This window comes from Pinus tabuliformis, chromosome 9 (assembly GCF_031772625.1).
Source record: "Pinus tabuliformis cultivar Carrire ecotype Pingquan chromosome 9, CPIR1, whole genome shotgun sequence".
Lineage (NCBI taxonomy): Eukaryota > Viridiplantae > Streptophyta > Pinopsida > Pinales > Pinaceae > Pinus > Pinus tabuliformis.
Window position 1 is genome coordinate 1,387,265,396 of NC_142307.1, and position 72,089 is coordinate 1,387,337,484.

The 72,089-nt window shown below is 36.6% G+C and overlaps 1 protein-coding gene and 1 pseudogene across 2 annotated transcripts; both read left to right on the top strand.

Moving 5' to 3' along the window:
- The first annotated feature begins 29,613 nt into the window (after nt 1-29,613).
- Nucleotides 29,614-30,320, top strand: LOC149153688 (endochitinase 4-like). Its single transcript, XM_089443896.1, has 3 exons — nt 29,614-29,740; nt 29,844-29,928; nt 30,026-30,320. Exons 1-3 carry the CDS (start codon nt 29,614-29,616, stop codon nt 30,318-30,320), a joined length of 507 nt encoding a protein of 168 aa, XP_089300022.1.
- Nucleotides 30,321-43,292: 12,972 nt separating this feature from the next.
- On the top strand, nt 43,293-48,859 carry LOC149153689 (linoleate 9S-lipoxygenase 6-like; annotated as a pseudogene). The gene is made up of 9 exons (XR_016263333.1): nt 43,293-43,452; nt 43,564-43,850; nt 44,254-44,506; nt 44,607-44,981; nt 45,090-45,175; nt 45,291-45,398; nt 47,267-47,860; nt 47,948-48,524; nt 48,611-48,859. The product of XR_016263333.1 is annotated as a linoleate 9S-lipoxygenase 6-like (transcript).
- Nucleotides 48,860-72,089: the final 23,230 nt, after the last annotated feature.

The following is a 72,089-nucleotide window of genomic DNA, read 5'->3' on the forward strand; positions in this document are numbered from 1 at the left end:
GACAATTTTTCTAGTGGAAAGAGTAGATAAACTAATAGAGAATGAAGCCTCCAGAGCAAACCCAGGTCTCAAAGCCCAATTTTCACCTCACATTTGTTGCATCGGTAGCCATGAATTAGACATTATCTGGAACTATGCATGAACTCAACAAAAGACATATATAAACATAAACACAAAGCTGCAACAAGAATAAACTTCATTCTATTAACTTCAGAGAACTAAAATATGCTTACATACAGAATGGAAATAAACTAACTCGAGTGATGGTAGCTTATCTCTTAGAAGACATGTGGTGGCTACATGCCTCTAAACTATGTTACAATGAGGCTTAAGGGAATTTAAATTGTTGAACAACAAAGGGAAACCCTAAACAACCAAAAGCCTAACCCTAGGAGATGGAACACTAAGAGCTTGTGGGCTCTATTGGGGTTAGTTGGGCAGCCAACTTCACAGGGTTGTAACTTGGTCATATGATCTCTGTTTGGTACATGTGATACCTCGTTAGAAATATTTTTCTGAGTACTATAGGATTTGCGGTAGACCCTTACCTATGGCTACGAGCCTGCGATGGACCTCAAAAAATGTCATTTAGGGGGTCAAAACAAATTTGAAAGTTCAGGACCCAAAAAAATGCTAAAAATAGTAAATGTTGATATAATCAAGGAAACAGATGAAATTGACTGAAGGTCTAAGTGGAATAGGCTAGTGACCACCAATATCCACCTGGATCAGACTTTACCTATACACAACAATGTATTTGAAAATTATTTATTAAATGGATAGTGGACATAAGGTAAACAAAAATATTATTTTAAATTTTGTGCAGAAGATTGAATATTTTAAACTATTTTCTAATGGCACTCCCATAGTCACGGATTTCTCCTCCTCTATCCCTGTCATGGATTTGTCTACAGAGGAAACCAGGGCACACAACAAGAGATCTAAAAACTAGGGACCCCACAGGAATGACCTCATCCTTTACCTTAGAGCATTGATTAGATCCCTTGGCCTTATCATTGACATGAAAGAAATAAGCTTTTAGTGGGGATCCCTTTACCCATACCTAGGAGTGGAAGAGGCGCTCCTCCTCCTATGGATCTTCAGGTTCCTTCTTCTGGATCTTCATGGTGGCAACGGTGGCATTGGGCTCCGCATAGATAATCTGCTTCCCTTCATAATTCCCCTTGTCGAGTTCTGTTGAGTCTTGAAAATGTCATTCATTTCCATTACACTTTCACTATTATGTTCATTATATCACCTCCATTTCACCTCCATTTCACTACTATGTCACCACATTCATCCCACTTTCATTATCATTGGGCCACATTTATGTTTTTCCAATATTTATTAATTCTAAGTCTTTTAAGTGAATTTGTGGTTAAAAATTAGAAAATAATGTGCATATGCTTATACCTAACAAATGGGTTGAGATTGTTGACATGTGTAGGTTGAAAGGAGGCTTCTAGAAGACTCTTATGTGGCACTCTAAGGCCAAATTCGAATTTGAGTGGAAAGAATCATGGGATCATGAGGATATGTGTCACATCTCCTAATTGTATTGTAACTCTAAGAAGACATGTGTCTTGTCAGTTCCTATTTTGATTAAGACTCTAGAGGTAGAGGGAGAGATCCATGGACTCTCATTAATGAGATGGCTTCTCATCTTTTTGTATAATAGGAGATCTCTCTCCTTCATTTGTTAGTTCTTAAGTCTTTTAGCTTGTGAGTTCTTTAGCTTGGAGTTTTTAGTTCTTCCTTGATGGCTTTTGAAAGCTTTGGAGAACTTTGTTGTACTTTGTAATTTTGAAGAATTTGAATAAAGCTTTGATGTTCTCAACATGGAAGGAGATGTGAAGTAGATGTCATGGAGCATATTAGAATGTAAGGTAGAGTAGATTTCATTTTGTAAATTTTGCTTTGATTTCATTATGTCATTTGATTTCTTTCAAGTTTGATAGATTAGATTTTTCATTCATGCAATTTTAATTCATGCAAGTGTATTCAACCGGTTGATTGTAGATTAGTAATGCACATAGCTTTTTAATGACTAATGACATGATGGAATCATATTGTCCTTCTGCTGATTTATTTTCTGAGTTCTAATTCCAGCATTGTTTATTTCTTTCAGTTTTGTTTTGTTCATTTACTTTTCTGCAAGATAGATATTAAACTGCTCATGTCATTTTCAGTTACCTCCTATAGCCAGAGCGACTCAAATGGTGAGGGATTGAAGTATGAATGCGTAGTTTGATATTAGTTTATTTTTCTGCAAGTTAGTTATTGAATTGCTCATGTCATTTTCAGTTACCTCCTAGAGCCAGAGCGAGTCGAATGGTGAGGGATTGAAGTATGAATGTGTAATTTAATATTAGTTTCATTTTATGCAAATTAGATATCAGATTGCTCAATTTGTTTATGATTACCTCCTATAGCCAGAGCAAGTCGAATGGTGAGGGGTCAAAATATGAATTGATATAATATGATTTAGTTTACTTTTCTTACAGTTTTTGAATTGCTTTAAGTTCAGTTTTCTTTTTATCCAGCAACAAGGATACTAGGTTTCATAGTCACTAGCTCATTGATTGGTTGTTGCATTCTATTTTGATTGAAGTAGATGCATATTTACACTTTTGTTTAAGTACTAATTCCATCAATAACATGTTTTAAGATCTTTTGAAGTGCTAAGTTTTGGAAGTTACCATTAGGGACATAGACTTTGTCTTGAAATTTACATCCATACTTGACCTTTAAAAGTATTCTTAAGACCTTAGAATAGGATTTCCATTTGCATTAGGTACTTTAGGAAACCAACAAAAACAAAACCCCAAAACAAAATAAAATCTATAAAACAACGAAGTAAGAAAAAGGTTAACTAAGCACATATGGTGCACCACACTTCATCAGTTTACGATACCCGGATTGATAATTTATGTAGAGCAATTTAAGACGTTAAATTGACTAAACATTTTGGCGCTATTGCCGGGGCAGTGTAATTAGGAGACCTTATTTCTTACATCTAAAAAAAAAACTTAATAATTCTTGAGTATGCTCTCCTCCTGCACTTCGTGTGATCTGGAGGATCAGAAGAAAAAAATTGTTAAGTAAAAAAAAAAATTAATAATTATTGGGTATGCTCTCCTCCTGCACTTTGTGTGATCTGGAGGATCAGAAAAAGGATTTTTATGTAAAAAAAAAAAAAAAAAGAAAAAAAAAGGAGACAAAATAAACTTCATCATTTCAATTGATTCAAAAATAAAAAAAATGGAACTCAACTGCTTTGATAGGTTCAAATTGTCCAAAATTGACTGGTTATGGTTTGTAGTGGTCCTCAAAACATTGTATCATGTTTTAAGGTTTTGCAACTTAGCTGCGGAAAGTGCCCTGATTCCACAGCTAGTTGAGAATTCCGCAGTTGTTTCAAGGTTTAGCAGGTTACAGGCGTCCAGTGAAGAAACCAGCCACATGGGAATCTCCAGAATTGTCCTGACATGAATCCTATCCTATTCACTCAGCTCAGATCGATAAAAAAAAACCAACCTAAGACCTCAGTCAAAGTCCTGTTTTTAGCATGTTTTTCTTGAAGTCTTTGCTGCCTGAAATTGAAAATCATTAATCCTTTTTATAAAATTTTACAATTTCAAAGAAAAAAAAACAATCTATGGCTATCTTCAATCCTAGTTTCCATTGTGGCTTCAATAGAAATCTACATCCCTGTTCGACTTTGGCCTGAAAAAAACCTGCACAATCATTAAAAAAAAAAAATGCATTTAAAAGTGAGTTTATATCATAACGATAGTGGAATATGCATTGGAAGCTTACATAGTCTAATCGCAAAATCTGATCCCAAACAAAATCCATGACTTTGAAGTCCAGACGAAGTGCTGGCAGCCACAACCTTCATATGTTGAAGAGATCTTGCCAGCAATTTAGAGAACATAGGCTATTTAAATAAGGGAAAACAAAGTTGTTCTTGGAAAGAATAATGAAGATGTGAAGATGATAGAATTTGTGAGACGTCTTTGCAATCTGTCGTTGTCTAATTTAAGCTCTAAAGGTCGTAGGGAACTGCACACTGATGGCAGGTCTTCAGGTTGCACTAAAGGAAGAGCAAGAAGACATATTTTTGCTAAAGAAATAAAAGAAGATACTGAATAATGGTTACATCTGTTTGTGCTATGATCACATCTAAAAAAAAAATTCAAAATCAATTTCACAGCCGAATGTAGCAACTCATAAAAACGTAAACAACAAAAAAACGTCAAACTTTGAGAGCACGATTTGGCCAGACGGAGGCGAATTTGAAAAAAAGAAAACATGGGTTTTTTCGCCAGTAGGGTCAATTAGATAACCCAGAAACCGTTTTAAGAAATTTGTGGCGGTCTGGGAGAAATCCTCAGTTCTTCAGAGCCCATTTTGCCTACCGCGTGTAAAAAAACAGAATTTCAATTAAATGAACAGGGTGTGATGTAATTCGGCGTGCGTGAGGAAGAGAAATCTAATTAGGAATCAACTATGCGCTGGTGTTCAATCTTAATTACATGTATTTAATGACTAACAGTCCCATGCAACGCGTGATTGTGCTTCAGTTTCACGACCAACAACAAAGGCGTGTCCAAAAATCATACGGCTCTGTTTTAACTCCCTTACGTAAACCATTGAATAATCTACCAAATGTTGTTTTTGAGGAGATATGAATTATGATGATAAGTTGGATGGTGCTCCTCCTCTTCCTTATGGATGGTATGATGTTTGGGTGACGCTGAGACCTAGTCAGGATGGTTGGACATATGATAATAAAGCTAATCAAATGCTAACTGGAAATCGTCTCTTACAAAAGCGTTTGGATAGAATGTTTTGCCATTTTCAAAATTTTGAGAGTATTGATATGATAGGAACAAATCCCATTCCTGGTCTCTCCCATAAAAAGGAGAAGAAAACCAGAGGACGGTCTCAAATTTTGACTCTTCCTGTGTTGCCAAGTGATCACTTTGGGTTGCTTTTAAAGCTTAGACCGAAAAAATAAAAAATAAAAAAAAATGATGGGGCTCATTGGGAGAACTAAATCAGTTGAACACACTTAGACTTGGACTTTATTTAGCTAGATAAAAGGGGCAGTAAGGGATATGCGTCTGATGGTTGACTGTTTCAGCCACTTTCCGCAACTGGTTCAACTTTCCGCAGCTGTTTTGTTAAACTCTAGGTTGCAGGTGTCATCAAGCAAAACAAGCCACATGGGTAGCTAGGGGAATGTCATTACATGGATGATGTCCTATTCATTTGGTTAAATTCGATGAAAAAGACCCCATTCAAAGGGAAGTCAAGTTGTGTGTTATCACTGAGTCGCCACACTAAGTCGATGCATGTCAAGAAAAAAACAAATAATAATTTTGAAGCAATGAAATGAATAAGTTATTTTCTCACTTTTCTGAAGGTATTGATTAATTTTGGACTGATGATGAAAGATGAATGGCTAACTTTTTGTTCAAGATTTTTAGCTGCAGAAACTGTGCACATTCCGCAGCTAAATTCCAATTCCGCAGCTATTCTCTAATTCCGCAGCTAGAAAAAACTCATTGTTCAAATCAGCCTATATTTCTCATACAAAATCAGATTTTGATGATTTAAGTATCGTTGGAAAGATCTACACAATGAGAAATCTATCATTAGAGTTTGAAATGACAAATAATGAAATAAATTGCTGAAATGAAGCAATATCAACTTGAGGCACTAATTCCAAATCAGGTATAAATTCTTTTGATTTTTCCTTTGAGAACTTGTTTCATTAATACAAATTCTTAGTTTTGTGTGTAAATATCATAACTAGAGAGGTTGGCCATCTCTCTCCTTTGATAATCTTACATTCCATTGCAGAAGAAATATTAGTTTTTTTTGCAGGTTTCAAGAGGAAGGACAAATAACTACAAAAGAATGGTGTCTCTCTAAGAGACCAATTTGTTTCATAAGAGGATGATCAGCAACAAAGAGGAAATATGTTGATGCAAAATCAGATCCAAACGCTTGAAAAACTTTCAGATACTATTGTCTCCATCACATCCATACTTCATAATAAACCATTCACTCCATATTTTCCATTTACATTCACATACACTTTCCATCTCTTTTTCTCCATTCATAACCCACAAATAAAAGCAAGAGGCTCATTCATATGCTTATTGCCCATTGCTATTTCTACTCTCCATTGCCATCTTCCATTTTCATCTTCCACTCCCTGTCATTTTCATACCGCAAATAAGCCCTGCTTCAATGCAAATTATTGAGTCCATAGTCCTTTGAGTCTAAGTTCTTTGTAAAAACACCTTGAGGCTTGCATGCCTTAATGTCAAGTCCTCATGCTGACAAACAATAGGAATACATTAATGTACCTTGTTCATTAGATCTTCTAGGTGACTCGACATCGGCAAATTCATTCGTACCTAGCAATATGTGTTTGGGCATCTTGACTCTCATTGTCATCAATGGTGAGAGTTCTCGTGTTGACTAGTGGTATCCATTAATGGCCACTAAGCCAACAATTTCCTACTATGTTCGACATCAGAACACCTTTTCACATAGTAGGAATTGTGTCAACGAGTTTTGAAGACATGAAGACTATTATTTTCAGCATTCTGGAGCAGATTCAACAAGTTTTAGTAGAAGCAATAAAAAGTCATCTTATCTCTCTATCCATGACTCCTCTTGTTTAGCCACTTGAAGAAGAATATGATCAAAAATTTTCAGCCACTACACATACAACTCATCCATTCCAAAGGGTAAGTGAAAGTACGTCATTTTCTAACTTTTGACCATAGAATTCCATAAAAAGCTAGAATGATAATTGTTGGAAAAACATTTCTCTTCCTCATTTCATAAAATTTCCAATACCATTAGTTGGGGGGGAATACATTCATATTCATATCTTGCCATGTCCATATCATATTCAGGAGCCCACATACTTCCAATATATATTAATTATTACATTGCTATTATGAGCATACAATGGCTTTTGAAAAAGTGCTTAAAGGATAAATTGGATACAAACAAAATCATGGTTGTCACACAAGAACCAACCATCATGCAATCTAATAAAGATATACTTTGCAACAATAATCAAAATATCATTATGCAAAGTTCAAATATCAAAATAGAAGGCAACAACAAAAAAATAGTTGTAACACAAGAACCAACCATGTTGCAATTCATGTAAAACACTTTGCAGAAATATGAAGTTATCAAATGATATCATGCAAAGTTAAGCCAAAGCTCAAGGATCAAAAGAGTTAATGTAATATATATTGCATGAGGACATGCAATAGCTTCAGTTGGGGGGTATGTTAAGTCTTGAAAATTTCATTCATTTCCATTACACTTTCACTATTATGTCCATTATATCACCTCCATTTCACTACTATGTCACCACATTCATCCCACTTTCATTATCATTGGGCCACATTTATATGTTTTTCCAATATTTATTAATTCTAAGTATTTTAAGTGAATTTGTGGTAAAAAATTAGAAAATAATGTGCATATGCTTATACCTAACAAATGGGTTGAGATTATTGACATGTGTAGGTTGAAAGAAGGCTTCTAGAAAACTCTTATGTGGCACTCTAAGGCCAAATTCGAATTTGAGTGGAAAGAATCCTGGAATCATGAGGATATGTGTCACATCTCCTAATTGTATTGTAACTCTAAAAATACATGTGTCTTATCAGTTCCTATTTTGATTATGACTCTAGAGATAGAGGGAGAGATTCATGGACTCTCATTAATGAGATGGCTTCTCATCTTTTTGTATAAATAGGAGATCTCTCTCCTTCATTTGTTAGTTCTTAAGTCTTTTAGCTTGTGAGTTCTTTAGCTTGGAGTTTGTAGTTCTTCCTTGATGGCTTTTGAAAGCTTTGGAGAACTTTGTTGTACTTTGTAATTTTGAAGAATTTGAATAAAGCTTTGATGTTCTCAACATGGAAGGAGATGTGAAGTAGATGTCATGGAGCATATTAGAATGTAAGGTAGAGTAGATTTCATTTTGTAAATTTTGCTTTGATTTCATTATGTCATTTGATTGCTTTCAAGTTTGATAGATTAGATTTTTCATTCATGCAATTTTAATTCATGCAAGTGTGTTCAACCGGTTGATTGTAGATTAGTAATGCACATAGATTTTTAATGACTAATGACATGATGGAATCATCTTGTCCTTCTGCTGATTTATTTTCTGAGTTCTAATTCCAGCATTGTTTATTTTTTTCAGTTTTGTTTTGTTCATTTACTTTTATGCAAAATAGATATTAGACTGCTCATGTCATTTTCAGTTACCTCCTATAGCCATAACGACTCAAATGGTGAGAGATTGAAGTATGAATGCGTAGTTTGATATTAGTTTATTTTTCTGCAAGTTAGTTATTGAATTGCTCATGTCATTTTCAATTACTTCCTATAGCCAGAGCGAGTCGAATGGTGGGGGATTGAAATATGAATGTGTAGTTTAATATTAGTTTCATTTTATGCAAATTAGATATCAGATTGCTCAATTTGTTTATGATTACCTCCTATAGCTAGAGCAAGTCGAATGGTGAGGGGTCAGAATATGAGTTGATGTAATATGATTTAGTTTACTTTGCTTACAGTTTTTGAATTGCTTTAAGTTCAGTTTTCTTTTTATACAGCAGCAAGGATACTGGGTTTCATAGTCACTAGCTCATTGATTGGTTGTTGCATTCTATTTTGATTGAAGTAGCTGCATATTTACACTTTTTGTTTAAGTACTAATTCCATCAATAACATGTTTTAAGATCTTTTGAAGTGTTAAGCTTTGGAAGTTACCATTAGGGACATAGACCTTGTCTTGAAATTTACATCCATACTTGACCTTTCAAAGTATTCTTAAGACCTTAGAATAGGATTTCTATTTGCATTAGGTACTTTAGGAAACCAACAAAAACAAAACCCCAAAACAAAATAAAATCTATAAAACAACGAAGTAAGAAAAATGTTAACTAAGCACATATGGTGCACCACACTTCATCAGTTTACGATACCCGGATTGATAATTTATGTAGAGCAATTTAAGACGTTAAATTGACTAGATAGGTTCTAACTAAAAGTCAGAACATACATCTGATTCTGAAACCTTTAGCTCAACCACCAGTCACTGATTGGCCCGACACTTGTTAGTGTTGTGAGTGGAGCTCTTATGGAACTCACACCACTTTCCTGTGTCCTTTTTCGGCTTCGCGGCACTGTTCTTTGCTTGCATATTTGGCAGGTTGTCTTGGGCTGCCCTACCTTGGCCTTATCCTTTGTTTTGCAGTTTGGGGGCACCTTTTGCTTGCTTCGGATTCACAAATCCAAAGTCTCACTTCTTCTATTTAAACTTTTGCTCGATCTTGACAACATATCGGTATGTCGTGCCAAGCATTGAGATGTTCAGGAATTCTATTTCATCCTGGATATACCTATGTAGGAAGCCACGGTATTTGAGTACCAAATGCTACTATGAATCCTTGATACCCAACTTTGTGCGAAGGGTAGGGAAAATATTGGTAAACTCCGCCAGGTCTTGGTCCCTTCCCTGCCGCAGCGTGGTCCACTTTATGTATTGATCCTTATAGCCTTTGACAAGGTAGTACTACTCCTTGATGGCAGCCTGGAATGAATTCCAAGTGGGTGCGACTCAAAACAGTGAGGTTGTACTTTCATCCTTCTGCTCGCAGTAGGTTTCCCAACAATCCTTGACGTGGGGGGCAGCTTTGAGAAGAGCGAAAGTAATCTTTTCCCAGATGGAAAAATCATGAACAGAAAAATACCCTTCTAGTAGATTTAACCATTTATCTATGGTGTCTGCATTTATCTAACCCTCAAATATGGGAATGTCAAAGTTAAATTGTACCTTAAAGGGTGTGGCGCTTCCAGAGTAGCTACTGGAAGTAGATGTGTCGCCCTTGGGTAGCCGCTGAAGGGTCTGGGCAAAGTTGTCCATCATCGCATTCCTTTATTGCTCGAGGGCCTTTTTGAGCAAGATTTTGATAGGATCTCTTGCCCCCTCGTCTTTCTTTTCATCTACTATGGGAGGCCATCAGGATTTGCGAGGCTGGTCTTGCAAAGGCTCGACCATTTCAAGCCCTAACTCCTTATATCCCGACCTCGTTGGGGACATGCAAAGAAAGACAGAGAAAGAGCAAACCACTCTAATACCACTGATCCAGATTTAAACAAGAACGGAACAAATTAAAAATATAACTATACATACAGAGATGCAACAAAAATAATACTTCATTTCACTGAAATATGCTTACAAACAGAAATGGAAATAAACTAGCTAGGGATATGGTAGCTTATCTTTGAGAAGAGATGTGGTAGCTACATGCCTTTGAACTGTGTTACAATGAGGCTCAAAGGCCTATTTATTATTAAGAAACAAGGGAAAATCCCTAAACATCCAAAAACCTAACCCTAGGAGATGAAGCGCCAAACTATGGGCCCCGCTTTGGGTAAATTGGTACATCAAATTCCTGGGGTTGTAACTTTGGCATATGATTTCCGTTTGACGCGCACAATACCTAGTTAGAAACATCTATCCGAGGACTACAACTTTGGGAAGAGAAACATCAATCCATGGAGCCCATGGATTCGTGTTGCCCCCAATTTTCACAAAAAACGTCGTTTAGGGCCTCAAAACGGCTCCAGAAGTTCAGGACTCGAAAAACTGCTAAAAATAGTAAACTATGCTACAATTAAGGAAACTGAAAAACTGAAAGAAACAATGGTGGGGGTCCAAGTGGAATTGGTAGGTGGCCACCAATATCCACCTAGATCAGAATTGGTCGCTTTAATATATATATATATATATATATATATATATATATATATATATATATATGGATGGGTGTACTAGTTCCAGAGACTATTATAACAAAAGGCTTGAGCCCAATGGTTTTGATATAAAATGAGTCCCTCCTCCTTTTAGTATATATACGTATCATCAACTCTGGTGGATATTTTAATTAGATCTCGGTTGCAGTGGTTATAGATTTCATGCACCATTTGATTAGTGAATTCCTATGTAAGCTCTTTATTTTTCAATGTATCAAAGGAAAAATTGATATCTTTTAGCCATGCCCAATCCAAAATGGATCAATGTATAGTTTTTCATCCATTTTTGTTCTTTCTAGGTGGAAAAATTGAAGCTATTGACCATAGGTCCCTAAGGGTAGTCCCACTTTGGATATTTGGAGTCCATAGACTTCTTGAGACTATTTGAGACCTTAAATGGCACAATATTTAGATCAAAACTTTGGAAACAAATTAAACAACCTCTTAATGTAATTATACAGAGAGATTTTCCCAAATGTGTGAATACCACCTCACGTAGATATTTTATGTAGAGTTTTGTCTCCCATGGGTTGATCAATCTTGTTGACCACCAGGTAATGAGTGGACTCCATGCTAACTTTAATTACTCACAAGTGTGGAACCAGTCATTTGTGTACATTCAAGAGGATTCTAGAGTGTTGAAAATTGTAGCAAGAAATTCTCAATTTGATTTTTCCCTGATTAAATTGAGAAAATTTGAATTTCCACATCAACAGACAACTTAGATGATATTAAATTGTGTGACATGGCTTGTGTCACCTATTTTACTCGATAAATTTGAGTTGGAGGAGTTAGAGCTTAGTTTTGCATGTGCGATTTCTAATTTGTAGCAATCAAGGTTAGTTATCTCAGGTTGTTTTCAGTGAAACTAGTTCCAACTTTTGGGGAACTAGTGGAAGGTTAGTTAAGCAGTGAGACTTCAGTCAAGCTTAGTGATCATTTAGTTAATTGGTCAATCAACCCAAAATAGCTAGTGCATGTAGAGAATTCAAGTTATCCAGTTGAGGTGGAGATTCCAAGGTAATGTAACATAAGTTGTAGACTATTCTTGAGTGTACAAGTGTTGCATGCAATCAGATGATCAACCTCAATAAATTGCAAAATTAAATTAAGGGAATTTCCTAAATAATAGGGGATAATTCCTCAAGGAACAACGCAACTAAGTATGATCTCAAGCCGAGGAAAAATATGAGTAAGTCTGGGTCATAGGCTTTCAATGAGTATAGAGATAGGTTGTGCACTTGCAGGGTGAGCTCAATTGAGCAAATAAATTGTAATGCATCTATATTTAATTTGATTAATGCAAGAGGCTTTGGAGTTTTTATAATATTTCTTTACCGAGATAAAAATACTTGTTGCATGTGTGTTATTCCTTCTTGCATGTTTTAAATTTTTGTTCTAAATTGTGAAATAATGTCTACAGAGCAATAGTGTACATATGTTTTTTGTAATTTTGTTTAAAACTTCATGATAATTTTCAAATATACATCGAAATTTCTACAATGTGGTATTAGAGTTGGATTCACATAAGAGAAAGAAATTTGAAGTTTTATCTCAGAGGTTCGAATTTCAAGATCAATGTAGTAGGATTTCTTCAAAGTTGAGAAGATGGCCTTCAATGGACTAAGGATAGAGTATGCCTTGGAATGCACCTCTAATTTTGTTGCATGGAAGGGCCGCATGGAGATAGTATTGGATGAAAATGGGTTACTAGAATACATCATACAGATGTTGAAAAACCTCCAACATCTGATGCCCAAAACCTTGCTCAGTGAAAGAAAGATGTAGCCAAGGCGAGGAGAATCATCTTGGAAGGAGTACAGACCATATTATCTCGAATCTCCATGGAAAATAAACTTCATTCATGATGTGGAAAGCACTAACATAATTGTTAGATAATAGTAGTGACCACATGAATCTAGCACTTAAGGATAAACTTCGAAGTATCAAGATGCATAAGAATGACATAATTTGGCAGTGTCTGAGCAAGTTTACATAGTGCCACGTTGAACTTGGCGGGGTCGGTGTTAATGTACCGAAAGAAGAATTGATAACCTTAGCCCTTCTAGGCCTTCCCAAGAGCTGGAATAGCTATCACAATTCGATGAATGGGAGGGAGAAAATATCGAGTTGGGAGTGCTTATGGTCTAACTTGGTATAGGAGGAAATAAGGCAGAATACCAGAGAGAGAACTTCATCCAAGGGCAAGGATGAAGAAAACATTCCATTGGCTAGAAAGGAAAAGAAGGGAAAGGGAAGAAAACCTAATCCAAGCCAGAATCTAGTCAAGGGGCCAAGAAGAAAGATTTGTCAAAAATTAAATGCTTCCATTGTCATGAATTCAGGTACTATGCTACAAGGTGTCCACACAAGAATGCAAGCAATAAGACCTTAGGAGGAGCAGTAGATGAAGCTTTGGCTTCACAATTCGAGCTTGACTTTACCCTCATTACATGCATGGCCAACACAATGATGGGGAGTGTGTGGTACTTGGACTCAGTAATATAGACTTTTTTAGTGACCTGGAAGAAAAATATTTTCATATGCATAGATGGGGGATGACAGAAGATATAACATGACCAAGATTGGTACAGTCACCTTTCAAAGGGAGTTGGGCTATCCCCTCAGGCTTAAGGATGTCCTATTCATTATGTTCCTAAAGAAAAAAAAAATCTCTGTTGTATTTTTGGAAGACAGTGGTTATGATTTGATCTTTAGCAAAGGAAAGGCATTCCTAAGACACATAGCCACGGGACATGTGAAGCAGATCAAGGTTCATGTGAAGAACCTATACAAGCTAGATATGGAGGATTGTACTACATTGATCACAAAGGGGGAGAAGGTGTAGAGTCATGATGTCGGTGAACTTTGGCATAGAAGACTTGGCCATTTGCATCATGGCGCTTTGAAGATCATACAACATATAAGTACATGCCTCCCGAAAGGAGCACTTGAGCAGCAAGATGCATGCAAAAGGATGTACTTTGAGGAAGTACACAAAGTCCACATTCCATGATTGGGACAACAAAGCACATGCAGTCCTTGAAAGGATCCACTCTGATGTTTGTGTACCTTTCTCAATATCCTCCACTTCCAGGCACAAATATTTTATCGTTTTTATGGTTGACTTCTCACGAAAGTGCTGGATCTTCTTCATGTCAAATAAAAATGAGAAATTCTACAAGTTCATAGAATTCATGGCACTGGTTGAAAGAGTAATGGGTAAGAAGATGAAGGCTGTCAGGAGAGATAATGGAGTTGAGTACGTGTTGAATGAATTTAAAAATTTATGTGCAAAATAAGTCATTTAATAAGAGTTGACAACATCCCACTACCCACAATAGAGTGGGGTGGCTGAGAGAAAGAACCATAGAACCATGGGAGCATCAAGGGCAATGTTGCATGATCAAGGCCTACCTCTATATTTTTGGACTGAGGCATGTAACATAGTAGTCTATTTTCAGAACCAATGTCCTCATCAGATTCTTAGCATGATTACATCGAAGGAGGATTTCTTAGGGAAAATGTTGGATGTGTCACACTTCATGATTTTTAGAGCCTATGTTTACTACCATGTCTCCAAAGAATCAAGGAAGAAGATAGAGTGCGAAGGGATGTAAAATTTGATGAAGACAAACCCATGTTATGCTCTCTTGAAAGGGAGCTTCAGATCCCACCAGAAGAGGAGATTTTTTCTCCAAAGGAGGAACCTCGAGAAGTTGTGGAGCAACCAAAAATTAAGGAGAAGAGAGTGGAGACATCCACTCAAGCAAAACCATCCATAGGAGGCAGGAAAAGGACCAGTGAAGCTGAGAGACTTGTGCATGGTGCAAGGGAGAATGTGGGTGCTTTTTCAAATGAATGCAGTCAAAGAAGGTCACAAGATCGATAAAATGGCTACATGGCTCTAATGACTGAGCTTGTAGAGATTGAGCCATCCTCTTTTGAGGAAGAAATAGAGAAAATTGTGAGGGTTGATGAAATGGTGGAGGAATATGAATCCATTGTAAAGAATAATGTTCAGGAAGTGGTCCCAAGACTAGCAGATAAACCAGTTGTGGGTTCGAGATGGATCTTCAAGGTAAAGAATGCAACATATGGAAGCATAGAAAAGTACAAGGCTAAATATATGGTCAAGGGGTGCTTTCAAGTTGAGGGGATTGACTATGAGGAGGCCTTTTCTCCTATAGCAATGTACTCATCCATCAGATCAATTCTTTCTCTAACTACACAAATGGGGTGGAAGATCCACCATATTGATGTGAAAACAACATTCCTCAATGGAGTTATTGAGGAGGAGGTGTACATCGAGAAAATAGAAGGATTCAAGACTTTGGACTGGGAGTCTCATGTGTGAAGACTCAAGCGAGCATTATATGGTCTCAAGCAAGCACCCCATGGTTGATACACTAGGATCGATAGCTATCTCACCGGTTTGGGCTTCACCAAAAATGAAGTAGATGAAAAACTCTATCATATCTTGGTAGAACGTAAATTGTTGATTATTGTCCTATATGTTGATGAATTGATTTTAACTGGGGATGAGTAGGTGATTAGATCTTGCAAGGAGCACCTTGAAAGATAGTTTGAAATGAAGGACATGGGTCTCATGCACTACTTCCTCGAATTGGAAGTATGGAAAGGTGATGGGGAACTATTTGTCTCTCAATGAAAGTATTCTTACAAGATACTTCATAGGTTCCACATGGAGAATTGAAAACCCATGGAGATACCTCTAGTGACCAACTAGAGTAAGGAGGATGACACGTGAAGTGAGGAAATGGATTCTACTATTTATCAGTAGTTGGTTGGTTCACTAACATATCTTATGAACAAACGATCATATATTTCCTATGGATTCAACTAGATGATCCAAGCTAGGGTTAGGCCAAACAAACCATTTTGGAGGGAAGCGAAGCATGTTCTACGGTACCTCAGAGGCACTACCTAGTTTGGACTATGGTATAGTCAGACAAAGGGAGTGAAGCTTTGTAGCTTCACAAATGTAGATTGGGTGGGGAGTCCATCAAAACAAAAGAGTATATTAGGTGGAATTTTTAGTGTTGGGTCCACAATGGTTTCATGGTATAGAAGGAAGCAGAGATATGTGGCACTCATCTTGGCAAAAGAAAAATACATGGCTTCCAATCAAGCAATATGTGAGGCAATCTGGATGAGAAAGATACTTGTTGGATTGCTTTTTCAGATGATAGATCCAACTGTGATCTACTATGATAATCAGAGTTGCATCAAGCTCTCCAAAAATCATGCTTTTCACTATTGATCCAAGCATATAGATATTCGATATCACGATTTAAGGGACTATGTGCAGAGACAAATAACGTTGTTGTAATACATTTTGATAAAGGAAAAAGATGCTGATATTTTGACAAAGGCCTTGTCAAGAGGGAAGTTCGAGTTCCATAGGTGCAAGATAGGGGTGGTTGATAATCCCTTTCTTACTGAGAGGGAGTGTTGAAAATTGCAGCAAGAAATTCTCAATTTGATTTTTCCTTGATGAAATTGAGAAAATTTGAATTTCCACATTAGCGGACAACTTGGATGATGTTAACTTGTGTGACATGGATTGTGTCACATAGTTTACTCTGTAAATTTGAGTTGGAGGAGTTAGAGCTCGATTTTTCATGTGTGATTGCTAATTTGTAGCAATCAAGATCAATCATCTCAGGTTGTTTTCAGTTAAACTAGTTCCATCTTTTGGAGGAACTAGTGGAAGGTTAATTAAGCAGTGGGACTTTAGTAAAGCTCAGTCATCATCTAGTTCACTGATAAATCAACCCAATTTAGCTAGTGCATGTAGAGAATTTGAGTTACCCAGTTGAGGTGGAGATTTCAAGGTAGTGTAACATCAGTTGTAGACTAGTCTTGAGTGTACATGTGCTGCATGCAGTGAGATGACTAGCCTAAAGGAATTGTGCAATTCAATTGAGGGAATTTCCTAAAAAATAAGGGTTAATTCCTCAAGGAACAGTGTAAGGAAATAGGAGCTCAAGCCGAGGAAAAATTTGACTAAGTCTGTGTCAGAGGCCTTCAGTGAGCAGAGAGATAGGTTGTGCACTTGCAAGGTGAGCTCAGTTGAGCAAAGAAATTGTAATACATCTATATTCCATTTGATTAATGCATGATGAATTGGGGTTTTTAGGATATTTTTTTCCCCAGATAAAAATACTTGTTGCATGTGTGTTATTCCTTCTTGCATTTCAGAATTTTTTTTTCTAAATTGTGAAATAATGTCAGCAGAGTAGTAGTGTAGATCTGTTTCTTGTGATTTTGTTTAAGACTTCATGAGAAGCTGCAAATCTACATCCAAATTTCTACATAGAGGGTCCAAAATTTTAACATTAATAAGAAGTTGATACATGTAAAAAATGTAACCCTAACCCTGGATGACTATTAAGCTATGTTAAATATTGGGCCGCTATGAAATGAAGGGTTTCCATTATTATTATATTATTTATTATTCCATAGTTAACTAGATGACCTAGGAGTGGGATATTGAAGCATAACAGAAGAAACAGAAGATTATGTAATAGTCATACTAGATGTAGTGCCAATAGAAACTCTATATTAGGTGACCCTTTCTTTGTATTTGCATTTAATAACTAAAGAGAAGAGAGTAGAGCATAGGCCTCCCTTTCTAGTTGGGTTTTTACTATACTGGTTTTCCCCATGATTTATCTTATGTTCATTTTGTGGATGGTGCTTTATTTCCATAGCTTCATTCATTTCAATATTCTCATGTATTAAGCTAGTAACTAGAATATTAAGTAAAATGCTACCACTAATAATAGGATGAGAAAACTTGTATGACTTATTATGATGAACTATTCTAGTGGAATATTTATGGTAATTTATGCAAATCTATATTGATTTCATACATGAAGGGATATATGTTAAGACTTCATTTTTATCACCACGAGACATCTATTATTGACTTTAGTAAACATCACCATGTGGACTTTGAAAAAGGAATTAGTGATGGGTATGTTATTCTATTCTTTGCATGACTAACCCCATGCAGAAAAAATCATTGATAGGTTTTTTTTGAGCAGTTTCTCACAATATCATTTTTTCCACTAGCATTTTCACGGCACGGGTTTTGAGTTCCATCATAATGTTTTTTGGTTAACGAACTATGAGTATATTCTAATCTAGGGTTAATGCATTTGGGGAATATACATATTGTGTTAAATAATATTGTAAATATTAAATATACTAAAAAAATGTTTCTAGTTTTCTGAATTTGGGTTTCCAGAGTAAAGTCTCTTTGCTAAATGTGTGTGTGTGTGTGTGCGTGCCATTGCATCTTTTTTATTTGTATTAAGAATGTTTTTGCAACAATTAATTGTATAGGGTCAACACCTACATCTAGTATCAAAATAGTTTGGCTTCAAGAGGATGCCTTTGTAGCTAAGGGCTTTAGCTTGGCCTTGGGGAAAACTTTGTTACAATCTCAAATATGTAGTGTTGATTCTTATGGTGAAAGAAAATGGAGAGAAATTAAAATATAGATATTGAGAAATTCTATGGGTAGAATTTTGAGATGTGGAAGCTCAAAATGGAAGATATCTTGGTGGACAAAGATCAATGGATTGATATGGATCTTGGTACTAATACAATGAGGATGTTAATAGAAGACTAGACCAAGTTGGATTAGAAAGAAAAGAGAACAATACAATTGTATCTCTCGAATTTAGTAGTACTAGATGCTTTAGGAGAAGCTACAAGGAAGGCATTATGGAACAAGTTAGGGATTTGAATTATCCTAAGTTCCTCGTGAATAAATTGTTCCCACAAAAGAACTTGTATAACATGATGATGAATGATGGAGAGCCAGTGAAAGATCATCTAAATGCCTTCAATACTATGGTAAGTAAGCTATTATCTATTTATCATAATATTTTAGATGAATATAAGTGTGTCATATTGTTTTGTTCTTTACCAAACTCATGAGATAGTCTGGTTTTTTCCATAGGTTGTAATGCAACTACTTTTAAGTTTTCATGAAATAGTCTTATGGAGGAGATGAGTTGGAAAAACGAATAAAGACAAAACATATATTCCTTGTTTATAAGAGGATGATCCTTTTATAGAATAAAACTAAGTCCCAATGTGGGAGATCTAAATCTAGATAAATCTTGAAGAAAATTTGTAAAGGTATGTTGGAGAAGTGCAAAAGAAGGGAATTACAAGAACATTGTAAATCCATAATTGTTAAGAAATGGAAGGGATCTAATGTTTCTCCTCCTCCGAAAGAAAAAAAAAACTTTTCAAAAGGATGGGATATGTACTTGCCTTTGTTGAAAATAGCAACAAGAAATGCTAAATATAGAAGTGAAAAACTTAGTACTTCTATAAATAGGATTTTAGGATACCTTCCTATTTTAGTTAGTCCCTGAACTAAAATAGAGAAGTTGAGATCAGATGGAGGGACAATGTACTATCAGTTGCTAGAATATTCCATTGTGAATATCTCTTGCATGTAGAAGGAATTCTTTCCTTGGAGATTACGCAGTTACTTCTTCAGTTTTTGTGAGTGTGAGGAGGCCAATTCACACGTGGCATCACTGGACCCCAAGAAAAACTACGCAAGGAAATAGGAGGCTTGGAGGGCTTGAGGAGGACATATACTGTGTCTATTCAGTATGTGAGTTGTATTGTTTGATTGCAGAGGGAGCAGGATAGCTTGAGAGCTGATTCTTTTTGTAATATGAACATATTTCCACTTGTATGATAATACAAAGATTGGGGTTTTAGGCTGAGGCTTTCCCTGAGTTATTCTTCTGTGTTTCATGTGTATGATTTCTTTTTCTCTGTTATATGTGTTCCAATTGATCTAGCTCAAATTGATTAAGCTTCCGCAAAGTTTGTTGTAGAAGTAGATCTTGTATTTTGCTTTATTATATTGCATAATCTATTGATCTACAGTGGGAATTTCTACATGGTATCGGAGCAAAGGTGATCAAGGCAAAGAACAGTATACAAGAAGGGATAAGTTTGAAGTTTGAGGTTCATGAATATATAAATTGGGTTCTTATCACATCTTAATTTCACCAATGGCGTTCAGCGGTTTAAGACTCGAGTATGCCCTTGATGGCAGATCAAATTATATATTCTGGAAGGATCGAATGGAAGCAGTATTAGAGGATAACGGTCTAAAGCACTTCATTGATCAAGAATTCCCCAAGCCGACTAATGCTACTCGATTGGCAGAATGGAAGAAATGTGTGGCTAGAGAAAGGAGAATCCTTTTGGAGGGAGTTCAAGACCACATAGTCTCGAGTCTCCATGGGAAGGAGACACTGTTTTTGATGTGGAAAACATTGAAAGATCTATATCAGAACAACAACTATCAGAGGAAGCTGGCGCTGAAAGACAAGCTTCGGAAAATCAAGTGTGAAAAGGGCGACACGATCTCTACATATCTGAACAAGATCACCACCTGCAGGGATGAGCTTGGAAGTGTAGGGATCATGATTGCTGATGATGACATGGTGAGTCTTGCACTCCTCGGTCTTCCTAAGAGCTAGCATAGCTACCAAGACTCAGTTAATGGAAGAGAAAAACTGCCAAATTGGGAACGACTTTGGTCGGATCTGATGCAGGAGGAGATAAGAAGAAGCACCAGAGATGGATCCTCATCGAAGCAAGATGATGAGGAAAATCTAGCCTTAGCGAGTAAGGCAAGGAAAGGGAAAGGGAAAGTGTCCCATCCCAAATCCGGTTCTTCCCTTGGTGGGAAGAATTTTGACAAATCAAAAGCATGATGCTTTCATTGCCATGAAGTGGGCCATTATGATACAAATTGTCCACAAAAGAAATCCAAGAAGGGATCCTCGAAGGGATCTAATGGTGAGGCATTGGCCTCACAGTTTGAGTTGTATTTCTCGCTTATCACATGCATGGTTTCATCCATGGTAGGATGTGTGTGGTACCTGGATAGTGGAGCTTCATTCCACATGTCAAGTGACAAGAATATTTTCGATACCTTGGAGGAGAAGGATCTCTAGATGCGGATTGAGATGGGCGATGATGGAAAGTACCATGTTTCAGGTGAAGGATGTACCAAGTTTGAAGAAGAATCTTGTTTCTGTCGCTATGCTAAAAGATAAAGGCTATGATGTAGTCTTTAGTAAAGGAAAGGTATTCCTGAGGCATATCAGTACTGGACAGACCAAGCGAATTGGGATTCGAGTAAAGAATCTCTACAAGCTAGAGGTAGATGATTGTGTTGCATTGATTTCCCAAGTTGATATGGTGCAGAGCCAAGATGTTGGCGAGGTATGGCATAGAAGACTAGGCCACTTGCACCATGGAGCCCTGAAGATCATGCAATAGATTTCTACCCGACTACCCAAGGGAAAACTGGAGTAGACGAACACATGCAAAGGTTGTACCTTGGGTAAGTATGCGAAATCTTCCTTTCTGGATTAAGACAGTAGAGCTTGAATAATCCTCGAGCGAGTTCACTCAGATGTTTGTGGACCTTTCTCTACAGCCTCCACCGCTAAACAAAGGTACTATGTTATTTTTATTAATGATTTTTATCGTAGATGTTGGATCTACTTTATGCAAAAGAAGGATCAGACCTTCTTGAGGTTTTGTGAGTTTAAAGCCTTGACAGAGAAAGAATCTAGAAAGAAAATAAAAGCCTTGCGTAGTAACAATAGTGGAGACTATGTCTCCCAACAGTGTAAATACTTCTGCGCTACAGAAGGAATTAAACGGGAATTGACAGCACCCCATAACCCACAGCAGAACGGGGTAGCCGAAAGGAAGAACATATCTATTGTGGGAGCATCTCGAGTGATGTTACATGACCAAAGCCTACCACTACATTTGTGGCCTGAGGCATGCAATATAGCAGTATACTTGTAGAACAGAAGCCCGCACCGTATACTGGGAATGAAGACACCTATGGAGGCCTTTTCGGGAAGCGACCAGATGTGAGTCACTTCTAAATCTTTGGATCATCAGTTTACTGTCATGTGACAAAAGATGCCCGGAAGAAGCTAGATACAACAACTGAGTTGGGAATACTTGTGGGGTACACAGATACACCCCACAACTATCGGGTGTACCTGCCTACCAGTTAGAGGACAGTGGTACGTAGGGATCTGAAGTTTGATGAGAAGAAAGCCATGCGATTATCACTTGAGAGGGAGCTCAAGTTGCATGCAGAGGAGGAACTTTCAGTTCCTAAGGAGGAGGAGCCTCAGATTGATGCGGAGCAGCCGCATGTAGAGGATCCAGGAGTGGAGACATCCACTCATGTTGAGACTTCCAAAGATGGGTGGAAACACTCAAGGGAAGCTGACAGGTTGATGCTAGATGTGGGGGAGAATGTGGGACAGCCATCTTCTCACTGCAGACAGAGGAGGTCACCCAAGTCGTACACTAGGTACATGGCCCTGTTTAGGGAGTGTGTACACACTAAACCTTCTTCATTCGAGGAGGCAGTGCAGCAACCAGTCTGGGTTGATGCAATGGTAGAGGAGTATGACTCTATCATTCAGAACAGTGTGTGGGATGTTGTCCCAAGACCTCAGGGCAAGTCAGTGGTGAGTTCCAGATGGATTTACAAGGTAAAGCAGGTAGCTGATGGCAGTGTTGAGAAACATAAGGCAAGGTTTGTTGCCTGAGGTTTCTCACAGGTTGAGGGGATCGACTACGATGAGACTTTTGCTCCTGTAGCAAGGTACTCATCGATTAGATCGATGTTGGCACTATTAGCTCAGATGGGGTGGAAGATCCACCAAATGGACGTGAAGACAACATTCCTCAATCGGAAGATTGAGGAGGAGGTATACGTTGAGCAGCCAGAGGGTTTCGATACCTTCGATCGTGAGTCACATGTGTGCCGACTCAAGAGGGATTTGTATGGGCTGAAGCAAGCACCCCGTGCTTGGTACACCAAGATCGACAACTATTTCACCGGGTTGGGCTTCACCAAGAGTGAAGCAGATGCGAACCTTTACCACGTCATGGTAGAAGGTAAACCATTGATCATTGTTCTTTATGTCGATGATCTGATTCTGACAGGTGATGATCAACGGATACAGTCTTGCAAGGAGGACCTTGCAAGAGAGTTCGAAATGAAAGACATGGGTCTTATGCACTACTTTCTAGGCATGGAGGTGTAGCAAAAAGATGGTGAATTATTTGTGTTTCAAGGCAAGTATGCCAATGAGATACTCAGGCGCTTTCACATGGAGAAGTGTAATCCCATGCAGACTCCTCTAGTTGGGAACTGGAGGAAGGAGGATGCTACTTCAGGTGAGGTAGTAGCTGCTACTATTTATCGACAGTTGGTGGGTTCATTTATGTATCTAGTGAACACACGACCCGACTTATGCTTTGCGGTGAACCAGCTGAGTCAAGCTATGGTTCAGCCTACCAAGCTGATTTGGAAGGCAGCGAAGCATGTGCTGAGATACCTCAGAGGCACATCTCAGTTCAGATTGTGGTACAGATGGACGGAGTGAGTGAAGCTTCAAGGCTTCACAGATGTGAATTGGGAAGAGAGTCCATCAGATCGGAAGAGCACTTCTGGAGGAATCTTCAACCTTGGTTCAACTGCAGTTTCTTGGTACAGTAGGAAATAGAGGTCAGTTGCACTTAGCTCAGTAGAGGTTGAATACATGGCTGCTAGTCAGGATGCATGTGAGGCCATTTGGATGCGAAGATTCTAGTGGGATTGTTTGGTCAGAGGATGGATCCAACCGTGATCTACTGCAATAACGAGAGTTGTATCAAACTCTCTGAGAATCCAGTTTTCATGACAGGTCCAAGCACATTGATATCTGGTATCACCATCTTCGAGACTGTGTGGTCAAGAGGATCATGTTGGTGCTGTATGTTTCGACCGAGGAACAGGATGCAGATATTTTGACTAAGGCATTATCAAAATGCAAGTTCGAGTTCCATAGAGACAGGATTGGGGTTACTGATAATCCCTTTCTTGTTGATAGGGAGTGTTGAAAATAGAAACAAGAAATGCTAAATATAAAAGTGTTAAATTTAGTATTGCTATAAATAGAATTTCAGGATACCTTCCTATTTTAGCTAGTCCCTGAACTAACATAGAGAAGTAAAAATTCGAATTTTATCTTAGTAGTTGTTTGTAAATTCACCATGACTTGATTAGTTGGAGAAAATCAAACATGAAGTCTATGTGAGGACATGCAACAGTTATCCCATTAATTGAGGGATTTATCCATGAGTTAAAGAGATAAGGATGAGTTGTAATTAGTTGGCTCAGTTAACTGAGTCAAGTCCAGTTAGATTAATTCAAACAATTTGTTGAACTAATTGTGAGTTCAGTTAGTTAATGCATGCATGCATGTAACTGTTACACTTCAACTAACTGAATATTCTCTCATAAATAACTCATGCATGTCAGTTCAGACAGAGACCCAGCTGAGATCAGATGGAGGGACAATGTATTATTAGTTGCTAGAATATTCCCTTGTGAATATCTCTTGCATGCAAAAGGAATTATTTCCTTGGAGATTGCACAATTACTTCTTCAATTTTTGTGAGTGTGATGAGGCCAATTCACACATGTGGTATCACTAGACCCCAAGAAAAACTGCGCAAGGAAATAGGAGGCTTGGAGGGGTTGAAGAGGACATATATTGTGTCTATTCAGTCTGTGAGCTGTATTGTTTGATTGCAAAGAGAGCAGGATAGCTTGAGAGCTGATTCTTTTTGTAATCTAAACATATTTCCACTTGTATGATAATACAGAATTGGGGTTTTAGGCTGAGGCTTTCCCCGGGTTATTCTTCTGTGTTTCATGTGTATGATTTCGTCTTCTTTGTTTTATGTGTTCCGATTGATCTAGCTAAAATTGATTAAGCTTCCACAAAGTTTGTTGTAGAAGTAGATCTTGTATTTTGCTTTAGTATATTGCATAATCTGTTGATCTACAGTGGGAATTTATACAGGCTTCTTTAAGTACACATGCAAGGTTAGTTAAATTAGGTGTATCTTTTCATTTGAGTTCTCACAAGGAGTGGTTTTGTAATATGAAAGATATGATGCCATTGATGTTTTCCTAAGAGATGAGTTAATAGTCAGAATCATAAGATGAGGAAAAGTCAAGTTGAAGCTCGTTGATGGAAGGATTAGAACACTCTATGGTGTTCTATGCATCCCAAGTTAGCCAAAAAATTGATTTATATAAGCAAGATGAGCAATGCAAGTGTAAAAATAATGTTTGGAAAGGAACCTATAAGATGGTTCAAAGAGAAATGGTATTTCCAAGGGTATTTTGGACTGGAACTCTGTATAAGTTTCTATGAAGAACTATTAGTGATGAGTGCAATAGCTCCATTGTTCCTAATAGTAGAGCTAAAGAAGGAAAAAAACATATAGTCTTTGGAGAAGAGAATACATTGTGGCGTCAAAGACTAGGACATACCAAAGAGAATGACCTTCAACTACTACATGATAAAGGTATTGTTGAAGCTATGTCTAGATTCTATCTAAAATTTGATTTTTCTATGAACATTTCTTATATGAGAAGCAAAATTGAGTAATATTCTCCTCTACTGCTATGAGGATAGAGGGAATGTTATAGCTAATGAATAATGATGTGTTGTGTCAGTTCCATCATTGGGTAAATGTGTATTATTTCTCATTTATAGATTACTTCTTGAGGAATACATGGATTTTTTCCTTGGGAAGGAATTTGAATACTTTAACAAGTTTAAAGAGTTTAAGGATCTTGTGGAAAATCAAATAAAGAAGAAAATCAAGGTGTTGAGGATATATAATAGTGAGGAATTCTACGGGAAAGAGTTCGATGAGTTTTTTAATATGTGTAGTATAGGAAGGAAAAATACTACACCATGCACACCTTAATAGAATAGGGGTGCAGAAAGGATGAACATGACATTGATGGAAAAAGTAAGGAGCATCCTCAAAGGTTCCAAGTTAGGACATGAATTCTTGTAGAAGCAATGGGCATTATGTGTTACCTATTAAATAAATCACCCTCTCGAGCATTGGATGATAAGGATAGGAGCAAGATAGATAATAACACTGAAAATAGTATATTTATTAGAAATAAAAATGTTATGAAAGTTTATACACTTTGGAACTCGGAAACTAAGAAGGTTGTGTATAATCAACTTGTGGTGTTTAGAGAAATCAAAGTTGTTGTCAAACAAGAAAGTCCTACAAAGGGAGAAGGAACTTTAGAAAGTAGAGTTTGAATTGAAGGGTGATGACAAATATTCTACAAAACAACATGACTCATAATAAGAAGAAAATCATGTTTCAATATTGAGGATATTGGTTCAAGAAAGAAGGCAATGAGAGAGGTATGCTCCACTTGATTTTCATTCCAATTTTTCTTTTATGTATTATTGATGATGATCCTAGAACTATTAGGGAGGTGGTGGATTCAAAGGATGGTAAACTTTAGAAAAAGGCCATGGTTAAGGAAATGGAAATATTGGTTAAGAATGAGGCTTGAGATCTAATGGAGTAGTTGGATGGAATAAATCCCATTGGAATCAAATCGGTGTTTAAGAAGAATTTGAATGTAGAAGAAAAGTGGACAAATACAAATCTCATTTAGTAGCAAAAGATTATTTCCAAGTAGTAGAAATTGCCTTGTGAATTTTTTTATCCTATTGACAAGTTAACTTCTTTTAGATTTATTTTATCTATTGTTGTTGCTTTTTATTTTGAAGTAGAATAGATGGATGTGAAAACAAAATTCCTACATGGGGATTTAGAAGATGAAATCTAGATGAAACATCCAATAGACTTTGCAGTGAAGGGAAAGGAGTTGGAGGGTTGAAAAAGTCATTGCATGGGTTAAAGAAATCATCAAGGATGTGATATCAAAATTTTGATACTTATACATTGGGACTTGGCTTCATAGGGAGAAAACAGTATCACTATGCATATTTAAACTTAGTTGGCGATCATCTTATTTGTTCCGTCTTGTATGTGGATGATATGTTGCTTATTCGAAGCAAAGAAACCATATAGGTTGTGAAAACTTAGTTTTCCACTAAATATGGCATGAAATATCTTGGTGTTGCAAATTTCATTCTGGGAATGAAAATTAAAAGAGATCGAGAAAACAAGAAAGTATAGTTAAATCAGAGGACATCTGTTGAGACAATATTTTATAAGTTTAATATGCAATAATCTAAATTGATAAAGGCCCATGTTGCTGCAGGTGTAAAGTTATCTATAGATCAACGTCCTGACATGGGAAGAGGAAGAGGACATGTCTCGTGTTCCTTATGCTAGTGCTATTGATAATTTGATGGATGTAATGGTCTATGCTAGATTGAACATTGCATGTTAAAACGATATTTTTGAGCAGTTATATGTTAAAACCAAAGGAGCATTGGGAAACAATAAAGAGGTTTTTCAAGTATCTATGTGGTAGTTATCGATTTCTCTACTGAGGAAGACCAGGATTCGATAAAGTGTTGGACATGCATGGGTTTGTTGATGTAGAATTGACTAGGGATTTGGATCACAAAATGTTTACAAGTGGATGTGTTTAACCCATTTGGATGATCAATTGGTTGGATAACAAAGAGAAAGTATATAGTCACACTCTCAACTACAAAAGTTGAATACATGGCATCCACTCATGCAAGCAAGGATGTAGTATGGTTACAAATATTGTGTTCAAGTATTGGGTTTGTATAGCAAACTCTAATGATAGATTGTGATTGTAAGAGTGTAATATTCCTAGTGAAGAACCTAATTTATCACTATAAGACAAAGCATATTGATGTTTAGTATCAATTTGTGAGAGGAGAGTTTGAAGAAAATATAGTGTTGTTGGTGAAGGTGGACACCTTGAAGAATTTTGTGGATTCACTAATAAATTGTATGAGCACTAAGAAGTTTTCTTGGTGCAAAGAAACATTGGATGTTGCTTTCTTGGATCATTGATCAAGAACCCTTGTGGTGCCTGAAATGAAAATAAAATGACAAATGAGAGAAGATTGTTTGTGTTATATTCTTTGCATGATTATCGCCACATGTGATTCATTACATTGGGCACAATAAGGGGTCACAAAGGAGATATTATCCCTTGTGTGGGGTCTCAAAGGGGCTTCTTGAGAAAAAAATCATTGATAATTTTTTATGGAGATTATTTTAGTAAGAGATTTTTTGGTATGGTTTTTATCTTTGGTGGTTTCATGGCGCATGGTTTTGAGGTACATGGTAATGTAATAGTTAAGGAACTATGGTTATATTCTAATCCAAGATTAATGGATTGGGAGGATATATATATATATATATCTCGAGAGAGAGAGAGATCATTGTATGGTATGGTTTTTATCTTTGGTGGTTTCATGGCACATGGTTTTGAGGTACATGGTAATGTAATTATAGTTAAGGAACTATGGTTATATTCTAATTCAAGATTAATGGATTGGGAGGATGGATATATATATATATATATATGTCGAGAGAGAGAGAGAGAGAGATCATTGTATGATAACATTATAAAGATAGAATATACTTGAAGAAAAATCATTTTTGGAAAAGGGAGGGCTAATATTAATCTTTCTATATTAGTAAATGAAATATAAAAAAGTATTTGGGTAGGAAAATAAAGATAAAATGTGAAGTTGGTGGAGGTAGGGAAGAAGTTTGAAATTGATGAAGGTATCAATAAAAATATTTTGATTAGAGAAATAGAGAAATTAAAATTGGATTTTAAAGTTGATGAAGATATAGAGAAAAGTAATTGGTTAAGGAAATGGAGAAATTAATATTGGATGCTAAAGTTGGTGAAGATATGGAGAAAAGTATTTGGTTACGAGAATGGAAAGTAAAGATGCGGAAAGAGGATTTTGGTAAGATGGAAATGAAAGTATGAAATGTCCCAAAGAAAAAGTAGTGAGAAATTTCCTTCAGTCGGGGAAAGCATGATATCGGTGTTTTGTTTTGAATGTTTTCTTTGGGAAGATGATAGGTTTAAAATTGGTGGAAGTATTCGGAGAAACGTATATTTTGGAAAATGAATAGCAACTATTGATTCTTTAAGGCAAGGACAGATTTGTGGTTGGAAAATTAGACTGGCCATTATCGATCATTTAAGGGGGATGGTAAGAGATAATTCGTCAGGTGAGAAATGCAAGGAACCATTATTGATCATTTAATCCTAAAAGATATAGGAAGTATTGTCTGGTTGGAAAGACGGTGGAGGCAAAGTAATCAATAATGTGTAGTGGTAAAGCACACAGTTTTTGTTAGAAAGTTTTTGGAAATCTAGATTATAACCGTGAAGCTTTAGGATTTTGTGTATTCATTGTTGAATCAATTTCTATATTCAAACCCTCAAAAATTTCTTACTCAAAAATCTAGATTACAGCTTAGGTATACCTTGCTGAATCCATTTCTACCCCACTTACAAAAAAATTCAGACACTCGAACATTTCTCGAAAGAAATTTCTGGCCAGATTCGGACGCGAAATTTTGAGACAAACGCCCTAAAGTAAATTCAATCATCCAACAACTTTACGTGCTGGAAACTGGAATGGAAATAAATGCGTATCTTTCCGTGCAGATAATCTTGGATTGGAAATAAATATGTATCTTTCCTCGTGGATAACGTGGGAATTACAATTGATGTGAATGGCAAGGGCTAACCAGCCATATATTGAGTCTTAAATGCTGGGCCAGCTATGTATGTGGTGCACATCTGGGATAGCATACATAACCATGGATTCAGATCTCCGGCGGCCAGCATGTGTTTCCGGTGGAGTGTGCGGGACCCACCAACCGCGGGCCCGCCCCGTCTCGAAACTTAAATTTGCTGCCTCCGCGCTTCGAGTTGAATCGACTGCAAGTACAAGCTCCAAACGCATTAATGATTATTCATTTGAATTTTGAAAACTCGCCCCGCCTAAACACTGAAATTTGGATTTCAAATTTGGGGATGGCTAAATCAGTTTCATTCCTGCAAAGCATAAGGAGCCGCGTTCCCTTATCAAGATGTGCTCAAGCGGAGATTGAAGAATATAGTTCCCATCCCTGGTGCGTCTTGATCCTTCATGTGACTTACTCTTAAAATCACAGTGACATATGTTACCGTAATGACAAAATGTAAGTTGGATTTTGTTAATGGATGCAGGAATTACAATTATGGACCAGCGGGGCAGGACATTGGCTTCGACGGGCTGAACAACCGAGAGAAGGTGGGGCAAGACGCCACCATCTCGTTCAAGACGGCTGTGTGGTTCTGGATGAAGAACAGCGACTGCCATTCTGTCATAACCTCCGGGCAGGGTTTCAGTGGAACAATCAGAGCCATAAACGGCGTGGAGTGTAACGGTGGAGGCGGTGGGCAGGAGAAGATTAGAGTGAATTACTACCAGACATTCTGTAGCCAGTTGGGGGTGGATCCCGGAACTAACATCTCCTGCTAAAAATCTATTTGCATGGCCGCCAAATATATAACTAAATAATCGCGAGTAGAAAATGTGAGTAAGTCTATGCCGAACTGGTGAATAAAAGTTGCGCTGTAGCACCTCGTGCCCCTCAGGGCATGCTGGTACATGCCGTTACATTGTTATCTTCATCTTGGTCATCATGTTTAAATTTATCGTTCAATCTTCGACTCTTTCCGTTTCTATGTATTTTTTGTCTCGTAAATATACGACAATAAGTTGTCACATAGTTTTGAGATGTTACTTCAAATAAATTCACATGTAAAGTTAAAGCATAAAACCGAGTAATGTTTAATATATATTTTCACATATAAAATTAAATATCAATTTATAATGTATAATTTAATTTTTATATTCAAAAATAATAATTTTAAATTATATTTTATATTAATATTAAAAATAGTTATTTGTTATCTATTTTAATAAAAAAAATGATAGGATGATTTGATCAATTTCATATAAACAATTACTATTATTTTACTAAGTACAACAACAATTTTATAAATGTTGCCAAGGCTAGTTTAATAACACCTTTTCAAAAATTAATCTAAATAGCTACTAGGCCAAGAATCTTTACTACTTTTGTAAGTTCCTTCAACATGTTATTTTAAAGAAATTAAAACTGAGACATAATTATATAATATTTAATCTAATATATTTTTATCATTCTAATACATCAATATGAATTATAACCAAGGCAACATAGTTTATCTATTGAACTTTGAAAGGTATGAACTAGCTAGGACATAGTCATACAATATTGCTAATAACCTCATAATTATAATATCTACACTTTTAAATCAAAATCCTAGAATCATACTATATTTCACTTTCCAATTGTATTAAAAACTTCCAATTTTATTGAACCATATTAAAAATAAAATATATTTGAAAATTTAAAGATTGCAAATTTAAAAATGACAACAAAAATATATATATATATATATATATATGTAAATAGTAAATGTCACTTTGATATAACCTCCCATATATATTTTCTACACTTATTTACTTTGAATAATTAAATAATTAGAAAACATTTTTATATTTATAAAATAATATCAAATTCAATGTTTTGAAATATTCTCCAATAGAATATACTTGGCTTCTACCCTAAGCAATTGTAATGAATGCGATGAGAAAAAACACTAAAAATCCTTCAAATTAAAAAAAGTATATCTCACTCGGTTATTTTAATATTATATATGTTAATATTATTTAAAATTTGTAAATTTTTATTTTTAATATATATATGTGTAAATTCTTATTTTTAATATATATATAGTTATAGTTATAGTGGTATTAATAATAAATCTACTAAAAGAACCAAAAAAAACATGAAATGCTAGTTTTTATATAAATATTATTGCCAAAATAAAAGTCTTCATAAGACATTTATAGGGAATTGGTTTTACAATAAGAAAAGTTTTTCAATAAAACTTACTTTATTTACAAAAGTGTGTTTCAATAAAGTTGACTTTATTTACAAAAGTTCTTTTATAATTATGCAGAATTAAAAAAGGTGCTTTATAGAATTGAGCAAAATAGTCCTATACAAAATAGTTTTCCCTGATTAATATAGTGTTTCATATAGGTAAGAAGTCAAAAATTTTAAAATAAAGTATTGAGTAGAGTTGTGGAATTCGCGTTGAGATAAATGTTGAGAGACACTTCACTTTGGTGTAAAGACAAAAACAAGTTCATATATTGATTGCCATTTATTTTTTTTGAATTATAAGTTATAATTTTAAGCATGTTGTGATCATGAATTTTGTCTTTCTGCTTCTGATAATGCAGATCTGTGAGTTGGATTCGGCATCGTCAATAGTCGGCCAAGAGGGAGTAGGGCCGTTTGTAATTCGGTGTAGGGTGTTGGTGTAGGGTATTAAGAAATCGATGTAAGTCGTAATTATTTTATTGGGACATATCAAACACATTAACCATTATTCCAATCAATAACACTCTTGAAAAGTAAATTAAATATTTAATTTTTATATGTATATATATGTTTTGTTGATATGAATTAAATGGTTAATAAATTTTGATAGACATTGATGCATAGTTTACATTGCCAAAAACAAAAATCATAAAAATTAATTAAATTAGAATTTTATTTCAAATTATTATTATTATTAATTATTAAAAAATAATATATGAACTAAACATATATATACATTTAAAAACATGAAACAAGAAAATATAATAAAAACAACTGTAAGTAATTAGAAGTGAACAATGTTATAAATTAAAATGAAATGAAAATTGGCTTTTTCACATTCAAATTCTTAAATATAATAATAATATTTTTTTTTAAATTAAATTGAAAAAAAAAAAGTATATCTACATTTGAAATAAATTATAACTCTTTGTTGATGAATATTTTGTGGAAATTAAATCCCATCATTTACTAATAATCATTAATCATTAAATTAAAATTCTAGAACTTCTAAGATTAATAATTATATTCTTATCAAAAATAAATTATAATGACAACAACACCACGGTGTTAAATTTAATGATCTATTATAAAGTTTGCATCTTAAAATGAATATGATAAGGTTTTATTGAATAGTTTATCTATATAAATTATTTTTTTTATCTTCATTTTCAATTTGTTATCTATTTTATTTAATTTATGTATACAAAATTAGATTCTTTTTCTTTCTTTTTTAAACTATAGTTAGGAAGTTTGCATTAGCATAAATCTTCATCCCAGGCACAAAAAAGTACTACAATTGTATCAAAATTACCCATTGAATTTGTGTATCTAGAAGAAATAAAATTCCATATATTATATAGTTGCAGCAAGAAGATTAAGGGTTGCATATGCGAAGTGCGCAATTTAGGAAGGCTAGATGCGGCTAGGTTGCTAGGAATCCTCGGAATTTGGCTAAGTGTGGGATCAATGGAATCGACGTGAACATTGATAGAACTTGACTATGACCACACACTTGGGCACTTAGTGATACAACATAGATCATCTAGAACATATGAAAACATATTTTTCTTAATGCAAAAACCTTTGTGGCAACTTACGATAAGTGCGAGTCCGACAATAAATTTTGTGAGATGATGACACTTGTGTAATAGTGTGTGAAAATTCCGAAATGAGTGTTAAACATGTCTATATGATGAGAACAACTCATTTTCACAAAGGTTGCCCCTTGAAGTAAATCAGAACTCTCCTTTGCATGATATGCGATAATTCCCATGCCCAAAGACGACACTTGCTATATAAAGATAAAAGTGTGAACGACTGCTTGAGATCCAAGAAGGGAGCTTGAAATCATCAACTAACTAATAAGTGACTAAGGAACGACCGATCACAGGATCCACATTAGGCTCCAAAATTTGAATGTAGGCCAAAATTTTGGAGTGTGTTGTAGTCGCTACAACACTTGGCGACACACTAGTAGAATCCAGCTTCTCTATTTTGGTTAACTCCTTCTGTGTAGGGCCTTGGTTCCTTAGGGAGTATTGATTCATTATGCGATTACCTTGGCCTTCCCACTTACCCCACAAAAAAACATGGTCCCCTCTATACCTTCTTAGTTGAACACAACATAAGATTTGGCATAATCACAATGTTTCAAGTTAGGAAGGGTAGTGCAGCTCGTGAGCTTAACATTTTCAAAGTATAATTTTCATCTCTAGTGTTGCTCCACTGCCAATAGCCCTGAACAGTACCCCGGTGGAATCATGCAAGAACACAAACATTTCTCCACTATCAACGAGCATACAAACTACCCTGGTGGAGTTGTTTGCTTCACCTCTCTACGCAAGAAGCCTTTCTCTTCTTTCACCTTTATTAATTTATTTAGAGATAATTGTGCATTGGCACTTATTTATTTTGGGGTGAAAGAGGGATCCCAACCTATTGAGAGGAGAAGGGGTTATTCCTTCAGAGAAGCATATATAGACCTCTGATTTAAGTTTCCTCATTTAGATTTTTCCCTTCACTGTTTCTACTAGTTGGATAAGCTTGAGAAAACTAAAGCCGAAAAAACCGAGTATAGAAATGAGGTTTCCAAACTAGAAGTGGATTCATGGTTGGACCAAAACTCTCCTTACATATTGATCGTATTTTCCGTCGGAACTTCATTGGCCAAAAGATGTAACCAACACAAGGAAGACGGACATAAGGCTAGCCAAATGTTGAAGTGTCACAAGACTCTTTATAGTTCGGCCACACACATATTAAGAAGCCAAAATAGGTCCAATAACAACACTTATTCACATGATGAAAAAAAAGGAAGAACTCAACAAGAAAGAAAAACAACATGAAAAGAAAGAAAACACACAACAAGGAAACATAACCAGAAGACAAGAGAAAACAATGGCTAAAGCAAACATGATATAGAATCAAAATAAGAAAACAAGGATAGACAACAAGGAATGAGTGCATAATGAGTGCAAGAAAGGGAAACTAAGATGCAGCTAATCCTACTCCTGACCTAACATCTAGAAGGTCGGGGTCACGTATAATGAAATTTCTAGTGAAGCCACCATAGTCATTCCCGACCTGCAACCACAAAGATATGAACAGTTAAAATAGATAAAAACTGATGCGCAACAAAAAATATAAAAACCTGAAGAAAAAAATTGCACGAGAAAAAGAAGGTCTCGCGTGTGGGAAGAAAGGTGTGACACAACCACTACTTTCAACCAATCCACATGTTTACCTTTTCAATGAATACCATTTTTCAACAAATCTTGGAATCTTTTTGTGGATGTGTGATCCAGAATTATGCAGGAGCGCAATAAAATACAGATATACACATAAACGTATACATGCAGCAGCAAAAAAAAAAAAAACTTCATTTCATTAATATCAAAGAAACGAAATATGCTTACATACAGAAATGGAAATAAACTAGCTCGAATGATGGTAGCTTATCTCTGAGAAAAGATGTGGCGGGTACATGCCTTCGAACTATGTTACAATGAGGCTCAAATGCCTATTTATTATTGAGAAACAATGGAAACCCCTAAACATCTAGAAACCTAACTCTAGGAGATGAAGCGTTAAAATTGTGGGCCCATTGGGGTAAATCAGTACATCAACTTCCCAAGGTTGTAACTTTGGCATACTAACTCCATTTGACTATCATAATATCTCGTTTCAAAGATGTTGAAGAGGAGGCTGAAAAAAATGGTTTGAGACTTCTTCCGTCTCTTCGGTTTCCCTAAAAACATCTTTTAGTACCTCAAAACGGCTTCGGAAGTTTAGGACCGGAAAAACTTCCAGAAATAGTAAGTGTGTTACAATTAAGGAAATTGAAAGGAGACAACGATGGGGGTCCAAATGGAATAGGCAGGTGGCCACCAATATCCACCTGGACTAGTCCTCCCCCCTTAGGAAGAAATGGTCCCCATTGTTTTCAGTGCCTCAATGAGATGGGGAAACTTCTGCTAAACTTGGTCCCTAGTGAGCCACTTGCCTTGGCGTCTTTTAGTCCCTCAAAACGGCTTCGGAAGTTTAGGACCCGAAAAACTTCCAGAAATAGTAAGTGTGTTACAATTAAGGAAATTGAAAGGAGACAACAATGGGGGTCCAAATGGAACAGGCAGGTGGCCACCAATATCCACCTGGACTAGTCCTCCCCCCTTAGGAAGAAATTGTCCCTGTTGTTTTCAGTGCCTCAATGAGATGGGGAAACTTTTACTAAACCACTTGCCTTGGTGCAGGAATTGGTAAGCTTTGATAACATGATATAGTTGGATCTTCTGCTGGTGGGTGTTCTTGATCTATGTGTCCATGATCCGATCATTTGTCGCCTGTTCCATGTAGTTTGGTTTTAACTCTGTTGGTGTGAATTGCTCTGCAATGTTTGATTTGTCCAGTAATGGTGGAAAGTATGGTCAAAGGCAGTTCACATTGAACACTAGGTGTAGGCCAAGGAATGTTGGAATGTTGGGCTCGAAATCATTGTCCCCTAAAACCTTATTGATGGGGTAAGGCCCATATCAGAGTGTGTGAAGCCTTCGGTGGGGCTCAACAAGGCACTCCTTCTGCAAATGTAACTAAAATTTTTCGCCCATATGGAACTTGTGTGGCACCCGATGTTGATCATGAAATTGCTTGTATTTATCATTGGCTTTGTCCAATATGTCATGGACTTGCTGGAGGATGTGCTGAATGCACCCAATGAAGTCGTTAGCCCTATCAGCTTCGAACTGGACATGAGTCAAATCTGCTTGAGTAGCCGCAAATGGTATGGCCACATCAATGGGACATAGTGACCGGAATCCCAACCCCACCTGAAAGGGGGTGTGGCCAGTTGAACTATGGAGAGCTCTGTTGTAGCAGTGTTGGACAAAGGGGAGCCTTTCATCCCATGTGCGTGGATTCTTTGAATTGTAAATACGCAGAATGTCTGCAATCATCCTATTGACAACTTTTGTTTGGCGATCAGTTTGGTGGTGGAAATTCGTGGACTTAGTGAGCTTGGTATACAACATCAACCATAGACTTGACCAAAATGTACTTAGGAAAATGTTGTCCCGGTCTAAGATAATGCACTGTGGGATCCAAAATGTACCCACACTCATTCAAAGAAGAGCTTCGCAGTGGATTCTGCAGTGATACTCTTCTTGCAGGCTGCCAGAATGACCATCTTAGAGAATTTGTCGACGACCATGAAAACGCAGTCATTGCCATGCTTAGTAAAAGGAAGGCTTGACATGTAATCCATGGAGATGGATTCCCAAGGTTGACTAGGAGTAGGCAGAGGAGTATATAGGCCTTGCTTCTTGATGGTCGGTTTGGCAATGGCGCAGGCAGTGCAGGATTTGATGTACTTCCCAACATCCTGTCGAAGGTTCGGCCAACAAAAATACTTTTGTAACACTGCAACTATTTTCTCTACCCCGAAATGTCCAACGAACCGACTATAGTGCACCTCCCAAATCATCTTAGCACACTATGTTGAAGGAACATAGAGGTGTCCCAGGTGGCATAACTACGCATCCTGGACGTGAAAATTTGGAACTTGCTTTCCTTCCAGGAGCATCTGGTATGCATTTCTGAATTCTGGATTGCTCTTGTAAAGATGTGGCCACCTCACAGCTTTGTTCCCACAAGAGTCAAGCATAGTGGTCAATGCCATGACCGGTGATCAGTGTCTGTATGAATTGCAAGGGTCGGTGGTCTATGTGGATGATTGTTTCCTTCCCTAGAATGTAATTCTTACATTGTCGGCAGGCCTACACAATGGAATAAATCTCTTTGTCATAGGTGGGATACTTTCGAAATGTGTATGAAAGTGTCTCACTGTGATATGCCACTAGATGCCCCTGCTAGGTAAGAACTGCACCAATAGCATAGTCGGAGGAATTTGTCTCGATCTCATAAGGTTGTTACAGTTCTGGTAATGTGAGCACTAGTGCAGAGCAGAGGCGATGCTTCAATTCGACAAACGCCTTTTGTTGGGATTCAGACCAAAATAAATTTTCTTTCGCTCCTACCTTGTTGACTTGATTCAAAGGCCAAGGTATATGAGAGAACCCAAACATGAACCTGTGGTAGACGTTGGCAAGACCTTGAAAGCTATGGAGCTCAGTTGTTATGGAGCTATGGAGCAACTGATCACAACATGCTTAAAATTATAACTTATAATTCAAAAAAAATAAATGGCAATCAATATATGAACCTGTTTTTGTCTTTACACCGAAGTGAAGTGTCTCTCAAAATTTATCTCAACGCGAATTCCACAACTCTACTCAATACTTTATTTTAAAATTTTTGACTTCTTACCTATATGAAACACTATATTAATCAGGGAAAACTATTTTGTATAGGACTATTTTGCTCAATTCTATAAAGCACCTTTTTTAATTCTGCATAATTATAAAAGAACTTTTGTAAATAAAGTCAACTTTATTGAAACACACTTTTGTAAATAAAGTAAGTTTTATTGAAAAACTTTTCTTATTGTAAAACCAATTCCCTGTAAATGTCTTATGAAGACTTTTATTTTGGAAATAATATTTATATAAAAACTAGCATTTCATGTTTTTTTTGGTTTTTTTAGTAGATTTATTATTAATACCACTATAACTATAACTATATATATATTAAAAATAAGAATTTACATATATATATATTAAAAATAAAAATTTACATATTTTAAATAATATTAACATATATAATATTAAAATAACCGAGTGAGATATACTTTTTTTAATTTGAAGGATTTTTAGTGTTTTTTCTCATCGCATTCATTACAATTGCTTAGGGTAGAAGCCAAGTATATTCTATTGGAGAATATTTCAAAACATTGAATTTGATATTATTTTATAAATATAAAAATGTTTTCTAATTATTTAATTATTCAAAGTAAATAAGTGTAGAAAATATATATGGGAGGTTATATCAAAGTGACATTTAATATATATATATATATATATATATATATATATATATATATATTTGTTGTCATTTTTAAATTTGCAATCTTTAAATTTTCAAATATATTTTATTTTTAATATGGTTCAATAAAATTGGAAGTTTTTAATACAATTGGAAAGTGAAATATAGTATGATTCTAGGATTTTGATTTAAAAGTGTAGATATTATAAGTATGAGGTTATTAGCAATATTGTATGACTATGTCCTAGCTAGTTCATACCTTTCAAAGTTCAATAGATAAACTATGTTGCCTTGGTTATAATTCATATTGATGTATTAGAATGATAAAAATATATTAGATTAAATATTATATAATTATGTCTCAGTTTTAATTTCTTTAAAATAACATGTTGAAGGAACTTACAAAAGTAGTAAAGATTCTTGGCCTAGTAGCTATTTAGATTAATTTTTGAAAAGGTGTTATTAAACTAGCCTTGGCAACATTTATAAAATTGTTGTTGTACTTAGTAAAATAATATGAATTGTTTATATGAAATTGATCAAATCATCCTATCATTTTTTTTATTAAAATAGATAACAAATAACTATTTTTAATATTAATATAAAATATAATTTAAAATTATTATTTTTGAATATAAAAATTAAATTATACATTATAAATTGATATTTAATTTTATATGTGAAAATATATATTAAACATTACTCGGTTTTATGCTTTAACTTTACATGTGAATTTATTTGAAGTAAGATCTCAAAACTATGTGACAACTTATTGTCGTATATTTACGAGACAAAAAATACATAGAAACGGAAAGAGTCGAAGATTGAACGATAAATTTAAACATGATGACCAAGATGAAGATAACAATGTAACGGCATGTACCAGCATGCCCCGAGGGGCACGAGGTGCTGCAGCGCAACTTATATTCACCAGTTCGGCATAGACTTACTCACATTTTCTACTCGTGGCCATGAAAATAGATTTTTAGCAGGAGATGTTAGTTCCGGGATCCACCCCCAACTGGCTACAGAATGTCTGGTAGTAATTCACTCTAATCTTCTCCTGCCCACCGCCTCCACCGTTACACTCCACGCCGTTTATGGCTCTGATTGTTCCACCGAAACCCTGCCCGGAGGTTATGGCAGAATGGCAGTCGCTGTTCTTCATCCAGAACCACACAGCCGTCTTGAACGAGATGGTGGCGTCTTGCCCCACCTTCTCTGGGTTGTTCAGCCCGTCGAAGCCAATGTCCTGCCCCGCCGGTCCATAATTGTAATTCCTGCATCCATTAACAAAATCCAACTTACATTTTGTCATTACGGTAACATATGTCACTGTGATTTTAAGAGTAAGTCACATGAAGGATCAAGACGCACCAGGGATGGGAACTATATTCTTCAATCTCCGCTTGAGCACATCTTGATAAGGGAACGCGGCTCCTTATGCTTTGCAGGAATGAAACTGATTTAGCCATCCCCAAATTTGAAATCCAAATTTCAGTGTTTAGGCGGGGCGAGTTTTCAAAATTCAAATGAATAATCATTAATGCGTTTGGAGCTTGTACTTGCAGTCGATTCAACTCGAAGCCCGGAAGGAGGCAGCAAATTTAAGTTTCGAGACGGGGCGGGCCCACGGTTGGTGGGTCCGGCACACTCCACCGGAAACACACGCTGGCCGCCGGAGATCTGAATCCATGGTTATGTATGCTATCCAGACGTGCACCACATACATAGCTGGCCCAGCATTTAAGACTCAATATATGGCTGGTTAGCCCTTGCCGATGTGAATGAGCGATCAAGAACAGAACGGACTTGAAGTTGGTAACAGTCAATTAATATATCTCACGTTAAAAGTGCGGTGTTCCTATGGGCCACGACGGTATATATCTATACACACGTGACTTAAACGAAGTTTCAGGAACGCACGCACCTTTGCACACTAGAAAATTGACTATGGCTTCTTCTTGTTTTCATGTATTTCGGTTGAATTTGCCTGGAGGACAGACGAAGAGTTTGCGCGCCAGATTTAACGGATTTGTGGTTGGAAAAATAGATTGGCCACTATTGATCATTTAAGGGGATGGTAAGAGATAAAACTGGTGAAAGTATTTGGAAGATGATAGCTTTAACATTGTTGAAAGTATTTGGAGAAACTTTGAGTTTGGAAAATGAATAGCAACTATTGATTCTCCAAGGCAAAGACAGATTTGTGGTTGGAAAAATAGATGGGCCACAATTGATCATTTAATGGGGATGGTAAGCTATAAATGATTAGTTGAGAAATGGGCCACAATTGATCATTTAATGGGGATGGTAAGCTATAAATGATTAGTTGAGAAATGCAAGAAACCATTATTGATCATTTAATGTTAATAATAGGGATGGTAAGAGATAAATATTTGAGTAGTCTATAAGGGTGTTTATAGGTCTGTTCTTTTTTAAAATAAAAATAGAAATTAAAAATTATGTTCTAAATTGAAAAACAATGTAAGTTATAATAAAGAAATGAAAATATTGTAAAATAATTAGAAGTAAAAAAATGTGTAAGTAAGATGTTTAAATCTTATATTTTTCAAAAATATTTAAATAAACTATTTAAAGATCTATGTTAACTAATTTATGTTCATATAATCTTCAAATAATATATATATATATATATATATATATATATATAAAATTGTATATATATATATATATATTTTGAGAAGAAAAAGCGTAATATATTCATATAAGAAGATTACATAGAGCAAATGCAAGAAGCATATGCAAAAACAGTGATATAAGAAGATTACATAGAGCAAATGCATGAAGCATATGCAGAAACGTGGACCGAGCCACTTGCAAATCTGCGAAAACAGATCCCAAATAAAGCCCCGAAGGGCTAATATTGCCCCCCAGACAAGGCAACCCATCTATAAGGTGCAGAAGAGGCACCAGAAAACCAAGCAGATAAGCATCTGAAGAAAGAGCAACAAGATCTGTCCGCCCAATATGGAAGGAGAGGCACGAAATGAGGAAGAGAGCAGCAAAAGAAGCCACTCCTTCCCCGCCCCCTCAAACTCTCCACCCGAATCAGACGAGAAACAGAGGAAGAACGCTGCCACAATCATCCGCATCTGCCTGCAGAAAAGACCAACGGAGACCTCCATAGAAGCGGCACGAAATAGGGCAGAAGCACCGCTATTCCCTCAACGCTCCAAAGGATATGCCGTGGCCAGAAAAACCTAACTGCCGCCGAGAAGGAGAAGACCCACCGGAGCAGAGGCGTCGTCGGGGGCAGAGGCGGCAAGGGGAGCCACCTCGCCCCCGCTTAGAGAAAACTAAAAGACCAGAAGATGGAGCCAGAACAAAACTAACTACGCTCCTCCCCTGCTCGCCGCTCCTGCTCACGCTCCTCCCCTGCTCGCCGCTGTTGTTCGCCCTCCTGCGCTCAAACCCCTGCTCGCCCTCCTGCTCGTGCTCCTGCTCCACCCCTTCCGCTTCTACGCTCCTCCCCTGCTCGTCGCTCCTGCTCACGCTCCTCCCCTGGTCGCCGCTGTTGTTCGCCCTCCTGCTCGTGCTCCTGCTTCGCCCCTTCTGCTTCTACACTCCTCCCCTGTTCGCCACTGCTGTTTGCCCTCCTGTGCTCAAACCCCTGCTTGCCCTCCTGCTCGTGCTCCTGCTCGCCCTCCTGCTCGTGCTCCTGTTCCAATCCATTAATCTTGGATTAGAATATAACCATAGTTCCTTAACTATAATTACATTACCATGTACCTCAAAACCATGTGCCATGAAACCACCAAAGATAAAAACCATACCATACAATGATCTCTCTCTCTAATCCTCTCAATCCATTAATCTTGGATTAGAATATAACCATAGTTCCTTAACTATAATTACATTACCACAGAAGTTGGTTCGAAACGTGGATACAATAAAACATGATTGCGATGACTCCCGAAAACATCACAACACAAAATAAAATAATTAAAAAAACATGCACCTAACACAGAGTCAATTGTAACAAATAATGTGTAGTGTTAAACGGCAAAGTTTTTGGAAATCTAGATTACAGCCGTAAAGTTTTGAGTATCTTCAAAACACTCCAAAATTTCTTAAATGAAAATCTAAATTACAACCGTAAAGCTTCAGAAAGTTAACTATCCCTGGCTGAATCTATTTCTATTTCTACTGCACTTAAAAAAATAAAATATTAAATAATTCGGCCACTCAAATATCGCCAAATATTTTTTTGCCTAAATCATGGAACCCTGCCCTTACGTGACTGATCCCAACATCTATTACTGCACTACGAGGCGTAACCCTTCGAACTTGTCACTTTTAACGCTTTGAACTTGTCATGCAGATGGCATAAAAGTCCTAAACCGTTAAACTGTCCTAAACCACATCGCAGTAGGTACTAGGTGGGTGTCCAAGATATATCGCAGAGCGTCAGCATCCCGCGTACAATACAGTATACAATGGATCATATCTTTCTGTTGCATCGCTTCCTCGGCAGAAACTATCATTCCAATTACATCCCCCCTTGACATTCTTCCAGTTAGGGTACTTGCTGCAATATTTCAATTCATTCATCCATCATGGATAAACTTGCAGAGGCCTTTACGTCTGGACAGCAAAAGAAAATTGAAGGGTCTGTGGTGCTACAAGAGAAAAATGTTTTAGATTTCAGTGCAGACAGCGAGCTGATTCGGAAGGCAGTTTCATTCCAGCTCGTCAGCACATCTCAAATCGATTCCAGTGGGTGCTGCTTTCCCTTCATATAGATTCAATCCTCAAGCTGCTTTTTCCTTTTGATTCACCCAATTTTCTATAATTTAATATGCAAGCTGTTCGAAAATTCATCTGCAGACAGTGGAAATGGAAAGTTTAGCGAAAAAGCGCTTCTCCGAAACTGGAATTCTACCCCTGAAAGACTGGCCGTTACAGGCCAGACTACGTATAGTATCGATTTTGATTGGGACTCCGACTTCGGACCCCCTGGAGCTGTCCTCATCACTAATTCGCATCATGATGAGTTCTTCCTCAACTCACTCACGCTTAAAGTTCCCCATCTTGGCAACGTTCATTTCGACTGCAACTCGTGGGTGTATCCCGCCTCCGCAGAGAATACATGCCGTATCTTTTTCTCTAATCGGGTATGTAGTGTTATGTGTAGATTAGATATGTAGTGTTATGTGTAATTCCTGATTGATTGTTAGAGTGGTTTAGGTAAATTTGATGGGTGAAGTTATCAACAGTTTTAGAAGTCTAAGTGTATGTCCAGATCAAGGTGTATAAGAATTCATGGTTTTGCCATGTAAAATGTAACCTATTTAAAATCACTCACAAAATTCAGCTGAAATCATTTTACCTACTTATAAAACATGGCATCGTTTTACCTTTAAATAAAATACATTAGAGCCAAATAGCCTGAACAAAAGCATGAGTTGTGTAAGCAAACTACCCTTACATTGATCACATCTCTGAGATCGAGTACAATGTTTTGAATGGAACTGACGAAATTATGTGCTACTAACCGTGTTTTACTGTCATCTGCAGAGCTATCTCCCTTCGAATTGTCCTCCGGCGCTCATAAAACTGAGGAATGATAAACTGAGAAAGCTGAGAGGCGAATACGATGAAATGGCAGAGCCTGGGAGGAAGCAGAGGGACAGAGTGTATGACTACGATTTCTACAATGATCTCGGAAACCCAGACAAGAGTGTGGAGCTCAGCCGACCAGTGCTGGGAGGGTCTCAACAGTTCCCATACCCGCGGAGGGGCAGAACGTGCAGCCCTCCTACAAAAACAGGTTAGTTCATTTGTAGTGCCGATCTATAAAACAACACAATCCCTATGTCCCCTCTCAATTGCTTAATTGTGCGGCATTCGTTGATTTTGTGGCATTACAGACCCCGCTACCGAAAGCAGATTGCCATTGTACACGAGCCTTGACATCTACGTTCCCAGAGATGAACGTTTTGGGCATCTGAAAATGTCTGATTTCTTGGCGTCTGCCCTCAAGTCAGTCGTCCACTTCCTGATACCAGAGCTCCAATCTCTGTTGGATCCAACACCCAACGAATTCGATTCCTTTGAAGACATTGTGAAGCTCTACTCCGATGGGATAAAGATGCCCGACAACCCAGTTCTGGACGCTATCACGAGTCTCATTCCTCCTGAGCTCATCAAGTTCCTCACAACAGACGGCCAACAATTGCTCAAGCAGTTTCTCACAACAGACGGCGAAAAGTTGCTCAAGTATCCGCGTCCTCAAGTTATTGCCAGTCAGTACTTTCTTCTAAAATGTTCCCCTCATGTTCTTATTCTGCATTAAATTTAATCGACATGATTTTAATTGAAATTGATACAAATTATGGAATGAATGGACACAGCTGACGAATTTGCGTGGAGGACAGACGAAGAGTTTGCGCGCCAGATGCTGGCCGCTGTCGATCCTGTTGTTATACAGAGACTTCAAGTAATTAGCAAACAGCTGGCCCCTCCCTGCCATTATCAATATATGGAACCTCGTTTGATATTTTAGTTATGCTAACTTCACATTGTTTTCATGTTATGAATGATTGAATTGACAGAGTTTTCCTCCGAGAAGTAAACTGGACCCAAAGATATATGGTTCTCAGATCAGTTCTATTACGGATTCACATATACAAAAGAATCTCGATGGGCTAACAGTAGAGCAGGTATCATCCAACCGTATACTTGTTTCTTAATCTGATTCTACTTCTGTAATTCTGTAAATGAAATTCATTGCATCCAGAATCGTAACAAATATTTACAGTACAGTAGAATAAAGATGCCATATTTCAATGGAGTAACTATTGTCGATTTGAAACAAAATATAATATTTATAAAAAACATAAATGAAATTCATCGCAAGCAGAATGGTAACAAATATTTACAGCACCGTCCAATGAATATGCCATATTTCAATGGAGTAACTATTTACGATTAAAAAAATATAATCTTTATATCAAATGATACTTTGACAAGTCAGTGAAACATCCACCTAAATTAAAAATATTAATATATAAATTAATCTGGTTTTTTTCACTCAAACAGATTCCTAGCCACTTCACCTATGAATTATTAAATCAATAGGAAGCTTTTCCACAAACAAAACCTTTTATATATCATCACTTTTGCATTTAGATTAATAATAACTTTAAAATTGTTATGCGAAACAGAAATATTAAAATATCTATATATATATATATATATATATATATATATTTTATAAATACATATAAAGTTAAGAAAAGGAGAAATATTAAAATATATTAATTTGATAAATATATAGGAAATTATGAAAAATTGATATAAAACAATTTAAGTGATTTACTTAAAAAAATTTGGACAGTTTTTAGAATATATTTTATTTTTTACCATGTTTTTATAATGACTTGAGTAACAATTTACAATGAATTTATCATGCTTTTAAATAGACTACATAATGTGAAAATATCATAGACAAAACCATAAGTCACTAAAATTGGTAAACTTCAGGTAAATTGACTCTATGCATGAGTCGAGTTTACCCTAAATACCCTAAAAATCCCGAATTTAAACATTATTTATATACATTAACTTGGTCCTATGTTCTTTAGGATTATGCATACTAATAATAATAATAAATAAAAAAAAAAATTCAGATGAAAATAATTTATACCAATCTTCCTCATGAATGCCACCATCCAGAGCTATAATGGGTGATGATAAGGAACAAGCTATCCTTACTGGTTCTACATAAAAATGTTTTTCCAATCTTAAATTTGAGATGCTTCTCACCATGTCCATGATAATGCAATTCATCTTTTCTAGATCTGCTCAGGGGTATCATCTTCGCATGCTTTATCCAGAACCTATTACAATAATGCTTAAAGTCATTGGATGAAACAATACTCTCTACCATTATTTGGATGAAACAATACTCTCTACCATTGGATGAAATATCACTAGTTCAGATCTAAAAGGAAATAAAATATGTACACCTCTATAAAGTTTAATAATTAACCTTGTTCAAGGGTCTTTTCTTATATCATAATATTTCAATGAAAATGATAAATCAATAACCCATAACCCCATAAATAAATGAACATTATAATTAAATAAAATATAATTTAATAAAAATACAATTATTAATAATAAATAGGAACTAAAATTAAATTATGAATAAATAACAATAAATAAAAATGATTTAAGGCAAACTTCAATTAAAAAAAATATAAATCAATGATGGATAACCACCATGAATATATTAACTTCATGACTAGATAAAAACTATTTAGGTCAAACTTCAATTAAAAAAATATATCTCTTATCGTTGTAAATGTGTATATTAAATTATTAAAAATCTTATATTCCTAAGTTTTTGATCCCTTTTGTATTTATAAATTAATATCATATGTCTCTTATCTTTGTCGTTACAAATTAATATGATATATCTCTTATCTATGGGCAGCTGTATATGAAACTATTATTTTGTATTTATAAATTTATATGAAACTATTATTTTGTATTTATAAATTTATATGATACGACGTATGTTCAGAGTATGGAGGACAACAGGCTGTTCATTCTGGACCACCATGATGTCTTCATGCCTTATGTGAACCGAATAAACGCTCTGCCGACCACTAAGATATATGCTTCTCGCACAATTCTGTTCCTTAAAAAGGATGGCACATTAAAACCAGTCGCAATCGAGCTGAGCCTACCCCCTTCAGATCAACGTCCGGAAAGTGTTCGTAAGGTGTTTACTCCATCAGAGGAAGGCGCAGAAGGAGCTTTATGGCAGCTCGCCAAGGCCTACGTAGCCGTTAATTATTCTGGTTACCATCAGCTTATCAGTCCCGACTGAGTCATGGTGGGATTTTTTCAGGCTTAAGACTCACGCAGTCACGGAGCCATTTGTCATCGCTACCAACCGACATCTGAGTGTGAAGCATCCCGTGTATAAGCTACTGAGCCCCCATTTCCGGGACACCATGAACATCAACGCTCTGGCTCCCCAAATTCTTATAAATGGCGGAGCCATTTTTGAAAGAACCGTGTTTCCTGGAAAGTATGCCATGGAGATGTCCGCGGTAGCATACAAGGACTGGAGATTTGACGAACAACGGTTGCCTGCAGATCTCCTTAAGAGGTAATCATAATCAATACTGCCTAAAATCTAATCTCGATCTGTGTCATCCATTTGAATTTTGATTAATATGTACTCAAAATTTGACAGGGGTATGGCGGTGATGGACTCATCAATGCGCTACGAGCTGAAGCTGATGATCGAAGACTACCCTTATGCTGTGGATGGATTGGAGATATGGTTCGCAATAGATTCATGGGTTAAGGAGTACCTGTCCTTGTACTACCAGAGTGACGATACAGTGAAATCTGATACAGAGCTTCAAGCATGGTGGGATGAAATCAGAAATGTTGGTCACGGAGACAAGAAGGACGAGACATGGTGGTACAGCATGGACAACGTGAAAGATGTTGAAAAAGCAATAACAACAATCATATGGGTGGCCTCTGCTCTTCACGCTGCAGTTAATTTCGGGCAATACCCATACGCAGGATACATGCCAAATCGGCCCACCATCAGCAGAAGGTTAATCCCGGAAGAAGGGTCCCAAGAATTCTCAGAGCTGGTGGAGAATCCGGACTTGGCTATCCTTAGAACTCTAAGTAACCCATTTCAAACAACCCTTGGTATAGCCCTCATAGAAATCCTGTCGAGGCATTCAACAGACGAGGTATATTTGGGGCAGAGAGCCACGAATGAATGGAGCGATGATGGACGTGTGATAGAGGCTTCTGAACGTTTCGGAACAAAGTTCTGGTATATTTGGGGCAGAGAGCCACGAATGAATGGAGCGATGATGGACGTGTGATAGAGGCTTTTGAACGTTTCGGAACAAAGTTGAAGGAGATAGAGAAGAATATAACAGAAAGAAACCTGAATGCAGAAATATTGAAGAACAGGTCTGGTCCGGCCAAGGTTCCCTATACTTTGCTTTATCCAAACACCTCGGATCTGACTCCCAAAGGAGGAATTACTGGCATGGGAATTCCCAACAGCACTGCTATTTAATTTACTCTATGCGCCGTTAAAATAAAAATGGGTCATTAGTAATTACAATGTGATTTGTTAAACAATATTAGTTTTATTCTAAGGCATTATTTCATAATGCCATATGTATGTTAAATAACAGATGGTGCGTTGAAATCCATCAATTAATAAATAAAGATATTAGTAATTCATGACTGTTTATATGTGTGTTAGCCATCCATGATTATTAATATCTATATTTGATATATAGGAATTCGAACCTTTCGGATCCTGTGGAGGTATTCCAATTGAATCCTATATATTTATCTTCATTTTATTTCGTAATTCAATCTGCAATTTGGTTACAATTTTGACGTTTTGAAGTCCAACCCGCTTTCCCCAACAGGGAAATTTTGACGTTTTGAAGTCCAACCCGCTTTCCCCAACAGGGCTGACACCCTGACCAACTATCCTTTAAGTCTTATTCCAATGGCAACACTTCATGTTATGCACCATTACTATGTTATTGAAATTGCAACATTGCACATGCTTCTAAACCTTGCACCTGCTCCTTGATGCATAAAATTCTCACATCTTACACCTACTTTTTGATATATCATATGTTTCACCTTATAGAGCAGCTCGGAACCAACAATTGACTTGTTCTCAGGTTTGGGCACCACTTACCAAACATTGTTCTTCAAGATGGAGTTATACTCCTCCACCATGGAATATACCCACACCTGCTGCGAAACAAACTCTTCAAAAGAAGATGGTTCAGAATCTATCAAGTCTATCACGAGTGCCATATATCCTATATATCTGGTGATCTCCTATGTCTGCACAAGGAGCTAGGAGTTCCAACCTGCTCCCAAGCTTCCTGCACCAACTTGTCAACCATCCCATTCCTCTTCCTCCCTTCTCTGGAAGGCTCTTTGTGAGTGGGTGCCTCTACTCGGTCTAATCTTTGGTCCTCCACATGTGGCTGCTCCACATCATCCTCCTGGAATGTCCTCTTGACTTTGAGTAAGATATCACTTTGTGGATCTGACTGAGGCTCCTCCTTTGGAGCTAGAAGCTCCTCCTCTCGTGGTATGCTCATCTCTTCCTCCAGAGAACTCCTCGCGTATTTCTCCTCATCAAATATCTCATCCCTCCTCATAACAATCATCTTGAGTGAGGGCGTGTATAGGCAGTAAATATGAGGTGTCCCAGAATAGCCCACAAATATCCCCTTTTCTGTAGTGGGATCCAACATTTTCTTGCTATTTTTGGAGACATGACAATAGACTATGGATCCAAAATACGAAAGTGGGAGACATCTAGCTTCCTCCCAGTGAAATTCGCTTCAAGTGAAATCATTCCAAGAATTTTGTGAGGACTCTTGTTCTGCAAGTAAACAACTGTATTTCAAGCTTTGACCCATAGGGATAGTGGCAACCCTTGGTCATGTAACATTTCTCTAGTGGCTCCTACAATACTTTTATTTTTCCTCTCTGTAACCCCATTTTGCTATGGGTTGTGGGGTGTAATCAACTCCCTTCTAATACCCTCCTTGGCACATAATTCTTTGAAGGCATTAGACACATACTCTCCTCCATTATCACTTCTCAGGGATTTAATTTTCTTTCCAGTCTCATTTTCAACTAAGGCTTTAAATTCAACAAACTTTGAATAAACCTCATCTTTCTTCTTCATAAAATAGATCCAACATTTGTGGGAAAAATTATCTATGAATATCACATAATACATGTGCTTTGCAGTTGGGACTGTGGAAAACGGTCCACCTACATATGAGTGAACTCGCTCCAATATGGCTCTAGCTTTTCTATCTTGTCCCTCGAAGGAGGATTTAACATATTTTCCAAGAGTTCGTCCCCTGCAAACATCATGTTGATCAAGGGTGCATTTTGGAAGTCCAGTGGTGATCTGCTACATTATTTTGAAAGCTCCATGGTGTACGTGTCACGCACGCCTATGCCAGAGCTCTCTAACATCTCAACCCTAAACATGTTTTGTCTTGCTACTCGATGCAACACATCCATCCACCTCTAGCTTGTAGATATTTTTAACTCTAACACCAATTTGTTTTACTTGTCTAGTAGCAACATGCTTCAAATAAACCTTCTCTTTACTGAACACCACATCATATCCTCGGTCTTCAAGTACAACTATAGAAACAAGAATTTTATTCAGACCAGGCACATACATTACATTCTTTAGGTGAATATGGGGGCTTGACTCCCTCTTAAAAGTGACAATGCCAATCCCTTTAGTACTATAACTTCCATAATCTTCAAGATCTATGTGTAATTTTTGGTCCTTCTCGTCTAGGCTATTGAATAAATCCTTAATTCATGTTGTATAAAATGAAGCACTAGAGTCTGAGTACCATACACTACCTAGTACAATACTTTCTATGTAAGTAATGAGGGTGAAATTCAACTCAAATTGTGATGTGAGAGCATCTCTTCTTGATGTTGTTGTAGGCTTCTTATTGGATTTATTATGTGGACACTTGGTTGCATAATGTCCATATTCATGATAGTGAAAGCATTTAATTTTACTGAGGTCTTTCTCCTTGCCATGGTTTTGGCTGGATTCTGCCTTGACTTGGACCTACTTTCCTTTTCTTGCTAAAGAAAAGTTTTCTTCATCATTAGTTATGGATCTAACTCCATCTCTAGTGTTTCTTCTAATCTCCTATACCAAGTTAGACCAAAGTATCTCCAAATTTTGCAGCTTGTCTCTTCCATTAGCTGGATCCTGATAGCTATGATAGGACTTCATAAGACCAAGGAGTGCTAAGCCCACAAGTTCAGATGGTGGCACAGTCTCTTCAACTCCAAGTTCATCTCTCACCTAAGTGAATCTGGATAGGTATTGAATAGTAGTTTCATTTTTATTCATTCGAATGTTCTTCTGCTTATCTTTCAATGCTAGCTTCTTGGCATCACTACTACTTTCAAATTGGTCTATGAGAGTTTTCCACATCGCAAAAGTAATCTCCTTTCCATTTTGAATTCAAAACCACATGGTATTTGACTCCCTCCAAGATAATCCTCTTGGATTTTTCATTATCTTTCTTCCACTGAGCCAAGTGATGTGCATATGATGCTGCTAGTTTTGGAATATATGTTTTTGTGTACTCTAATACTCCATTGTCATCCAACACAACTTACATTTTGTCTTTCAAAGAACAAAAATTTGAAGTTACCTCCAATGCGTACTCAAGCCTCAATCCATTGAAACATTGTTCTTGCACTAAAGAAATACATGCACCACAACTCTGCTATTTGAAATTAATTTGAGAGATGATCAGGAACCTAGTTTATATGCAATTTTCAATAGCTTTGATACAATGTATAAATAACTTGAAATTTCTCGCTGCTAATGAAATCAATAGACACAAATTTCTTCTACTAAATTACATGGAAGGAAAACTGGCAATAGAAACACATGCAATCATTCAATCACAATTCACAATGCTTTTTACTAGGGAACCCAACTGGGAAAAACCCCTCCTCTATTTTTATTATATCAGATGAAAACAATGATCTATTACAATGTCTGCTTCAATGCTTGAAGCTCAATCTGCATTGTAATATTGATCTCCTCCTAAGTCCGCTCGCGAAAACACTTAGCCAAAATAGGTCTCCTTCTTCCTCGTATTTCCTTGGGAAATACCCAAGGAAATTAGCTCATTTACTACATGAAAACACTTTACACTCACTAGTATACAATAATGATTACATTATTCCTTTTCTTTTGAACTTCACTATGCAATTCAAATTGCATGGATGACTAGGGTTATTTTCAGTAAATTGACTAGTTAACTAAGAGTTACTTGAGTTTACAATAGTTACAACTACTCAACTGAACTCATACTAACTCTATTCTAGAATAGAGCTCAAATAACTTAATTTCATTAAAGATAACACCTCTAGATAGCTATATCTTACCCAACAAATTGCACACAACTCTACTTCTAGCCCACAAAATTGAATTGACTGACTCAATTGAGTGATTTGGCCACGTCACTCCTGCTAACTACCTGAAAACTCATCCCGCTAAAGTAGAAATTCAAATTTCTTCATTTGACTAAGGCACAATTCAATGGAAGCCTTTTCTTGCTACAGTTTAACAATTACACCTTGGGACAATTTCATGGGTAGTTGGTACAACTAAGTTAGAAGTTATAAATTGTTGTTTCAAATGATATCAATAGTCCATCATGCATGAGAGGACCATCATGTCAACAATTTCCCATTAGTGGCAACACAGTGGCTTTGATCATTGTTCTTTCCAAAGGTATGTATGTTCCATGACCTAGGCAGGAATCCCATTTGAAACAAGTTAGATATTTATTTAATATTTTTTTTTTTTGGTGATTAATTAGATTTGTTTTTGTTCCTTCTCCCTTTTCCTTCTCTTAATTAGAGTGAATCGAATAACTAAGAATTATGTTACTTCTCTCAAGTGATGCTTGTAAAGAGAATACTTATGATCACATCCTTTACTCTGTGAAATACTTAGCTAGGCCTCTTTCCTCCTCTACAACTAATAACTTGAACATAAATGTAGTGTCCATGAATACAATGTAATAAGGTAAGTTACATCACAAGTAACATCATCATTCATTGGTTTGATGCCACATATCAAACTTTTAAGTTACTCAAACATCCTTTCTTTTTCCATACCAATGAAGGGAGTATAGTCATAATTGCTTGATAGCGTCCAAAAGAAGAGATTTTGGATGATTGATTTTCATGTCTTCTAATTTCCACTATTGATGATAGGGGTGGCAGGAGGGGGAGGAATATTACTCAATCTCGAAGGAATAATAGAGAACAAATTTGCATGGGGTCTGGGAAGGAAAAATTAACAATCAAGCTGAAATTTATTGTCTTCTATAAGGTTTACACATTGCTAAAGATAAAGGCATCAAATATATTATTATATTTGGAGACTCACTGATTACAATGATCCATTATCTCATGAAGGAAGGAAATACAAAGGATAATTCCCTTGCCCTGATGCTTCATTAATCTATAATTGAAAACTTGAAGATTTGAACAAATTACAAGTGAAATATTTATATGTGTTTTGGGTAATGGATTCACATAAACAAGTTATTTTTAAACTTAATTAATAGCCAAAACAAAGATAAAATACCATATCAAAAAACACATAACAACAAACATGATAAAGGAGTTCACCCCTCTCTTGGGCTACATCTCTTAGTCCAACTTCCAATGCATGGCCTTTTTCATTAAGTTCTCAAATATGTGTTTTCATGGCTTTCAATGCTCAAAATGAAAAACAAATGTCTCCAATGGATCCAAAACTGTCAAAAACCCCCATTTGAGTTCTTTTTGCTTCTCATTTGGCTAAGAATTGGGAAAGTTATGCTCGTTACAAGTTTTTCCCAATTTCCCATAGCTAACCGTCCCCCAATTTGACCCAAACCTAGCTTGAGTGCCCCAAACCCGAAATTGGTGTAAAAACTTGGCCTACAATCCCACTCGAAGGGTGAAATTATCGGATATTTAAACTGTCCACTAACACCCAGTTTCCAAAATTTGAGGTCGTATGGAGATACGTGCTCGGGGGTTGGGGCTAACTGCCCGCTCCTGTCAGTTGACCCCCAACTTATTACCACATGGTCATGTGAACCCTGCGGAACCTGAGGTTGGTGCCAAAATCCACGTTGATATATTTATTCAGGGCATGCTCCTTTTTGCTGGAAGTGAGGTCATGTGAGGCCACATATGGCCTGGGGCTGGCCCCTCTGCTCTCTGCACTCCCGGTTGCATGAAGGGTCATGTGACCCTGGGATGGCCCCTATACTTTACCCTGTTGACGGTTATGCTCTGGTGCACTTTTTATGGGCTGTGCCCACAGGGATAGGGCTAAGCCCTGACCCATAGTCCCACCCCATGGTTATGTGGGTGCGAGGACCATGGTTGGGGATTAACTTCGACCCAATTCCAAAATGAAAAATGTCCAAAATGAAAAGTGCACCAATATTAAATCAAACTTGCAGCCTTAGATTGTTAAGTAACACATGTGTGGTGCATTGGCTGAGACTCTTGGTGCTTGGGCAAAGTTATTGATTTCAATTCTCATTAAGCCTGATCCAGCCCAAACAAATTTTTATATGCCAACAGGAGGCCACGTGGCAGTTGCGACTGGCCCAGGTGGCTCTCCACCATTGGACTACTTCAATGAACCCACAACCAATAAAATTGCACCATTCACGAGCCAATAAAAAAAGGACACTTGTTAATCAATCATTGGCCTGAATTGTATAGTCAAATGTCCAATCGCCTACCTAGTCAGCGTATAGACTGCTGACTGTGTGTGTCTGCAACCCATTTAAAAGAAAATTAGTTGTTTGGAAATTCAATTAGAACATGATATCAAGAGCATACTATATCGGTTTTGAGTGAAACAAGTTGCGTTGGATTTAGGTTGCCGAGATCTTTGCACTAATATAGGTTTTGTGAATTTTTTAGCACTAAATTGATCCCTTGGATCACTCCTCCCCATTGGAAGCTTTTGGACATCCAAAAGACTACTTTCATTCATCAAATAGATGAGGGTATAGTTCCATGACCCTTCCAACTTCAATTCATTTAGTTTTTCTTGGATTTGTGCCTTTGATACCAACATGAAGGTACTCCACATTCCCTCGTTTTGAATTTCTTGTTCTTCCGTCAAGGATAGTATCTTGTTGCAATTCTTCAAGTAATTCTAGTGAGAAATATTCTATTGAAATAATCTGAAAATTTTCTCCTTGATCATCAATGAAAGGAGGCTCATGTAATATGAAATTATCAACATTAACAACTGGATACATTTGCATATAAGGAGGCAAATCCAAATGGAAGGCATTGTTACCAATATTTTCTATAATATTAAAAGGTCCATACCTTATTGGTTTTAATTTTTTACCTTTTCCTTTAAGACTCTCCTTGCTAATGTAAAGCCAAACTCCATCTCCAATTTCAAAACTGTGGTCAACATGGTGCTTATCATGTATTGTCTTGTACTTGGCTTGGCTTTTTTCCAACTAGTCTTGAACCATTTGATGCACCAATTGAACTTGTTCAATGAATCTCTTGGACTTATCAATTTCACTATGACCATCAATAGCAACATCATTCCCAAAGCTAAAATCTAAAGGAGATTTTGGTAAGTAACCAAAGCATGCCTCAAATGGATATGTTTGAGTCGATGAATGTTTTGCTCAATTATGAGCACGCCAAATGTAGTGTAAGTGTTCATCCCAAAGCTTAGGATGTTTACTGCAATAACCACGAAGAAGATGTACTACTTATATGTTCACCACTTCTGTTTGACCAACAGTTTTTGAATGGAATGTTGTACTCCTTTTCAACTTGGTGTCCATGAGTCCCCATAAGCTTGACCAAAATCTCCTGAAAATTCGAGAATCTTGATAAGAAATAATGGATTTGGGCACCCAAAATGTACCCATACATGTTGAAAGAAAATTTGTGTAGTATGTTCAGTTGTAAACTTCTTCTTACAAGGCATCAAAATACACATCTTGTTGAAACGATTCACCACAACATAAAGATAATCATGATTTTTTTTAGACACAGGAATTCCTCCTACAAAGTCCATGGAAACACTTTCCCAAGGACGGGAAGGGACTAGAAGTGGAGTATACAATCCTAACTTTCTATTGCTAGGCTTACTTGTAGCACATAAATAATACCCTCTTACATATCGTGACACACTTTCATTCATTCTAGGCCAATAGCAATACATTTTTAATTATGCCACCATCTTGCCTACACCAAAATGACCAACAATAAGAGAAGTATGTGCTTCCCTTATGATGTTGAATATTTCACCTTCTGGAATGCATAGCTTTCCAAGGTGATACAAAATTTTATCATGCACATGGTAATCCAATTCCTCTACTTGTTTGCCTTGACCCAAAGTTGCATATACATCTTTAAAATCATCATCTAAAGCATATTGTTCAACATAAATCTCATGCATAATAAAATTATGCTTAAGAATAACTGAAGTACTAACAATTGGTCTAGAAATCATGTTAGCAATGTTGTTATAGAAACCTTTATTACACCTTATCACTAAGTTGAATTGCTACATGAAACCCATCCATATGAAGTGCCTCGCTTGTTGTAGCTTAGTTGGTGATTAAAAGTATTGCAATGGTTGATGATCAATGTGAATGATAGTTTCCTTTCCCATCAAATAGTGTTTCCACTTTTTCATATTTTGCACCAATGCATATAGTTCCTTGTCATATGTAGGATATTTAACAACTGCACCATTAAAAGTTTCATAATGGTAGCATATGGGTTTACCATGTTGCATCAAGACCGCTCCCATGGCATAGTCACTTGCATCTATTTGTATCTCAAATGGCTGTCAAATCAGGGAGTGAAAGAACTAGAGTTGTACTGATTCTCTCCTTCAATTCATCAAAAGATTTTTGTTGCTTGCCTCCCCATTGAAAAACCTGCTTTATGCTTGTCAAGGCATGTAATGGAGCTGTAATTGAAGAAAAGTTAGAAATAAACTTTCTCCAATATTGGGTTTCTCCCAAAAAGCTTCTAACCTCAGTTACATTATTGGGCTTGGGCCAATCTACAATGACTTTGACCTTTGAGGGATCTATCTTCAATTCACCCCCTCCAACAATATGTCCCAAATACACTAATGAGGTCTTTCCAAACTCACATTTAAACATCTTTAAAAACAAATTTTCCTTCTTCAAGACATCTAAGACTTGTTTCACATGCTTGTCATGTTCTTCACGAGATTTGTTGAATATCAATATTGTAGGTTTTAACCTCGTATAGAAATTACCTGCATACGAATTATAAAACATAGAAAATAAACAATGCGAGAGAATAACACATAAAACACATATACACAGAGATTTTCCCATGGATCCCAAAACCGGGACTACCAAATTGATTTTTCAATATATTCCTTTCAATGTTACAATACATATTTATACATGTCGAAGCATCTAATACCATGGACCGAAAACCATGTGTGAAAAGCCTGCACAAAACCATAGGTAGGTCTAGCCACCTAATATAGGGTCCCAAAAAAAAATTATCGGGCCACTGTCCCAGATCCCATAGAGGGGGGCTACCCACCCCAGTCAAACCCCCTGGACAGGGGGGGTTGCCTCCCCTCCTGTGATCCCCCCACTGCGCAATTGGCGGAATGAAGGGGGGGCTCTGCTCCCCCTCTAACCCCCCAGTTAACTAGTTGGGCTAGTCGTGGAAAGAATATAACACAACCCAACAAATATGTAATCTAAGTAGACAATTACAAAATCTCAAGAAAAGGCCTTAAGACATCGTTCATAACTCACATGAATGTCACAGGAGCATCACAAATCCCGAATGGCATAGCCAACCATTCAAACAAAACTTGCTTTGTTTTGAAAGTTGTTTTCCATGTGTCTCCTTCAACAATACTAATCTGGTGATAACCACTTCTCAAGTCCAACTGAGTGAAATGCACATCATATTTCAATTGATCATGCAAATCATCAATTTGAGGGAGAGGGTAATGATCTTTTTACCGTAATCTTGTTCAAGGCTCTGAAATCTACACATATGCGCCATGTACCATCTTTATTTGGTACTAAAACAATTGGTGACCTGCATGGCGATGTGCTTGGTTTGATGAACCCTTTTTCAAGCAACTCTTGGATTTGTCTTTTGATTTCTGCATTCTCCATGACTGATATCATGTACATGCCAATTTTTGGAACAGGGAAATCTTGCTGCAATTGGATCTCATGTTGGATTCCTTTTTTTGGAGGCAATCCTTTGGGTTGCTGAAACATCACATCGTAGTTGTTAACAACCTCATACAAATCAGGTTTTAACTTTGCATCAAATCCTTGGAAAGCTTCATTTTCAACATTATCTTTGGGTTTGATCATCAAGAGTACAAAGTTCTTACTAGCATTGACTAACCTCTTCATTTGTCCAGTATTCACAAGTGACAAATTCAACTTCTTGTTATGTGCTCTAATAATATACTCAGCTACATTTTTAAACAAGTGATATTTGTTCTCATGGCGATGAAAGATGGCTCTCCTATCATATAGATATGGACTTCCCAAAACAATACCACAAATGTCAAGTGGAATGACATCAAGCTCTACCTCATCTATAAAGTTTGCAGTGATGGAAAATCTTAATTTACATCTTTTTGTCACATGAAATTTTGCATTGTCACATATCCAACCTAAAGGATATGGTTTAGGATGAGGAGTTTCTTCCGAATTCAATTTCTTGACAGTGTCCTCAGAAATGAGGTTTTCTTATGAACCACTATCAAACAATGTATCTATCTTGGTATGTTTTGAAATGACTCTAATATGGAAAAGCTCTATTCTTTCTTTTTCATGTTGAGTTTCATTGAGGCTACTTGAAGAACTAGTATTTGCAATAGAGTCCTTACCTTTGAATCCCATGGTTGTGATCTTTGTTTCATCCCCAGAGTCAGATCCTAAATCATGTTGTGTAGTTGTGATAGTCTTTTGTTTCCATTTGGTGTTAAAATTTATGGGTCTCATTTCAAGATGAAGTTTCCAACAGTGGTCTTTATCTTCTTTTGAACAATGTTTAGATGTGAGTTTTTCTCCATATTTCGGGAGTGAAGCATTCTTCTTCCCTTTTCATTTGAATTTCCCCTTTCCTTTGTCTCTGCTCTTAAAAGGAATTTTTCTACCCTATTAAGGAACAATTTTCCCTCTTTCTTTTAAATGAGTTTCCTGTACACAAACTTCATCTAGTTTTGTAGGGTTAAACATGAGAATTGTGTGTTTCAAATAACTATGCAATCTGTTAGGTCCCTATAATACTAGTGATTCCCCCATTACTATTTTCATTGTAGCCCTTATTGTTATTATTGTGCCCCTATTGTCCCTATATTGCTATTAGTGTGCCCCATAGAAACCCACTATTGTTATTTTTGTGCCCTTATGTTATTACTATTATGTCGGCTTTCATTATATTGTGACCCCTTAGACTCCTATATATAGAAAGGAGGTTTAGTCATTTATATCATCCAAGAATTGTTTATTTGTGTAATGCAAAGGAGGTTTCCCCATTGAAGAGGCTTATTTTGAAGGCGTTCATCTATATATTCTTCTATTTTGTGAGTTGGTTGCATAACATTTGGTATCGGAGCTTTGGATTCTAGGGTTTCGCTGCTCCAAACACGTCATCATGGAATTTTCACTGTAAAGTTTTTCCTGCAACATTTCAGATGCTAAACCAAAAAACCCATTTGAGCCAAAATCTCTCTAAACCTCAGGTTCAAATTTTAGATTTTTTCTCACTATATTTTCAGAGATATGATCCAAGGAAGTTAGGGTTTTTGCAGAATCCCGAATTATATCTCAAACAGGTGACCTGGGGAAAATCATAATAACTTTTGTTCTGAGCATGATATTGAAATTTCATGAGAAGTTTCAGAAAGCAGATAGCCTGTAGTTTGTTGTATATCAGTTTCAGGTATTAAGGTTGAAACAGTGACACGTGGAACTTCATACAAGTTCGCTCTACTGAACGAGTCTATAATCAGGCCACCGTGGGAGATTTGTCATAACTCTTTCTTGGAGAATCCAATCTTGATCAGACTTGCGGGGTTAGAAAGAGGACTCAGAGGGATACCATAGTACGCAATTTCGTATCTTGGATATTCATAATTACAGAGATACAACAGATTCAATATTGATCTATTACAAAGTGAAAAAATGTGTGTAGTTATTTTTTTTAATTTTGCATAAGATTGGTTTGAAAAATTAGTTTGAAGGAATTCAAAGGGCATAGTGAAGCATTATTAGCATTAATTGGTGCCCCGAAGAAACAAAATGGAAAGACCTAGTAAGCAACCTGAAAGCTCTAGCATGACTCATGAAGAAGAGGAATAAATGTAACATGATGTATCAAAATTACGAGACCAAGTGCAACAAAATTCACTCTCACAAAAAGTAACAGAAGCTAATATGGATGGTTTAAAGAAAGACATGGAAGATAAAATGGATGGTTTAAAGAAAGGCATGGAAGCTAAGATGAATGTTGTGGAAGCTACGATGGATGGTTCTGAAGCTAAGATGAATGATGTTGAAGCTAAGATGGAAGATAAAATGGATGATTTGAAGACAGATTTGACAAAGTTGCTACAAGAAATGTTTATGAAAGGAGAAAAGGTAGTAAAGGAAACTCATGATGAGAACAAAATAAATGTTAATCATGATTTCATAGACTCTAACGTTGGATTGAAGACCCACCATATTCCAAAGACCGATATGAGGAAATTTGATGGCAAGTATCCTGTAACATGGATACTACAGATGGAGCAATTTTTCGATCTCCATAATGTGCAAAACACACAAAAGGTACATATTGCAACTTTATATTTGGAGCCAAATCAGTTTGTATGGTATCGATGGCTTTGCTCTCGTAAACAAATTGTCACTTGGGCAATTTTTATGGAAGAAATGATAGCACATTATGAGGACACAAAAAGCAACACCTTTTTTAGCCAATTGATAAATCTGAAACAAAAGGGTTCAATGATAGAGCATATTGAGGACTTCCAAAAATTGAACATAAGGGTAAAAGATATTCCAAAGGAGCATAGGATTGATGTGTTCATATGGACTTTAAAGGATAACATCCAACATGAGATTCGCCTTTGGGAAACTGATTCATTGGAGAAGGCATTCAGGTTCGCAAGAAGAATGGAAAGCAAAATTACGGCAACCAGGAAGCTTACCACTCACAACTATAAAGATGGAAGTGTTGTTGCCCCTAGCCTTCCATGACCTACAAGGTTTACACCACAACAATTGGAAGTAAAAAAAGCAAAAGGGCTTTGTTACAGTTGTGATAGAAAATACACTAAAGGTCATAAGTGTGCTGAGAAAAAATTATTCTACATAGATTGTGAAGAGGAGGAAGAAAAGGAACAAGAAACATTAAAAGAAGAGGATATACACCAAGAACAAAGCCTAGAGAAAGAAGAAATGAATCGGACCATATCTTGTAATGCATTGGCTGGAATTACCACTCCTCAAACTATCAAGGTAGAAGGACATATCAAGAAGAAAAAGGTAATAGTGTTGATTGATTCGGGCAATACCCATAATTTTATTCATTGTAAGATAGCTAAGGAATTGAATTTCTTCCTATATCCAACACCATAGTGTCAAGTGATGGTTTCAAGTGGAGGAACCATAAATTTCTCTGGAAAGTGCCATAATATCAAGCTATCCATGGGAAAATATGTATTGAATAGCCCAATGCTTTCCATTCCAATGGGTGGTGCTAATGTTGCACTAGGAGTCCAATGACTACAATCCTTGGGTACAATAACTTTTAATTTTTAAGAACTTTTAATGAAATTTTGCGCAGAAGGAAAGGAAGTTGAATTAAGGGGTATTGCAAGGAAATTAGAAAGATAATCAGCTCTAATAGTATGGAAAAGCTTCTAAAAAAGGAACAATGAGGTATAATTGCACAATTATGTTCGCTAGAGGTTCCCACATCGAAATCATTTATTTCTCCAGATCTCCAAAAAGTCTTGGACAATCATTCCAAGGTATTTGAGACTACCAAAGGCCTCCCATCTATTTGTGATCATGATCATGCTATTCATTTGAGTCCAAGAAGTGTTCCTCCAAACATCAGGCCTTATAGATATCCCTATGCCCAAAAGAGTGAAATTGAATATATGATTGTAGAAATGCTAGAGGCTGGTATCATTCAACCTTGTCAAAGTTCTTTCTCTACTCCAGTGGTGTTGGTGCACAAGAAGGATGGATCATGGCACAAGTGTCCAGATTATAGGGAGCTCAAGAAGCTCACTATTAAAGATAAATTTCACATTCCTATCATTGATGAATTATTGGATGAATTGCATGGATCAATTTACTTCACCAAGTTGGATCTTCGTTCAGGATATCATCAAATCAGAATGAAGACTAGAGATATTCTGAAAACAACATTTAAAACTCATGAGGGTCATTATGAATTTTTGGTCATACCTTTTGGAATTACCAATGCACCTTCTACATTTCAAGGTTTGATAAATTCCATTTTCAAACCCTTCCTTAGAAAATTTTGTTAGTATTTTTTGATGATATACTAATCTACAACAAGTATTGGAAGGATCATGTTCAACATGTTGACAGGGTGCTCAAACTATTGGAGGAGAAATAATTATATGAAAAAATCTCCAAATGTTTCTTTGGAGTACAAGAGGTGGAATATCTGGGTCATATTGTATCTCATGGAGGTGTTAAGGTAGACCCTAGCAAAATTAAAGCCATTAAGGAATGGAAAATCACCACATCCATAAAGCATCTGTGAAGATTTCTCGGGTTGACAGGCTATTATTGCAAGTTTGTTAAGAATAATCGGAGAATAGCAACACCTCTAACAACATTGAAGAAAGATGCATTTTCATGGACTCCAGAAGCAACAAATGCCTTTGAAAATCTTAAAGAGGCAATGTGCCAAGCACCGATCTTAGCTATGCTGGACTTCACAAAAACCTTTATTATGGAATGTCATGCTTCAGGAAATGGAATTGGTGTTGTTTTAATACAAGAAGAAAGACCCATTTCTTTCGAAAGTCGTCCAATCAAAGGAAAGTATTTACACAAAGATATTTATGAGAAGAAAATGTTGGCAATACTACATGCACTTAAGAAATGACGACCCTACCTAATGGGAAGACACTTCAAGGTAAAAACGGATCGTGATAGTCTTAAATACTTTTTAGAACAAAGATTATCCTCTGAAGAGCAGCAAAAACGGGCACAAAGATGTTAGGTTATGATTTTGAAATCATTTACAAAAAAGGGAAGCAAAATGTTGTGGAAGATGCACTCTCAATAAAGGATGAGGATGTGGAAGCATTTCTTTGCGCCATTTCTATTTTCCAACCATATTGGATAAATGAAGCAAGGGATGAATGGAAGAATGACGAAGAAGTGTGGGAACTCATTCAAAAGTTACAACAAGATCCCAGTACATCTAATACATTTAGCTGAAAAAATGATTTGTTATGGTACAAATATCACTTATACCTATGTAAGAATTCCTAACTCAAACAAAAGATTGTTATGGAATTGCAGACTTCTCCCTTAGGAGGGCACTAAGGATTTTAAAAAACTTACCACAGGGTTAAGAAGGAATTTTTTTGGGATGCCTTAAATCGGGTATTCAAAAGTTTGTGGCCGAATGTATGGTTTTCTAACAAAATAAAGTTGAAACAATTAAGAACTCAGGTCTATTACAACCTTTATCCATTCCAAGCCAATGTTGGGAGGAGGTTTCAATGGATTTTATCATAGGTTTACCCAAGTTTGAAGGAAAGAGTGTCATCATGGTGGTAGTTGACAGACTTACCAAGTATGCACACTTTTGTGCATTATCGCATCCATTTAAAGCCATTACAATTTCTACTGCATTTATGGAAACAATTCAAAAGTTACATGGAAACCAAAATATTTTTGTAAGTGACAGAGATCCCATTTTCACCGAAATTTTTTGGACATAATTATTTTCTTGTCTCGGTACTCAGCTAGCTCATATCTCATCTTATCATCCTTAATTTGATGGGCAAACTAAGATAGTAAACAAATGTTTGGAAGGATATATTTATTGCTTTGTATCTGATAAACAAACACAATGGGTCAAATGGTTGCCTCTAGTTGATGGTGGTATAACACTTCTTTCCATACTGCAACAAAAATGACCCCATTTATGGCACTTTATGGATATCATCCACCATCCATCACATCATATTTAAGAGAAAATTCTAAGGTTCAAGCAATGGAAAATCACATCGAGCATCAACAACAAGTTCTCCAAATCTTAAAGGATAACCTCACGTTGGTGCAGAATAGAATGAAACAACAGGAAGATCAACATCGCAGTGAAATAAGTTTTGATGTAGGTGACTAGCTATTCCTACGATTACAACCATATATAAAAATTATCCTCAAACAAGCTAAGAAGGATAATAAATTATCACCAAAGTATTATGGTCCGTACAAGGTGTTGCAAAATATTAGTACTATGGCATACAAATTGGAGCTTCCTGCAGCTTCCCGAGTACACCCATTTTTCCATGTTTCATGTTTAAAGCTTGTAGGTGACAAGCTCTGAGTTTAAACAATATTGCCAGAACTTGACAAGGAAGGAAAATTCATATTGGAACCTGAAGCAGTCACAGAAGAAAGAACTCGACAACTATGAAATCGATCAATTTTCAGAGTATCTCATCAAGTGGAAGAACTTATCCGCTGAAGATTCCACATGGGAGGATGAGAGTTTTATATAGAAGCATCCAGAACTACTCAAACATTGAGGACAACACTTTTTTGAAGGAGAGGGGCATGTTACGTCCCTATGGTACTAGTGATTCCCCCATTACCATTGTCATTGTAGCCCTTATTGTTATTATTGTGCCCCTATTGTCCCCATATTGTTATTAGTGTGCCCCATAGAAACCCACTATTGTTATTGTTGTGCCCTTATGTTAGCTTTGATTATATTGTGACCCCTTAGACTCCTATATATAGAAAGGAGGTTTAGTCATTTGTATCATCCAAGAATTGTTCATTTGTGTAATGTAAAGGAGGTTTCCCCCTCAAAAAGGCTAATTTTGAAGGCGTTCATCTATCTTTTTTTCTATTTTGTGAGTTGGTTGCATAACACTATCCTCCAATATATTTGAGTAGAGTGCCTTGAGAGGATAAATATATACCCAAAATCAAAGCTCCTTTTCTAAATTATTGAGTATAGCTTTGCACATTTTTACCTTTAGCTTTCCTAAAGTTTTTCCAATCCATAATAACTTTTTGAATATATACTAATGGATAAAATTTCCTTCTTATTGCAACAAAATCATTCCAAGAGGATAAAACCTTACCATGTTTCTTCATGTCGTCTTGAGTTTTGGCTTCTCACCAAATAAGTGATGCACCTTCCAATCCAAGAGAAGTAATCTGAATTTTGGTCTCATCATCCTTGATTCTTTATATCATGCAATACACTTCAATCTTATGAACACAATTATCCAATTTCTTAGCATTTACCTCCCCATTGTACATAGGCAATTCAAACTTTATATCAAGCTTAAGAAAAGACATTTTACCATGTCCCTTTGGAGAATTTGGAGGTGTTTGTGAAAGGGTAGAAGAAGTACAAGATGAGGATGAGGATGGAGGTGAAGGTGGTGGTTTGTCACCATTCCCTCCATTCCCTTTTGGAGGCTTGTATCCTTTTCCTCCATCTCCTTTTGGAGGCTTTGAGCTCTCTCCATACAACCTTGAAGTCCTCTCTTCATAAAGAACCTTTACCATTTCAAACATCTCAAAGAAATCTGTTCTGAAAGTTCTTTCATATTTAGACATCCCTTCAGGACCTTTTTCATGTATCATGACTATTGAAGCCTAAGGTGTGTTTGCTCTCCTTGAAACAATTTGAGATGTTGACTCCACAAGTTATCCTTAACCTCTTTTAAGCTTCAACCTTGTAAGCATTATAAAAACACTTGCAAACCAAATAAAACCTTCACAATAACCTGATGCTCTAATATCAAAATGATCTGTAATTGAAAACTTGAAGATTTGAACAAATTACTAGTGAAATTTTTATAAGTTCTTTAGGTAATGGATCAAGTTACTAAACACATAAATAAGTAATTTTTAAACTTAATTAACAACCAAAACAGAGACAAAATACCATATCAGAAAACACATAAAAACAAACATGATAAAGGAGTTCACCCCTCTCTTGGGCTACATCTCCTGGTCCAACTTCCAATGCAGGGCCTCTTTCATTAAGTGCTCAAATTTGTGTTTTGATGGCTTTACAATGCTCAAAATGAAAAACAAATGTCTCCAATGGATCCAAAACTGTTTGCACCTCATTTGGCCAAAAATTGAGAAAGTTATGCATGTTACAAGTTTTTCCCAATTTCCCATAGCTAACCATCCTCCAATTCGACCCAAACCTAGCTTGAGAGCCCCAAACCCAGAACTAGAGTGTAAGCCTGTCCTACAATCCTGCCCAATGGGTGATATTGTCAGACAGTTAAATTGTGCACTAATACCTAGTTTCTGAAATTTGAGGTCATATGGGGGCACATGCCCAGGGGCTGGGGCTAACTAGCCACCCCCATCGGCCGACCCCTAACGAATTAACACATGGTCATATGAACCCCACGGAACCTGAGGTTGGTGCCAAAATCTGTACTAAGGGCTTTATTCACGGCACACTCCTTTTTTTAGGCGGTGAGGTCGTGTGAGGCCACATATGGCCTGAGGTTGGCCCCTATACTTTACCCTGTGGACAGTTCTGCTCTGGTGCATGTTTTGTGGGTTGTGACCATAGGGCTGGGGCTAAGCCCTAGACAATGGTCTCACCCCATTATTAGGTGGGCGCAGGGACCAAGGTTGGGGCTTAGCCCCGACCCAATTTCAAAACGAAAAATGCAGCAATCTTAAATCAAAATTGAGGCCTTAGATTGTTAAGTAACACATGCATGGAATGTTGGTTGAGACTCTTGGTGCTTGGGTAGAGGTTTTGAGTTTAATTCCTATTAGGCCCCATCTAACCCAAACAAATTTTTGCATGCCAACAAGAGGCCACGTGGCAGCCAACCATTGGCACGCGTGTCTCTCCACTATTGGACCACTTCAACAAACCCACAACCAATAGAATTGCACCATTCATGAGCCAATCACAAAAAGACACTTGTTAATCAACCATTGGCCCGAATTATGTAGTCGAATTCGCAGTCACCTACCTAGTCAGCGTACAGACTATTGACTGGGCATACCTACAACCCAATTACAAAAAAACAGTTATTTGGCAATTCGATCAGAACACGATATCGAGAACATACGGTATCGGTTTTGAGTGAAATGCACTGCGTTGGATTTTGGTCGCTGTGATCTACGCACTGGTATATATTTCAAAAAAAAATTAACACTTTGAATTTTGAGCACTAAACTGATCCCTTGGATCATTCATAGAATCAAAGGATAATTTGTATCCTTCCACTCTAAAGAGTTCTACCATATTCTTAGAATCAACAACATGGATTTCGATCTACAAGGAAATAAGGTGTATTCTCTAGAAGAGACCAAGTTAGAAATCAATGACTTTAGTTGTTCCTGCCCAATTCCCTAAGGTTAAATGTCCCTGAATTTATGGTTCTCCCCTTGGCCCCCACCTTATTTGAATATTTGTTTCTTTAGATTTATCTTGGGTCCCCCTCACCCTCCTTATTCCTTATTTGTTCCCCATCCCCTTATATGTGACACCCTTTATATCCTCATCAGACTCCTTGAAGCCTTAACGTATTGGCTACATGATCGATCTTGGATTTCCCTTGTTATGGCATCACATAAGAACCACCACCATGCATATGTTTCTCTCTTCACCTTGCATTCTTGTTACTGCTATATTCAATTTTCCTAACCTTGGAATTGACCTTTTCTCACAATCATGATGACTGTTATGCAACCAACTCACAAAATAGAAGAAAATATAGATCAACGACTTCAAAATCAGCCTCTTCGAGGGGGAAACCTTCTTTACATTACACAAATGATAAATTATTGGATGATACAAATGACAATACCTCCTTTCTATATATAGGAGTCTAAGGGGTCACAATATAGTCAAATTCGACATAAAAATAATAATGTAAGGGCACAACAATAACAATAGTGGGCTTCTATGGGACATAATAATAACAATATGGGGACAACAATAACAATAAGGGGATAAAATGACAATAATATAAAAGAATACACTAGTATTATAGGGACCTAACATGCCCCTATCCTTCAGAAAAGTGTTGTCCTCAATGCTTAAGTAGTTATGTATGCTTCTGTATAAAATTCTCATCCTCCGATGTGGAATCTTTAGTGGGTAAGTTCTTCCACTTGATGAGATACTCTAAAATTGATCGATTTCGTAGTTGTGGAGTTCTTGTTTTTGTGACTGCTTCAGGTTCCAATATGATTTTTCCTTCTTCGTCAAGTTCTAGCAATATTGTTTTAATTGGGAGCTTGTCACCTATAACCTTATTTAAGCATGAAACATCAAAAACTGGGTGCACGCGGGAAGTTGTAGGAAGCTCCAATTTGTATGCTATAGTACCGATATTTTGCAACACCTTGTACAGACCATAATAATTTCATGATAATTCATTATCCTTCTTAGCTTTCTTGAGGGACATTTGTTTTTATGGTTGTAGCCGTAGAAATACCTAGTCACATACATCAAAACTCCTTTCATTGCGATGTTGATCTACTTGTTGTTTCATTCTATTTTGCACCAAAGTGAGGTTATCCTTTAAGAGTTGAAGAAGTTGTTGTTGATGCTCGATGTGATCTTCCACTACTTGAACCTTAGAATTTTCCCTTAAATATGATGTGATGGATGGTTGATGATATCCATAAAGTGCCATAAACGGGGTCATTTTTGCTGTAGTATGGAAGAAAGTGTTATATCACCATTAAGCCAGAGGAAACCATTGACCCATTATGTTTGTTTATCAGATACAAAGCAATGAAGATATGCTTCCAAGCATTTTTTCACTATATTAGTTTACCCATCAGATTGAGGATGATAATATGAACTATGAGCTAACTGAGTACTCAGACAAGAAAATAATTTTGTCCACAAATTTCCAGTGAAAATGGGATCTCTGTCGCTTACAATAATCTTTGGGTTTCCATGTAGATTTTGAATTGTTTCCATAAATGTAGTAGAAATTATACTAGATTTAAAGGGATGAGATAGTGTGAAAAAGTGTGCATACTTGGTAAGTCTATCAACTACCACCATGATGACACTCTTTCCTTCGGACTTGGGTAAACCTGTGATAAAATCCATTGAAACCTCTTGCCAATGTTGAATTGGAATAGATAAAGGTTGTAATAGACCTGGGGTCTTAATTGTTTCAACTTTATTTTTTTGGCAAACCAAACATTCTGCCACAAACTTTTGAATATCATATTTAAGGCCATCCCAAAAAAAATCCTTCTTAAACCTATGGTAAGTTTTTAAAAATCCTGAGTGCCCTCCTAAGGGAGAGGTGTGCAATTCCATAAGAATATTTTGTTTGAGTTGGGAATTCTTATAGAGGTATAAGCGATCTTTGTACCATAATGAATCCTTCTTTCAGCAAAATGTATCAGATGTATGGGGGTCTTGTTGCAACTTTTGAATGACTGCCCACACTTCTTTGCCATTCTTGTACTCATCTCTTGCTTCATTTATCCAATCTAATTGGATAATATAAATGATGCAAATAAATGCTTCCGCATCCTCATCCTTTCTTGAGAGTGCATCTACAACAACATTTTCAAAGTCACAACCCAACATATTTGTGTCCCATTTTTGCTGCTCTTTTGAAGATAATCTTTGTTCTAAAAAGTATTTAAGACTATCATGATCTGTTTTTACCTTGAAGTGTATTCCCATTAGGTAAGGTTGTCATTTCTTAAGTGCATGTAGTATTGCCAACATTTCATTCTCATAAATACCTTTGTGTAAATACTTTCCTTTGTTTGGACAAATTTCGAAAGAAATGGGTCTTTCTTCTTGCATTAAAAAAACACCAACTCCATTTCTTTAGGCATCACATTCCACAATAAAAGGTTTTTGTGAAGTCTGGCGTAGCTAAGACTGGTGCTTGGCACATTGCCTCTTTAAGATGTTCAAAGGATTTCATTACTTCTGGAGTCCAAGAAAATGCATCTTTCTTCATTAATGTTGTTAGAGGTGCTGCTATTCTCCCATAATTCTTAATAAACTTGTGATAATACCTTGTCAACCCGAGAAATACTCGTAGATGATTTATGGATGTAGGGATTTTCCATTCTTTAATGGCATTAATTTTGCTATGGTCTACCTTCACACCTTCATGAGATACAATATAACCCAAATATTCCACCTCTTGTACTCTAAAGAAACATTTGGAGGTTTTTTCATATAATTGTTTCTCATCCAATATTTTGAGCACTCTATCAACATGTTGAACATGATCCTTCCAAGACTTGCTGTAGATTAGTATATCATCAAAATACTAACACAATTTTTCTAAGGAAGGGTTTGAAAATGGAATTCATCAAACCTTGAAATCTAGAAGGTGCATTGGTAAGCCCAAAAGGCATGACCAAAAATTCATAATGACCCGCATGAGTTCTAAATGTTGTTTTTAGAATGTCTTGAGTCTTCATTCTGATTTGATGATATCCTGAAGGAAGGTCCAACTTGGTGAAGTAAATTTCTCCATGCAATTAATCTAATAATTCATCAATGACAGGGATGAGAAATTTATCTTTAATAGTGAGTTTTTTGAGCTCCCTATAATCCGAACACATGCGCCATGATCCTTTCTTCTTGTGCACCAATACTACTGGAACAGAGAAAGAACTTTGACTAGGCTGAATTATACAAGCCTCTAGCATTTCTGCAACCATATGTTCAATTTCACTCTTTTGGGCATATGGATATATGTAAGGCCTAATGTTTGGAGGAACACTTCCTGGAATCAAATGAATAGCATGATCATGATCACGAATAGGTGGGAGGCCTTTGGGAGTTTCACATACCTTGGAATTATTGTCCAAGAATTTTTGGAGATCTAGAGAAATAGATGATTTTGGCATGGGAATCTCTAGTGAACATAATTGGGAAATTACGCCACATTGTTCTTTCTTTAGAAGCTTTGTCATGCTGTTAAAACTAATTATCTTTCCCAGTTTCCCTGTGATACCCCTTAATTCAACTTCCTTACCCCTTAATTCAACTTCCTTACCTTCTGAAACAAATTTCAAGAAAAGTTCTTGAAGATTAAGAGCTATTATACCCAAAGATTGTAGCCATTGGGCTCCTAGTACAACATCAGCATCGCCCATTGGAATGGAAAGCATTGGACTATTCAAAACATATTCTCCCATGGATAGCTTGATCTTATGGCACTTTCCAGAGAAATTTATCGTTTTTCCATTTGAAACCATCACTTGACACTTTGGTGTTGGATATAGGAAGCAATTCAATTCCTTTTCTATCTTACAATGAATAAAATTATCAGTACTTCCCGAATCAATCAACACTATTACCTTTTTCTTCTTGATATGTCCTTCTATCTTGATTGTTTGAGGAATGGTTATTCCAACCAATGCATTACAAGATATGGTCGGATTCATTTCTTCTTTCTTTAGGCTTTGTTCCTGTGTGTATCC

What these genes read in the sequence shown, in the direction of transcription:
- LOC149153688 (XM_089443896.1), top strand. Translation starts at nt 29,614, where the DNA reads ATGGATTCAGATCTCCGGCGGCCAGCATGTGTTTCCGGTGGAGTGTGC. An exon ending in TCGAGTTGAATCGACTGCAA is followed by an intron (nt 29,741 to 29,843) that starts GTACAAGCTCCA and finishes TGGCTAAATCAG; the next exon opens with TTTCATTCCTGCAAAGCATA. An exon ending in GAATATAGTTCCCATCCCTG is followed by an intron (nt 29,929 to 30,025) that starts GTGCGTCTTGAT and finishes TAATGGATGCAG; the next exon opens with GAATTACAATTATGGACCAG.